The sequence below is a fragment of the Eubalaena glacialis genome, chromosome 7, assembly GCF_028564815.1.
Source record: "Eubalaena glacialis isolate mEubGla1 chromosome 7, mEubGla1.1.hap2.+ XY, whole genome shotgun sequence".
Lineage (NCBI taxonomy): Eukaryota > Metazoa > Chordata > Mammalia > Artiodactyla > Balaenidae > Eubalaena > Eubalaena glacialis.
Window position 1 is genome coordinate 60,295,235 of NC_083722.1, and position 59,573 is coordinate 60,354,807.

The window sequence follows — 59,573 nt, forward strand, 5'->3', positions numbered from 1 at the left end:
GGCGCAGTGGTTGAGAATCTGCCTGCCAATGCAGGGGACACGGGTTCGAGCCCTGGTCTGGGAAGATCCCACATGCCGCGGAGCAACTAGGCCCGTGAGCCACAATTGCTGAGCCTGCGCGTCTGGAGCCTGAGCTCCGCAACAAGAGAGGCCGCGATAGTGAGAGGCCCGCGCACCGCGATGAAGAGTGGCCCCCCCACTTGCCGCAACTAGAGAAAGCCCTCGCACAGAAACGAAGACCCAACACAGCCATAAATAAATAAATTAATTAATTAATTAATTAATTAATTAAAAAAAAAAAAGTAACCCGGAAGGAGTGCAATGTAGCATCTCTGTTTGACAGCTTCTACTAGAAGTAAACCTATGTTCACCTTGTGACCCAGCAAACCCACTCGTTAAGTATTTTCCCGGCAGAAATGAGAGCTTCTGTCCACCAAAAAATCTCACCAGAGTGTTCACCACAGCTTTATTGGGATTAATCTCGATGCATCTTGTTGAGTGAAAGAAGCCAGACACAAATGAGAATATTCTGTATTATTTCAAGTACATCAAGTCTGAGAAGAGGCAGAACGAATCTATAGTGACAGAAAGAGGGAAGGAGCACGAGGGAACTTTTTGGGGGGTATCGGCCCGGTATTTGTTGCTGTGGGCGGTGGTTACACAGGTGTACATACACATACAGAACAATTAACGGAGCTGAACACGGAAGGTTTGGACATTTCAGTGTATGTGAGTTATACTTCAATCAAGTACTCTTAGCACATATCCGCAGCCGCACCCACACCAGATCCCAGGAGGCTGAGACCCAGCTGTGCCCGGGCCTCGCCCATCTCGGAAAGGCCACGGCCCAGTGCGTCCGTTTCCCTCCTCCCTCCCGCCCAACTTTCGCGCCTCCCCGGGGGCGGGGGCTGCCGCCACCTTTCCGGAGAGCTCAGGCCAGGCCCTCCCCCGCGCGTCCGGGGGAGGCTGGGTGGGCGTCCTCAGCGCGGGCCGGGGGCTCGGGCCCCGCCCCGGCGCCACGCCCCCGCGGCCCCACCCAGCCTCTCCGCTTCTGGCCTTCGGCCTCGGCAGCTGGAGGCTGCCGGCCGGCGAGGGCCGCGCGATGTCGCACGGACCCGGGGTCGTCCACACCATGTGCAGCAGCGGCAGCGCCCCGGGAGCCGGGGCCGGCGCGGGGCAGCTGGGCGCGAGCTCTTCGGAGGGGCTGCTGGACCCCGTCTACCCCCGCACCCACGGAGCGCTGCTGAAAGTGGCGCAGATGGTAAGAGAGGCCTGGGCGCGAGCCGGGGTCACACGGGGTGGCCGCGGAGGGGACGCGCCCGCGGCGGGAGCATCGCGCCCTGGGCGGGGGTCTCGCCGCCTAAGTCAAGTTGGAGGGGGCTTCCTCGGGCCAGTTGCGCGTGCAGCCCCCGCGCTGGAACTCGGCGCACCCATCCGGCCTGCTCGCGCCGCCCCAGCTCGGAGGTCCCAAGTTTTTCCAGCCACTCTGCGGAGCCTGCGAGCTGGTGACCGAAACCACGGCCAAAGTTCCTGTGTGTCTTCCTTCCTCTTCTCGGGCCGCGCCGCTTCGGACGCGGGCCGGGGGCGGAGAGCGGCCGGGCGGCGGCGCTCAGGCCACGGAAGCCGACCTTCTCCCGCCGCCTCTTTCCCCGGACCCCGCGCTGCAGGGCTTCCTGCTCGGGGCTCACCCTCGCCCGAGCGCGGGGTCCGAAGGCCAGGCGTTCACGGGGGTAGAAAGCCCTGGGACCCTTGGGGCAGCCGTCCCGGGCCCTGCCCCTCAAGTTCCAAGGGCGGGCTGGTTCTCGGGGCCGTTGGACGGCAGCTGTCAATGGGGAAGGCCTTTTGAGGAGCCGGTACTTATCTGGGGAGAGCGGGAGTCGCCGGAATGGGGGTCACTGTGGAGCGGGCAGGGCGAAGGCCTGGGCGCCGAGTGCCACCGGCGCTGCAGGGACCTCCAGCAGCGCAGACCTTGCCCGGCCTGTTATCCTGTTCCCCACTCTTCTCTGCCTTCCCATGTTTTTCTTCCTTACAATTTTAAGTTTTTAAACACCTTTCCCGTTTGTTCGGTATGTTTTGAAACTGGGCTGGGCTCTTTGTGACTCCACTCCTTGTCATGTTTGCAGCCAGAATGGTGAGGGGGAAGTGGTAGTTTTGAAAGGGAGGGTGAAGGAAGGGATGTGGGTTAGACGCAAGGTCACAGACCCAGAGGCAGGGCCTACCAAGGTGGGCCAGCCCCAGGCCTGGACACGGGGTGAGGGCTGCCCAGGCATCCACAGCTCTGTTACTCTGGGTGCTGAGCGTGTGTAGAGGGGGCTCTGGTTTCCTGCTTGGGCCAGACCTGAAGGGGAGAGGGACTTAGTTCCCTTTTCTCAAAGAAGGGCGTCTAGATGGACTAAAAATTAGGAAGTAGAGGCATTTTAGTTACTAACAAAAAAAAATAATGCTGAGCTGCGTTGGTTTTGAGCAAGGTGACATTTAAGTTGAATCTTGAGACATGAATGTGGGTGTGTCGGGCTGGGCATGCCCCGTTGGCGTCTCCATGTCCTTATTCAGTGTGCTTAAGTCAGAGCTGGGTGATGCTGGGATGGTGGAAAGGAAGGAGATAGGGTGAGACATGGGCCAGTGTTGGGCAGTTCTTCCCCTTCCCACCCTGACGTGTAGAAAGAGGCTTCTCTCACTTCTTGAGCATTTGCTCTCTTCTTACCTCTGTGCAAGCGAGGCGTGGGGAATACAGCCGTTAACAAGATAGATCCTTTCGGCAGTGACTGCGACATTTGCAGAACCATAATAGGCAAAGAGAATCAGAGTGTAGTTTCATAAGCAGTAAAGATGGAAATTTAAGTGTCTTCCAGAAGGTTCCTTTATTTTATTTTTATTTTTTGGCTGCACCACGGGGCTTGTGGGATCTTAGTTCCTCGACCAGATATTGAATCCAGGCCCTTGCAGTGAGAGCACGGAGTCCTAGCCACTGGACCGCCAGGGAATTCCAAGAAGGTTCCTTTATTTACTCAGTAAATATTGAGCACCTACTGTATGCTAGGGCAGTGTGGAAAGCAGAGTAAACCAGACAGGTCAGCTCCTGTTCTCTTTATACTGTAATAGGGAAAGTATTAATCAAATGATTTTAAATATAAAATTATAAACTGGGACAAAAGCTATGAAAGAGAGGTCCTCAGTGTCATAGAGAATTAACTAGGGGGTCTGCCCTGTCTGGGAGGTAAGGATGGGCTTCTCTGAGGAAGGGATATTTGAAGGATGAGGGAACAGTGTTACCAAAAGAAGGAAGAGCACAGACAGTGGCTCTGAGACTGGAGGAAGAAGTAGTGATAATGGTTGGAGGGTAGGAACAAGGCTGGGAGTGATGTGGGTGAGTCTGGAGAAATATGCCAAGACTAGACCATCTAGGGTCTGCCAGATAGTGCTGAGGATATGGTCCTTATTCTAAGACTATCCCAGAAGTAATCATGTCGATAATCAACCCACCATTGAAGTGATGGTTCTCAACCTGGGGCTGTACAGCCCCCTAGGGGTCATTTTGGAACTCTGTGGAAGCTTTTTTTGGTTGTCACAGAGATTAGGATCATATTCATTTCAGTACAGTAATGAAGGCACTGCAAGTACTTACTTACTATTCTAAAGAGGTGAATTGTCCGAAATACGATTGAAGGAGCCTAAGTGGGTGTGTGAGTCGGGGGAGAGTGCCTGAGTTTTCTGGCCAGAGAGAGCATCCTAAAGACTTTCTAGGAGGTCGGAGCAAGTATGGGCTTCCCTGGGACATTCACAGCCGAGATTCCAAATGGAGTTAGACTTTGGGGGATCGCAGCCTCCGATATAACCGTGAATAGACCTGTGAGTGGAGAATGAGCCGGCATAGCCCAGAATGGCCCACCCCTCCGTGTTCTGTTTCAGATCATTTGGTTCCCAAATGCAACCTGCACCCCCATGCCCTGTTTCCTGGAAGCTGCAGAGTTAAGGGCAGCAAAGAACCTCACTGTCAAGAGTCTTTGACCCCAACCCAATCCCGATGCAAGAACAAGAAACTGCTGTCCATCAATGGTCAAACAAATAAAAATAATAAGACATAAGTTATGGGCTTTATTCCCAATAACAGAAGTAATACTTGTTCATTGTAGTAACTTTGAGAAACACAGGGAAGAAACTAGAGTCTTCCCCCAAGACTGATATTTAAAGTAAGATTTTCTACTATTTCGTAGGGGAGATATAATTTGTGGTTGTTGGTTTTGTTTTGGTTTTACAAAAGAAGGATGATACTCTACAGTTTGTAAAATGCTTTTTTTGCTTAATATGTGATGAATGATTTCTTGTGTCACTTAAGGTTTGTCTGCAGTTAGGTTTTCAACAGTGTTTTTATAGCCAGTCACGAATGTCCCTTGGTCTGTGTGACCAGCCCCCTCCCCCTTTTTGTGGCTCAAGGAGCTTCCAGTTCTGCCCATTCACGAACAAGACGGTGATGAACTCCCCTGTAGAGAAGTTTTGGTGTGCAAAGCCATAAATACTTCCCAGGGATAAATGGCCCTCACCTTTCACAGAGAGGAACGGAGCGCCTCTTGCCCTGCTGAGCATGCTGGCATTAAATAACTGTCTAGACTTGTTAACATCTAGAAATTACTGGTTGTCCCTTTATCATCCAGAAATTTCAAGGAGCCAAGTGTGATAGTAGTAATATTTTAAGTCATAGTAGTATTTTTTGTGTCTGATGGTTTGGAAAAGGAACAGTGACATGGATGGACTGGGAAATTTCGTAATGCTTTTATTTTATTTTTTTAGAGCTTAATAAGAAAAGATTTATTTCTTCAGAGTTTATATCAGTCATTGGTTGCTGGTGTGAAAATATATCTTTTTCACAAGTCACACGGTGCAAGGCTGATGGAGTCACCACCGTGACTTTGGGACACCCTCTATGACACATGCCTTCTTCAATTGAAATCAAAGAAGATAATAAGCACATAAGGATCTTACAGGTTCTCTTTTATTCTTTGGCTCAAAGGTGATACCATTGGTCAGAAGCAGCCACATGTCCTTTCCAAAAGCAAGGGGTCTTGGAGAAATCATCTTCTGTACGTCCAGAATGAAATGAGAACTGTATAACGTCTACTGCAGCCTTTCTTTTTATCAAATACTTTTAAAGGCACTTGTATTTAAGCTATGGCAACAGCCGCGTACATTGGAAGGATGATAGTACCACGCGGGTATGAGGCATTATTTATTCAGGCTGCAGAGCATGTGGATTTCCTAACTACTGGCAAGAATTCCCCTCCAGGGCACCCCAAATAACTGCCTGTCCCCCCCACCCCCGATTGGGAACCACTGGCCAGAGAAGATGGTCCTGATGCAAACAGCAGCTGAAGGGTCCATGAGGCTGGGGGACCAGGGTGGGGATGGGGCTGGTGCATTGTCCCGCATGAGTCTGGACAGAGTTGCACAGGGTTTCTGGCATTACAGTGGGTCCTGGAGACCCTCCGGGACATTCCGAGGCCTCCCTGTGTGGGTCAGTGCATTGATTTCAGTTCTGTACCAGAGAAGGCCTTCTCTCTGCTCCCTTCCTCCAATCCCTCATCCCCCACTCTCAGTGCTGGCGCTTCCTGCCCGGGGCCCTGGCTGTCCATCTGTTTCCTCCCCCTGCCATCTGCCCGAGGTGCTGCCCCAGGCCTGCTGCCTGGGAGCCTCCCTCTGACCCGCCGCCTGCCACATGCTCTCCTTCTTTGTCACCAGTTTGGCTCAGCAGTTCCTTTTCCCACTGCTCACTCCCGGGCATTCCTCTCTGGGGTCCTTAGCAACTCCTGGCATCCGTGGCCTGGCTCAGGGCCTGGTGCTGGCGGCTGGTCCTCCAGCCCCGAGTCTCCCTGAGAGATGAGGGCTCGCAAGGAGAACGGGGCCTCTCGCCAGCGCAGCCCTGGCCTGCTCCCTGGCGGAAATCAGCACCGAGAAGCTTCTCAGCGTCCTGCTGAGAAAGCCTTTCACCTGCTTTGTGTTTTACTTCGCAGCGGCAGTGACAAGGCTCTTCCTTTCCCTTGAGCAGCCTTTTACTTTAGATAAATAGAAGGATAGATTGATTGATAGAGAAAGAGAAATTGTCTATAAAATGGTTGCCACACATTACTCACGGAAGGGGTTGCTGTGAAATTTAAGAGTAAAGAGGGTGTCATTTTCATTTTTTAGAGATGGAGAAAGTGAAGGGAATTCAGAAGGGAATGAGAAGGAGGGGGGAGAAATTAAAGGCTTTTGGGTACAGAGTAAATTGGACCTTCTGGAAAGCAGAGGGAGTGATTAAATATAGCATGACCCTCCGTATCTCTTTACTCACTTCTTCCTCTTAGGTTTTCTTTATTCCCCTAAGGAGATGGCAACCATGCTAATATTGTTTATAAAGAAGTCTTTTTTAAACTTTTCCTCTCAAATGATGAACGTGATACTTAACTAATTATAATAATAATAGCATCTATCACACATTGAGTTCCTGTTAGGTGACAGCGACTGGGCTAGGTGTTTTACATGTGTGACCTCATTTAATCCTCATGATAGGTAGGTCCTATCATTATCTGCACCTTACAGATGAGGAAACACAGAAATTAGGTAACTTGCCCAAAGTCACAAAGCCATAAATAGTGAAGCAGTTTGAGTCCAGATCTTGAGCTCATAAAAAGACAATTTGGGGTTATTTTTTTTCATTATCAATATGCCATGAGAATTTTTCCATGTCATTAAACCTTATTTGAAAAGGATGCTGTGATAACTACACGTGGTAGTTGGTTGGACCATAACTTATCCATTTGGCTCCTCATTGGTGGGCAGACGGTAGCAGAGCTAAAAGGAGGTGCTCTGAGATGTGACAGCAGGTACTAATGACAGTTTCACCTTTTGCCAGAGATGAACTCAGCCAGAGTGGGGAAAACCCCTCACTGGGGTATAGGCCAGACAGTGTGTGTCGTATTTTATAAAGCGTTTCACATGTTACTGTCTGGGCTGTTGGAAGGCTTAAGAGGAAACAATTAGTATCATCTTTGTGTTTAAGTCCTAAGTTCCTCCTGAGAGGAGAACTAAGGTTCGGGTGTCTGCTTTATTATGTCAGGCAATTTTACATGCAGTTCCCCTTTGTTTAACCCTTAATGACTCTGTTATTTATTTTCCCCTTCTGTTGGTTGAATGAAGGCTGAGAGGTTTTGTAACTTGCCCAAGTTTCCAAAATTCCATTAAATCCTGGAGCCAGCATTTGAGCCTAGGTGTGGCCAAGGCCCAACCCTTCCCCCCCCCATGGTGTGCTGTCTGTCTGTGTATGGCAGACAGGCTCCCAGGCTAGCCCACTGTGGCAGACACACCCTAGGGGGACCCCCAGTGAGTCACAACCTTATGTAATTCCATCCTCTTGAGTGTGGGCAAGACCTGTGACTTGTTCTAACCAATAAGAAATAGCAAAGATGATGGGATGTCATTCCCATGGTTATGTCATATGCCAAGGTGAAGGGATGCTGCAGATGTAATTAAGGTTCTAAATCAGATGATTCTGAGTTGATCAAAAAGACATTATCTCCAGGTAGGCCTGATCTAATCAGGTGACAGCCCTCAAAAGAGGTACAGTTAAGTCCCCCACATATGAATGAATTCCGTTCCAAGAGTGCGTTCGTAAGTCCAGTTTGTTTGTAAGTCCAACAAAGTTAGCCTAGGTACCCAACTAACACAATCGGCTATACAGTACTGTAATAGGTTTATAATACTTTTCACACAAATAATACATAAAAAACAAACACAAAAAATAAAACATTTTTAATCTTACAGTCCAGTACCTTGAAAAGTACAGTAGTACAGTACAACAGCTGGCATACAGGGGCTGGCATCAGGTGAACAGGCAAGAAGAGTTACTGACTGGAGGAGGGAGAGGAGGTGGGAGATGGTAGAGCTGAAGGATCGTCAGCGATAGGAGACGGAGGGCAAGCTGCAATTTCACTCACGCCTGACGTTGATGGCACAGGTTTGGTTCCTTGCTGGATTCAATTCTATCTACCCTCTTGAAAAATGATCCAGTGATAGTAGTAGCTATCACTGCTAGTAGCTCCTTTTTTCTCGTCATAGATGACACGGTAGCACTGGATTGCGTTTTGAATGGCTGCTGCAACCTTTATGTACCATTCTATGTTCAGGTCCTGTGCTTCAAAAACTAACAGTGCCTCCTCAAATAAAGAAAATCCCCTTGCCATTTCCTGCATTGTGAATCTCTGTGGATATCCTGGGCTTGAATTAAAGATACTGTACTACTGTACTCTATACAGTACTGTAAAGTACACAAAAGCACAACCACTTGTAGAGGATGCACGCACGTGACAGTGTACGCCAGACATGTGAACTAACTTATGTGATTGGACTTGCGAACGCACGTTCGCATCTTTGAAAGTTCGCAACTTGAAGGTTCGTACATAGGGGACCTGCTGTACTGGGTTCTTCCCAAAGGAGAGATGCTCCGGCTGGCCCTGGAGAAGTAAACTGCCTTGCTGGGGGAGGGCCTGGCAGAGGACCACGTGGCGAGCATCTATAGGTTCTGTCTAGAAGCTGAGAGCAACCCTCTACTGACAGCCAGCCAGGAAACAGGGACCTCATTCCTATAGCTGCAGTAGCATATGAGCTTGGGTGAGGACCCCAAGCCTCAGATGAAACCCCAGTCTGGCCACCACCTACACTGCAGCCTTGAGCAGAAGTCTCTTGCCAGGGCTTCTGACTGGTGGGAACTGTGAGATGATAAATGAATATTGTTTTAAGCTACCAACTTGGGGTAATTTGTTATGCAGCAGTAGACATCTCACACACCCACAGAAGCCCGGGCCTCCTGCATCAAATCTGGTGCTCTCACGGCTGCTCCCTAGCAAGAAAACATGGGGCAACAGCCGTGCAGGAGACAGGAGGTACAGTGGCCATTTTTACAGTAACAGTTATACAAGTTTTTATCTGGGCTGTGGTCACGTGTCATTGAATTCCTGTGGAGTAAATCTGTTGGTTGAGTTTTTGCTCTTGGCATTGTGCTGAATGCTTTAAATGTAAGAACTCACTCTTCGTTACAACATCCCTAAGAGGTGTCAGTATTTCCACTTTACAGATGAGGAAACCGTGTGGGGAATTTAAATACCTTCTGTGCAGCTACTAGACATGTAAGAATGGCCCCCATCGCCCAGTAGTCCCACTGTCCTCCAGGGTCACTTCCCAGAGCCATTCTAAAAAGTAAAAATCCTGATGCAAACAGTAATTATGGTTGTACAATTGTTAAAATTGTATTTGGTGTTTTTGAACAGATAACATTCACATGATCAAGATTTTAAAAGTTCAAAAAGTCCTCCAATTCTCGCTTTCCCTTCCTGGAGGCTACCAGTGATACTGGTTTCTTGTATATCCTTCAGGAGTTATTTTATGTTTCGATGTGTGTGTGTGTGTGTGTGTGTGTGTGTGTTTGTCCATCTTCTTTCCATCTTGGGGATAATTCCGTACGTGTTCAGTGTATTCTCATTCTCCTCATTTTCCTTAACAGCTGCATTGTGTTCCAGAGAATAGATTTACCATAATTTATTTAACCAGTCCCCTCTCAACAGGCATTTAGGTTATTTCCCATCTTTTGTTATGTCATAGTGCTGTTGTGGATACCCTTGTACATATCATAGTTCTGTGTGTGTACAAGGTAATCAGAAGGAGAAACTCCTAAAAGTAGAATTCCTGGACCAAATGTTGCCTGCTCTTGGAAATTTTTTCATCTGTCCTGTAATTTAGATACTCACACATCTCCTGTGATCTTCTCCCAGAGGGTTTCAGGGGTCTTCCACATTCATTGCCATTGAGAGACTCTACTTCGTGTTCAGGGTTCAGAGTTCCACTGCTCTAGACTCCCACTTAACTTTATTTAAGATGTTAAGAATCAGAAAAGTCTAGGGAACAAGAAGACCTGCGTGACCAGCATTTTTCTTAGAATTTCCCAACATCCATCACAGGGAGTGTTGAAGTCAGCTTCCCTAAAGGCAGAGCTAGAGATGGGGATTCTTGTGCAACTGGTTCTTGAGTGAGGGCAGCAGTCAAGGGCAAGAGGAGGACTAGACAGATGGGTTTGAGAAGTCTCGCCTCAGCCTGATCTTGCGGGGAGCTCTGGAGAGTGAGGTGCACCACAGAGATGGTCCTCTAGCCGTTAGCGAGTCATAATCTTTTGGCTGGTGGAGGGTCTGGCCTTGGTGTTTGATGGCTGCTGACTGATCAGGGTGATGGATGCTGAAGATCGGGGCTGCTGTGGCAATTTCTTAAAATAGGACAACTGAAGTTTGCCGCATAGATTGACTCTTCCTTTCACAGATGATTTCTCTGCGGCCTGCAGTGCTGTTTGATAGCATTTGACCCAGTGGAGAACTTCTTTCAAAATTGGAGTCAATCCTCTCAAACCCTGCTGCTGCTTTATCAACCAAGTTTTTGTAATATTCTAAATCCTCTGTTGTCATTTCAACACGCTTTATAGCATCTTCACCAGGAGCAGATTCCATCTTAAGAAACCGCTTTTTTGCTCATCCATAAGAAGTGACCTCTGTTCTGTTCTAGTTTTATCAGGAGATGCAGCAATTCAGTCCCATCTTCAGGCTTCACGTCTAATTCTAGTTCTCTTGCTGTTTCCACCACATCTGCAGTGACTTCCTCCACTGAAGTCTTGAACCCCTCAAGGTCATCCATGAGGGCTGGAATCAACTTCTTTCAAACTCCTGTTAATGTTGCCTTTTTTTTTTTTTTAATGTTGCTATTTTGACCTCCTCCCATGAATCATGAATGTCCTTCATGGCAGCTAGAATGGTGAATCCTTTCCAGAGGTTTTCAGTTGACTTTGCCCAGATCCATCAGAGGAATTCCTATCTATGGCAGCTTTATAGTCTTAACAAAATGTATTTCTTAAATAGTAAGACTTGAAAGTCAAAATGACTCCTTGATCCATGGGCTGCAGAATGTTGTGTTAGCAGGCTTAAAAACAACATTCACTTTGTACATCTCCGTCAGAGAAGTTGGGCGACCACGTGCCTTGTCAACGAGTGGTCATATTTTGAAAGGAATCTTTTTTTCTGAGCAATAGGTCTTACCAGTGGGCTTAACGTGTTCAGTAAACCATGTTGTAAACAGATGTGCTGTCATCCAGGCTTTGTTGTTCCATTTAGAGAGCATAGGCAGGGTAGATTTAGCATAATTCTTAAGGGCCCAGGATTTTCGGAATGATAAGTGAGTACTGGCTTCAATTTAATGTTGCAATAGCCCCAAACAAGAAAATCAGCCTGTCCTTTGAGGCTTTGAAGCCAGGCATTGACTTCTCTCTAGCTATGAAAGTCCTGGATGGCATCTTCTTCCAATAGAAGGTTGTTTTGTCTACATGGAAAATCTGTGGTTTAGCGTAGCCACCTTCGTGAATTATCTTAGTTAGATCTTCTAGATAACTTGCTGCAGCTTCTACATCAGCACTTGCTGCTTCACCTTGCACTTTTATGTTATGGAGACACTTCTTTCCTTACACCTCATGAACCAACCTCTGCTTGTTTCAGACTTTTCTTCTGCATCTTCCTCATCTCACTCAGCCTTCATAGAATTGAAGAGAGTTAGGACCTGGATCTGGATTAGGTTTTGACTTAAGGGAATGTTGTGGCTGGTTGGATCTTCTAACCAGGCCCCTAAAACTTTCTGTATATCAGCATTAAGTCTGTTTTGCTTTCTTATCATTCGTGTATTCGCTGGAGGAGCACTTTTACTTTCCTCCAAGAACTTTTCCTTTGCATTCACAGCTTGGCTGTTTGGCCCAAGAGGCTGAGCTTTCAGCCTGTTTGGGCTTTTGACATGCCTTTTTCACTAAGTTTAATCATTTCTAGCTTTTGATTTAAACTGAGAGACATATGACTCTTCCTTTCACTTGAACACTTAGAGGTCGTTGTAGGGTTATTAATTGGCCTAATTTCAATATTGTTGTGTCTCAGAGAATAGGGACACTAGAGAAGAGGGAGAGAGATGGGGAACAGCTGGTCAGTGGAGCAGTCAGAACACACACAACAGGGACTTCCCTGGTGGTCCAGTGGTTAAGACTCCATGTTTCCACTGCAGGGGGCGTGGGGTCGATCCTGGTCGGGAAACTAAAATCCCACATGCCGTGGGGTGCAGCCAAAAAAAACCCCAACAAACAAACAAACAAAACTCCACAACACTTACTGGTTAAGCTCACCATCTTTTTTTTTTTTTTGTATTTATCTCTTTTTGGCTGCGTTGGGTCTTCGTTACTGCGTGCGGGCTTTCTCTAGTTGTGGCGAGCGGGGGCTACTCTTCGTTGCGGTGCGCAGGCTTCTCATTGTGGCGGCTTCTCTTGTTGCAGGGTACGGGCTCTAGGTTAACGGGCTTCGGTAGTTGTGGCGCGCGGGCTCAGTAGTTGTGGCGCACAGGCTCCGTTGCTCCGCGGCATGTGGGATCTTCCCGGACCGGGGCTTGAATCCGTGTCCCCTGCATTGGCAGGCGGATTCTTAAGCACTGCGCCACCAGGGAAGTCCCAAGCTCACCGTCTTTCATGGGCATGGTTTGTGGTGCCCTGAAAGAATTACAATAGTAATATCACTGATCACTGATCACAGATCACTATAACAAATATAATAATAATGAAAAATTTGAAATACTTCAAGGATTACCAAAGTGTGACACAGACATGACGTGAGCAAATGCTGTTGGAAAACAGGCACCAATAGATACTCCAGGAGATCAGTGACGCCAGTGCTATTGTAAAAAATGCAATAAAGCAAAATGCAATAAAACAAGATATGCCTATATTTAGCACTGTGATCACCATTTCAACATATAAATTGTCTTAGTGTCATTTAGGGATAAAAAATTGATTTCCAGATGTAGTGGGTCATCTGGTCCCCCTCACCTCAAATTTATATCTCCGTCCTAAACCCAGGGACCTGTGAATGTTACCTTATTTGGAACAAGGGTCTTTCCAGATTTAATCATGTTAAGGGTCTTTAAATGATTATCTGGATTTTCTGGGTGGGCCTACATCCCACGACAAGTGTTTTTATAAGAGACTCAACAGCAGGGTTGTGGGGAAGGCGATGGTGATGTGAAGATGGGGCAGAGCTTGAGTGATGCAGCCATGAGCCAGGATGGCCAGAGCAGCCATGGAAGCTGGGAGAAGTAAGGAGCACACCCTCCTGAAGTCTCCAGAGAGAGCTCAGCCCCGCCAACTCCTTGACTGCAGCCCAGTGATATTGATTTTGGACTTCCGGTCTCCGGAACTGTGAAAGAATAAATTTCTGTTGTTCTAAGCCACCAATTTTGTGGTAACTTGTAACAGCAGCCACAGGACACTAATACAACCAATTAAAGACTGTCCGTTGTGGGCAGACTTTTCATAGTTTGTCCTTTTAATTGATTAATTTATTTATTTTTAATATTTATTTATTTGGCTGCGCCAGGTCTTAGTTACAGCACGCAGGATCTTTAGTTGCGGCATGCATGTGGGATCTAGTTCCCCGACCAGGGATCGAACTCAGGCCCCCTGCATTGGGAGCGCGGAGCCTTAGCCGCTGAACCACCAGGGAAGTCCCTAGTTTGTCCTTTTAGAAGCGCTTTGCTTATTTCCAGGCATGCAGTTTTGGAGAGGTGATGGCCACCCTCCGCCACTCTGGCTGGCAGTTACACCTCCATCTTCTTTATTTTAGCACATTTTTTTCCTTAATAGGTTCTTCAGAGAGAGAAGCAGTCCTTGAATTTTTGCTGAGAAAAGCAGAACCATAAAGACAGAGCAGACTTGAAGAGAGCATCAGAGTCATTCTCAGATGGCAGGGTGGAGGCAAAAGATGAAAAGTGGGTTCCAGAGATGTGCTGTCTGGCCTTCCACAGACAGTAAATGAAGTGTCCCCAATTCCCCCAAACTGTTAGAATGCCAAATAAATTTTACCGCATTCTAGTAGAATCTTTACAGATAAGAGACTGCAGCTCAAATACGTCTTAAAATGGTCGAGTGAACCCTGCTTAATTTACTGCTTGTGAAATAGTTGCTGTTTTAAATGTTTGTAGAAGTGCCCAATGATTTGTCTCTAAACTATATATACTTTTGTAACTTTTTATTTATAAATAATTCCAGATATACAGAAACTTTGCAGGAACAGCACAAAGAACTCCCCACATACCCTTCCCTCAGGTTCTCCGGTTGTTAACATTTTGCCACATTTGTTTAATCATGTTTTATTTATATACATGTTATTTTTTTTCTCTGGACCATTTGAGAGTAAGTTACAGACATGATGTGCTTTTGTCCCCAGTGCTTCAGTGAGCATTTCCTAAGGACCTTCTCTTACAAACTGCAGTATGGCTCCCTCCATCAGGAGATCAGTGACACCAGTGCTGTCGTGTCTAATCTATCAGCCTTATTCGGGTTTCACCAGTTGACCCACTAACGTCCTTTTTCTGGTCTAGTGTTGCCTTCAGTGGTTGTGTCTCTGTAATCTCTTCAACCTGGAACGGTCTGTCTTATCTTTTGTGACTTTGACATTTGTGAAGAGTCCAGGACAGAGCAGCCCCATCATTGGATATTGAAGTTGGTTTGGAGGGACCCTCTGATTCTCCATGTTTTGTGGCTACAACAGAGGCAAAAGAGAAAGAAAGGAAAGAAAAGTGTTTGGATCATGGTGACTTATCTCCCTTTTAGTGCTTTTGTTTTCACAAAAGTCCCTTTTGCAGACTTCCTATCTGGAGGTAATAGTTCAAGTTGAGCTTAACTGCATGTCCTGTTAATAAAAACAAAAAACAAAAATGGCTTAGCTCAAAGGTAACATCCTTAGGGGACTTCCCTGGCGGTCTAGTGGTTAAGACTCCACGCTTCCACTGCAGGGGGCACAGGTTCGATCCCTGGTTGGGGAACTAAGATCCTGCATGCCTCATGGCTCGGCCAAAAAGAAAAAAAAAGGTGATATCCTTGGGACAATGGCTAAAATTGCTTGGGGGATTCCTCACAACAGCCTGTATCATTTAGTTACTATTATTTTCCTTTCTTTTTTTTTTGCCATGCACCCGAATTCACAGTAATTTATGCCATCAGATACAGAGTTCAGCTGAAGTATTTAGCTGTTGACCAAAACCCGGGGCTCCCTCTCTCAGGGTGCAGGCTTGTTTCTGGTCCACAGCTGTGCAGCCGCGCAGCTAGTTCTCACCCATGGAATGAGCGTAGAAGTGTTATTTGTCGCTTCCTGTTTGAGGCTTTTAAGAGGCAGGATTCTCTACTCTTTTTTCTGTCAGCTGTGTGCAGAGGACTCCAAGGCCCCATTTTTCATATTTATGGTTTAGTTTTGTTTTATTGGGCTGCACCACGCAGCTTACAGGATCTTTGTTCCCCGACCAGAGATCAAACCTGGGCCCTCGGCAGTGACAGCACTGAGTCCTAACCGCTGGACCGTGTGGTTTTCCCCTTTTTTTCCTATTTAAATATAAGGAAACAGAAACAATCCCAGGTCTAGAGACGGCCTGCTTCCCCCTGTTCTGCCTCTGAAGGACCCCCCCCATCTAAAGTAGTCCCCCACAACTCCACCCAGCCACCCCCATCACCCTGTTCTGTTGCCCAGTTCTGCTTTCTTCCCAGCAGCTCTTTAGCTGAAATCCCCTTGCTCACATCTTCATTACCTGTTGGCGGTGGGTCTTCTCTACCAGGACCTGAACTGCGCAGGGGCAGTGACTGTCCTGTCTGGGTCACCACAGGGTGCCTGGAATTTAGAAAGCACTCAGGATCTTTTTTTCTTGTTGTCGTTTTTGTTTGTTTGTTTTTGCTTTTTTTTTTAAATTTATTTTTTATTGAAGTATGGTTGATTTACAGTGTTGTGTTAATTACTGCTATACAGCAGAATGATTCAATTATACATATATATATATATATATATATATATATATATATATATGTATGTATACATTCTTTTTAAAAAATATTCTTTTCCATTATGGTTTATCACAGGATATTGAATATAGTTCCCTGTGCTATACCGTAGGACCTTGTTGTTTATTCATTCTGTATATAATAGTTTGCATCTGCTAATCCCAGCCTCCCTCTCCATCCTTCCCCCGACCCCCTCCCCCTTGGCAACCACCAGTCTGTTCTCTATGTCCGTGCAGAATCTTTTTTTGTTTTTTTGAATGAAATGAAAGAAGATTTTCTTTGCCAAAGCCTCTGGTAACAGCACTCCTTTCAGAAAAGTCAGCTTGGGTGAAGTGCTTGAGAGACGTGGGCCTCCTCAGAAGACCCAGTAATGATAATTATTAATCATGATCATTAATAGGGATAATGAGGGAGAGGGGAGTGGCCCAGCTGTGGAAGGGCCCGGGGCAGTCGCTTCAGGCCTGCAGGCCAGGAGGCAGGAGCCAGCGGGGAGAGGCTGGATGCCCGATTTTATTTAGTTGGGTCAACAGCTTTCCACTGACTTACACACTCAAAACAGGGGTTCTGACGCCAAAGCAAGCAGAGGTGAGCCGAGGGATGAGAGAAGTGTCTGCCGGTTTGTCAGGCTGTCAGGACGGGGCTCCTAATTTAAAGCAACACCAGCAAACACTGAACAACGGCATCGCTGTAGTGGATTAAAGGCTGAGAGAATAGAAGACCTGACGCAGCCAGCTCACTTTCGGATTTCTAGTTCTGGCTCGAGTGATAAACCTTTGTGTGGTTCTAGTCGTGGCTCTTTGTCTGGCAGAGGCTCTGCTTCAGGTCACTGCATCAGATATTTATTTGATGCTTCCTCTGTGCCAGCCCTGTGCCAGATGTTGGAGGGACAGCAGTGAACAAGGCTGATCAGACCTTTCCCCTTGGGCAGAAGATCTGGACACTATACAGGTGTTGTATTTCATCACCTCCAAGGCCCCATTGTTTTAGGCACTGCTAGGAAAGGAAGCCAATGTTAACTCTAAGAGGACGCAAATCTCTTAACATTTAGAAATTTTATTTTATGCTCCTTGAAAGAGTTCCTTTAGACTTAACTAAATGGAGATTTTATATATTCTTGTGAATACATAAAAAGGAAAATTGATGAAGGAAAATAAATTGGTTAAGATATTCCTAAAGTGGCCCTCTTCTAAATTTCTTTTTTTTTTTTAAGGACTCTTTTTAAAGAAATCCTTTTTAAAGTATCTTTGCATACTCTGGTCCTCTGTGCCATCCAAAGTGTGAGCAGTGCAGCATTCTTTAGAGGAATCCATGAAAGAACTAAAAGCTACTGGTGCTGGGCTCGTAAGCTGGCTTTTGACTCCTGCTTCTAGAAATGATGCTAAATGTGCCTGTTTCACCATCTCGCCATCTCAGCCCCACAACCTCTGGTTCCCAGGGCTTCGAAGAGTGCTCCGCTCTGGCCTCTGGGATTTTCTTCCATGTGCTGGCACCCATTCGCAAGTTTTGATGCGGGCACATGGCAGGCAATGGTAACTGCTCCACAGGTGCTGTCTGGTCTGGCCAGCAGCAGGTGTAGCTCCACCTCCGGCTGGAGGCAAGGGATGGTGTGAAAAGACGGGGCGTCTTTGAATCCGTGAAGTGTGATTAGCATAGGGGCCGAGGGTTTTGCGGGAGGAGGCAGAGGGTGCTCTGGGTCCTCCCAGCCTGTGCTCAGACCTTCCCGGGAAAGGCGCCTCCAGGCTGAGACCTGAGCGTGGGATGATGGTGAGGCAGGAGGAAAAGGCGGGAAGAGCGTTCTGGAGGAGGGAACGGCCTGTGCAAAGGCGTAGAGTTTGGAAAATTTCTTGATTGGTTCACAGAATGGGCCTTTTGGTAGTGGTGAGGTATGGAAGCGCTGTTAGCCATAGAAATCAGTTCGTCATGGTTCTGTTAGGCTTTGACAGCTTCCCCATCATTGTCAACTGCCTCAGCAAAATTGCTGGAGGAATTAATCAAGCAGTGAAGGTGTTAATTTACCTGTTTCATCTGGGTCTTGCATTGAAAGTCTAAAAAGGATAAACTGGGAAAAAGTTTCTTGACACCTCTGTTCAGCTGCCACCCTTCCCTGGTTGCAACATTATTTCCATGGTTCGGGTCTACTCACAGTTCTCTGTACGTTGCTTTTTAAAGTTTTTATAATGGGGAATTTTCAACATAAAAATATTGAGAATATTATAATGACCCTGCATCCATCACCCAACTAAAACAATTATCAACACATGGTCAGTCTTGTTTCATGTCTGTCTCCCATCTACCCCATGGATTGTTTAGAAGCAAATCCTAGATTCCATATTTCAGTATGTATACTTTTTAATAGTGACCACTATTATTATATTATATTATATTGTTATATTACTATTGTCACAGCTTAAAAGACAAGCAATATCAAATATCCAGTCTGTTCAGGTTTCCCCAGTTATGTGTGTGTGTGTGTCTAAACAGTTTGTTTGTTCAAATCAGGATCCAGATAAAAACCACACATTGTACTTTGTTCATGTGTCTGTCTCTCAAGTCTCTTTTAATCTATGGCTTCCTCCTCTTCCTTCTTTTTCATTACAATTTATTTCTTGAATAAAGCTGTTCATTCATTCCTGTGGTTCACTCCCATTGAGTAGATGCGTCTGAGTGCATCCCTGTGGTGTCCTTAACAAGTTCTTCAGTCCCCAGTATTTCCTACCAGTTGGCAGTTAGATCTACAGGTTCAGTTGATTGTGGTATTGATCTTGAAACCTGTGACATTGCTAAACCCATTTATTAGTTCTAGGATCTTCTTCTGTAGATTCTGTTGGGATTTTCTACATAAATAATCATGTTGTTTACAAATAAAGACGTTTTGTTTCTTCCTTTTCAATCTACATGCCTTTTGTTTCCTTTTCTTACTGCAACCTTCGGAAATATGTTGAATAAGCGTGGTGAGAGAGGACATCCTTGTTCCCTATCTTAGGGGGATACATGCAGTCTCTCATCACTAAGTACATTGTTAGCTTTAGATTATTTTGTAGATGCCTTTTATCAGGTTAAGGAAGTTCCCTGCTATCCTAGTTTGCTGAAAGCTTTTATCATAAATGGATATTGAATTTTTCTGTATCAGTTGATATGAGTATTTGGGTTTTCTTCTTCGGTCTGTTAATACGGTGCATACATTGATTTTCAAATGTTGAACCAGCCATGCATTCCTGGGACAAACTTTAGTTAATTCTTGAGCATTTATGTTTTTTTATAGATTGTTGGATTCAATATGCCAATATTTTGTTGAGGGTTTTGATAGCCTGGAAACAGTTGATCCAGCAGCTTGCTAATGACCCAGCCCACTTCCAGACCTTCTCTTTGAGACATTCACGTACTGATAAGCCAGCGTGGGTTGTTCTGAATCCTTGGCTCTCATTTCTCTTCCTGTGGTTGCTGCTCTTTTGGGCTTTACCTGTGTCTCACTTCTGCCCACGTGTTAGAACAGCATAACGTAGTGAAACTCAGTTCAGAAACAGGATGTAAAAAGAAGCATTTGAGTCCAGATCCAAGGTGATTTGTCTCACCTTACTGAGGTCCTGCTCTGTGCCCGGCCCCAGCGCAGCCCTGGGGACAGTGTATTTGTGCTGCATTTATCTGAGTGGTCTGGTTCCCTCTTAGCAGGTGCACGAGAGGGGGCTTTGTTTATGATGAACTTTTTGTTCATGCCTCTGTCCTTCCTGCTTCCTCCACAGGCATCTAGACCAGGGCAGAGGCAGGGCTGCTCCGTGGGGACCGAAAGGCCCTGCGTCTTACCACCAGGCAGCTTTTACAGCAGCCAGGAGGCTCAGGGTAACCCTGCAGGCCTGGTGAGGGGAAGTGTAGGGAGGGGCCAGGTTCCAGCCTTACCGGTTATTTTGTAAGTGAAGGTCAAGGGGGTGGGGAACTTTCTGAAGGAAAGTCTTTGTTTTCACCTGGCACACAGGTGACTCGAAAGTGAGAGAGTAAAGGAGAGCGAGGCATCAGAGAAGGGCCTGCTTTTGGGAGTGATGTCACTGAAGCTGGGGGCGCAGGTCACAGTAACTGTGCCTTTGAACCGAGGACATGGTGGCTGGAGAGGGAAGAAGACATGGGCGAGGTGTCCGTGCCAGCCCCCGTGGTCTTGTCCTCTCTGGGGAGTTGTTCTCTAGAATTGGGCCAGAGGGCAGGAGAGGGGGCACTGGTGGCCCGCAGGAGGGGGAGGCCTGGTGCATTTTTCTTTCATGAGTGGCTTTGTCTGTGCCAAGGTCTGGACAGATGGCACAGCCAGCTCATGTGGAGCCTGTGGTCAGCAGTCTGAGACAGCCGCCTCCCGGACGGGCTCGCAGGGGGAGCTTCCTGTCGGCCTCCGCCTGCTGTGATGCGGGGGCTGCTCCCCACGTCACCCCCAAGGGTCCCCGGGGCATCTGTGCCACCTGCCGCCCTCCTCCCACCCACCTTCTCCGCCCGTTCCTCTGGCTGTATCTCTGATTCTGCTCCTCGTCCCCCTGCAAGGATGGGCACAGCCTCCTCCTAACTGACCACGCGCTCCTTCTCCCCCATCTCCACTAGATTCGTTTTCCAAGCCTGCAGTTCTGTTGTGGTTCTTCCCTGCTCGGTAACCTTCACTGGCTCCCCGTTGCCTGCCCGGAATGTCTACTTCCTCAGCCTGGACTCGGACGCCCCCCCGCCCCTGCCAGCTTTGTTCCCGTCACGCACATGTGCGGTTTGCCTGCAATGGAGAACAACTCACCTGTCCCCAGATACGCCCCGTGCTTTTCCACCCCACGCCTTCCCACCGGGTTCCCTCAGCTGGAAGCCTCCTTTTCCCTTCCCTGTGTGTTCAGATCCTGCCTCCTGTGGGTCCACACTGGGCCACACCCGCTCTTCACAGAGGACGTGCCTGGCCTTCCTCTCCTCCAGCATCTTTCCTCACAGGTGGTACCTCCCTGATGGCATTCGTCCCCTGTTTTCTTTTTAGGTACCTGTGTCCGGGTCTGAGGCTCCTCGCCCTTTGGGCAGCACGGGTGTCTAAGCTGTCCTACGTTGTGCTCATCTCCCGGTGACAACTCGCTGCACTTCAATGAACCACCATTTAAGTGCTGCTCTGTGCTAAGAGCTTCTCAAACATCATCCTGTTTACTCTTCCCAAAATACCTCTGCAAGGACTTTTTTTAAAATTAATTAATTAATTAATTTTTGGCTGCGTTGGGTCTTCATTGCTGCACGCAGGCTTTCTCTGGTTGGGGCGAGCAGGGGCTACTCTTTGTTGCGGTGTGCAGGCTTCTCACCGCGGTGGCTTGTTGCAGAGCAGGGCTCTAGGCGCACAAGCTTCAGTAGTTGTGGCACGTGGACTCAGTAGTTGTGGCTTGTGGGCTCTAGAGTGCAGGCTCAGTAGTCACGGCGCACAGGCTTAGTCGCTCCGCGGCATGTGGGATCTTCCCGGACCAGGGCTCGAACCCGTGTCCCCTGCATTGGCAGGCGGATTCTTAACCACTGCACCACCAGGGAAGCCCTATCCCCATTTTAAAGATGAGGAAACTGAGGCCCAGCGAGGTTAACTGGCCCATTAGTAATTGTGTTTGTTAAGTGACTATTTGACCTATCATGGTTGCTGGCTGTGCTTTACTGTTCCCCTTCAGCCTCACTCATTCTGATTGGAGGTGGCCTTTGGCCAACACTCAGGCTTCCTTCTCCACTCCTCACAGGATACCAGACGACAGTCATGCATCCTTAACCACTGTGGTTTTCCATCAGTGACACATGCTTACAATCCTTTAATGGTTCTTAGGTATTTGCTTTGTCATTTTTTATCCCAGACTAATTTCTTTTTCCCCCAGGCTGGCACTGGTTTGGCATCATGCTGCCTGGGTTTTTAATCAAGGTATCCCACACCCACATTCTCAAATTCAGCAGGTGCTTACTTCTGGCACATGCCCAGGGCTGGATACCAGGCCTCCTGCTGGGGCCGGCCGCACAGCTTCTTCAAATATTTACTTCCCCAGGATCTGGCCAAAGTACTGAGTGGCATAACCCTTTCTTCTGCATCAAGGTTTCCGTAGGATTGTCTTTGGCAAAGTGGAAACCAATGTGGCCTTGTGTCCCTCAGCAGGGCTGGGAACATGGTTAGGACTCAATAAATAATCACTGAATAAATAATTTATTCTTATTTTCACTTTAAAAACTGGGGTTGCCTGAATGGGAAACCAGGGAAATTCTGAAAACAGATGCATCGGTTAGCTTTTGCTGCATGACAAACAGTCGTAAAATCTTGGTGGCATCAACAATGAGTGTTTGTTGCTCACATGGCGGAGGTCAGCTGGGGTTGACCCTGCTAATCATGACCCGGGCTGGCTTCCATGTCTCGAGGTTAGCTTCTAGGCTGATCTGAGCTGGGTTCAGCTGGAGTAACTGGGTTCAGCACTATCCACGTGTCTGTCACCCTCTGGGAGCAGCAGCCTAGCAGCTTGAGTCTTGTGACATGGTGGGAGGTGGCGTTGTCGTAGAGCTCATGGTGGGCAGTACCCGCTCCCCAGACTCAAGGACCTGCCTGTGCTCAGCACTGTGTAGACAGTTGCCGCCCTGAATTTAAAGAAAATCAATACGTAGATGTATCTGGTAGGAGGATCTTCTTTTCAAGTGAAATCTTACCAGGAAGCGTAAATAAGTGGTTCTCACCAGCTGAGCCACTCGGGGTGGGCCGAGAGGATGCTAAGGCAGCCGTCCTGGGCTCCTGCTTTTCCCTCTTAGTTGCCACGGCTGCAGGGAAGCCCAGACCGAGAGCTCGAGGATGTAGCCTCTGACCGTCACTGGCATTTTTCATTTTTCTCAATCGAACCCGGAGCCTCCAGGCCCAGCAGTTTTTGCCCCATCAGAGCCTCTCGTCGAGGACGATCCAGGACAAGCATCCTCTCGGATGCGATGTGGGACGGAGGTGGGGATCTATCGAGCCATCCGCCGCCGTCCCCTTTACAGCGGCTTCATTATGTAATAGTCAGCGACAAGGTTCTCAGAGGCGACAGCTGCCTTCCAGCTGAGCTGCCCCAAGAGCATCTCCGCAGAGGGGACGTGTCTAAGCCAGAGTGCCAGGTGCGAGACGCAGATGTGATCTCTCACCTGGGCCCACCACTGCCCCCTGAGCGGACCTCAACTTCCCCTTGCAAAGAATCAAAACACGAAACCCAGAACAATGCATACTTTCAGAACAGGCCAAGCGGAACCTTTTTTTTTGTTTAAGCGCCTGCTCCAGCTACTGTGCTTGCACAGCAAATCACGCCCAAGGTTAGTAGCTGTAAAACAGCCACTTATTACGCTCACAGAGTCTGTGGGTCAGGAGCTTGGGCAGGATGCAGTGAACAGGGCTTGTCTTTGCTCCAGGATGACTGGGCTGCATCTGGGAGACCTCGAGAGCTGGGGCCGGAATGATTGAAGACTAGCTTTCTCACGTGTGGTGGTTGATACTGGCTGGTGACCAGCTCTCAGCTGGGGTTTTGGCCAGACGCCCACGTGGCCTCACCAAGTGACCGCTGGTGGGAGAGTTCCAGGGGTGCGTCTGCAGATGGGGGGGGTCACAGGGAAGCTATGTCGGGGCCCCTAACCCAGCCGTGGGAGGCCTGCCATGTCAATCCCACCACATTCCAGGCAGTGCCAAGGCTGCCCAGATTCAAGGGGAGCGGATGGATTCTGCTTCTTGGTGGGGAGCAGCAAGGCTCTGGAAGAGCACAGCAGCCTGGAAACGTTGCTGTGGCCGTTTTTGGAAAACACAGTCAGCCACAGTGTGCTAACGGGGGGTCGGATGTTCCTTTTACCCTGCACTGCTGAGGCCGAGGGAATCAGAATATCTGGTTGCAGAGAGTTTAAGCTTCTTGTGCAGCCCGGTCCGGTCCCGTCCCGTCTTCTACCCCAGCCCATTGAGTCCTCAGGGAAAGCTTTACAGTTAAAGCTTTGCTGATGAAGTCATCTGCCCAGTCCCACAGCTTGGGAAAAAAAAAAACACATAAAAGAGGCAGGAAGCAGGGTACTGTGGTTAAGAACCGCATTTGGGAACCAGATGGAAAAGACTGAATCCCATCTCTGTGCAAATAGCTCTATGGCCTGGGGCAGGCACCTCTCCACATCTGTTTCCTCATCTGTAGAAGGGGAGTCATAATAGCACAACCCTGTGCCGGGCACATGGGAGGTACCTAATGGGTAGTAGCCATTCGTGAGAATAATCATCATTATTTCAGCACTTTGTAAAAAGCTCATGTCCCAGCAAGGGCTGTGGACCCTGCCCCTGCTCCCCCTGGTCCTGGAGAAGATTCTTGGCAGTCAGCCTCTTTTATTTTATTTTTATTATTCATCAGGGAACCTCTGAGAAACACTAGCTCCTACTCTGAGTCAGACCCTGGCTGTACACAGGGGTCTTATCATCTGATTTTATCTCGATCTTAGAATGTTAAAAAAGAGCATTTAATGTATTTTCTATGTTTTCTCCTGTAAATTAATATTGTGTTCCCTCAATTGAAAACCCACCACTGGGGAATTCCCTGGCAGTCCAATGGTTAGGACTCAGCGCTTCCACTGCCAAGGCCCGGGTTCAGTCCCTGGTTGGGGAACTAAGATTCTGCAAGACTAGAGGCCAAACAAAAGAACCAGGGAAAGAAAACCCCACCACTGTTTCAGTAGGATAATTTACTAGAGATGGCATTACTGGGTCAAAGGATATGCATTTTTTAAAGATATTTGACAATTTGGTGTTGAGCCCAGCAGTGCCTCCCAAGCCCATGCTCAGTTTTTTTTTTAAATTAATTAATTTATTTTTGGCTACATTGGGTCTTCGTTGCGGTGCGTGGGCTTCTTATTGTGGTGGCTTCTCTTGTTGCGGAGCACGGGCTCTAGGCGCACGGGCTTCAGTAGTTGTGGCACGCGGGCTCAGTAGTTGTGGCTCACAGGCTCAGTAGTTGTGGTGCACGGGCTTAGTTGCTCTGCGGCATGTGGAATCTTCCCGGACCAGGGCTCGAACCCATGTCCCCTGCATTGGCAGGCGGATTCTTAACCACTGCGCCACCAGGGAGGTCCCCCATGCTCAGTATTAACCCTCACATGTTAGTTCACTGTTAATGTTATTTCACGGTTCGTTGCATACTTATTTGGGGTGAAGCACCAGGACTTCCCATGTGTTAACTGAAGTTAATCCTCATCGCATCCTTAGAGGGTGTACTGTCACCTTCATCACCTGCTGTAACAGTCACCAATTCATGCCCAGTCCTCCTTGAAATACATCCTCATCCCCTTACTCTTCCCATATTATTTTTAACAGCTTTATTGAGGCATAATGTACATATTGTAAAAGCTACTCGTTTTAAGCATACTATTAAGTGATTTTGAGTAAACTGACAGGGTTGTGCAGCCATCACCGTAATCCAATTTTAGAACATTTCCATCATCCCCCAAAGACCTCTCATGCCCACTTGCTCCCATATTATTGTGAAGCAGCTCCTATACTACGTTTTGGCTCATCCATAAATATTTCAGGGTGTGTCTCAATTGCTGGGCACTCCATCTGCTTGTTGTGGTGGCCCCTGCTAAGGCAGCCCCCCTCCTGCTTGTGCCCCCAAAGCAAACCCGTGTGTCCAGTGCTGCCTCCTGTAACCTGAGAGCCAAGGGGACATGATTGCGGAGAAGAGGCTGCAGTCCACCCACAGGCCATGTTTACTGCGGGGTCCTGGTGAGAATCCAGTTTCACCCCAAATGCAGTTCTGCACACATCACTGAAGGTCTCCTCTGTGCTGGGCCCTGGGGGTACAGCAGGGAATTTGCTCTGGGCCCTGCCTGTGTGCCCACAGCTGACCCATCTCCAATGAGGAACGCACTGGCCAGCGGTGGCCTCGGCTGGGGTGGCCAGCTTGTCAAAGCGTCACTCTGGCCTGATCCACACCTGAACGTGTGCGTGTGTATTTTGCACAGCTTCCCTGGTGACCCCTTGCTTCTGGGGTTAAAGCTCGCAGTTGTTTCAGATGCACAGGAGAACCGCAAACGTACTGGTCTCCTCCCGCACGTAAAAGGTAGGGCCTGTCCAGGGCGATGCTTTTTCCTTTCTCTATTCCCCTCTCAGCACGAGGGAGCAGGAGCGTGGCACTGCCCAGTGCCTGGAACGTGGAAGGCCTCAGGGGTGCACCGTAAACGGTATTCATTCATTCCAGCCACAAATAACTATGGAGAACCCACGCACCATTCAGGGTTCCTGGCTCTGGGGCAACAACAGTGAGCAAAACAGATCAAAGCCCCCATCATCAGGGGGCTTATGTTTGGGGGGTGACAACAAAAATAAGCAGGTGAAATACACAGCTTGCTGGGGCTCTAAAGCAGAATAACCGAGTGAGGAGAGACTACAAATGATAAAATAATTAATCTTTTTAAAAAGCAGAGTATAAAACTGTATACAGCATGTAATCCAATCTTCAGAAAGGAAAAATAATACATATGTGCTCATAACATCCATATGTGGAAAGAAATACCCCAAAATACCAGGGGTGGTGGTTATCTCTGAGAAGTGGGATTATGGGTGATTTTTGTTTTCTTAAATAGACACCGGTATGAATTAATTTTCTATACTGAATAAGTATTGATTATGTAATTAGAGTAACCCTATTGTCTGAGCAGGACACTTGACATGACCGCCATTTTTAACGGGCCTACCTTTCTGAGTTGGAGCCCCAGAGCCCTGCCTCCGAGTGTGTGGGACTCTGAATCAGGGTAGGATTCCCTTCTTTTATCCGGGGTCCCACAGGCTGTTCCGTGCTCGCCCCTAGTGGGAACTGGACAGAGAGTTCAAGCCCTTGGCTGGAAACAGAGGCAAGAGCCAGGAAACGGTCCTGGAGAGAAATAAGCAGGTCCTGTAGGCAGGGCAGCATCATGGTGGGGAACAAGGACATGCAGTCGCATGCCGGGGGCCCAGCTGGCTCTACTTCCCTGCTGTGTGACTTTCAGCAAGTCACTTAACCTCTCTGTGCCTCATTTTCCTTGTAAAATGATGACAGTAGTATTTACCTTCTAGGACTGTTGTGAGGATGAACTTGGTTAAAAATTGTAGAGCACTTAGCCCTGGGCTTGGGTATAGTAAGTGCTCACGAAGGGCTGTCCTTTGTGGAGCATCAAGTCAAGGAGGGCCAGTGCGACAGAAAGGAAATCCACATGTGAAACAAGAGACCGGGTGGCAGCTAGGCATCCTGCAGGGCAGCCCCCCATGACAGTGCGTCCTCCTGGTCAGTGTCAGCGGTGCCGAGGTTGAGAGACCCTGAGTCCAGTGAAGCCGCAGCTGATTAAAAGGAGAGAGTAGATCTGTATATGTGCCATTAAAGAGCTCCAAGACGTGTCATAAAGTGCTTTTTACAACTTGACATGTGATCTTTGTAATACAAGAAAGCAAAATAAGTGAATTTTAATAACCAATGAATAATCCTTTGGCACGTGGCTGTTCATGAGATTGCAGGGGCCATTTCCTGGTCCCTAGAGGGGGCCTCACCAGCAGACAGGTGCATCTCCCCGTGCCCCAGGGCAGAGCTCAGCCACAGCTGGAACACTGCAGAGTCTCCTGCCTGCCTGCCCGCTGCCAAGCAGAGTCACTAGGGGCCTGCTTGCATCTACAAATGCAGTTTCCCATCACTGCCTCATCGTCCACATCTCTGACTTTTTGAACAAGCTTGGCTTTCATCTCCTGGGCTTTTCCAGAAAAGCCTCTTAGAGTTGGTCTGAGGCCTTTTGATGTTGCCTTTTATCAGTTGCTTTCCCTCCTCCTGCCTGTCTCTCTCACTGAGACATTATCCCAAGGTCAGAATAAAAACCCTGCGAGAGGGTGGGGTGGGTGACCTGCTGGCATCTAGCCCCGGGCTCTCAAACAAAGGTGTCTGGTGCCATCTGCAGCCAGACACAGGCACACTCAGTGCCCTAGACGTGGCAGGGCATCGGGGGACAGGCCTGCCGAGGGAAACCTGAGACCACCAGAGGTCATCTCCTGAGCACTGCCTCTGGAGGCTTCTCCAGAACTTGTCCATCTTAGACTTCAAAATTCCATTTCCTCCTTGAGGGAGACCCACCCAGGCCTGGGCCTGCTGCCTGGCACCTGGCCATGGACTTAGGGACCAGCCTGTTTTAGTTCCAGAATTCTCAGGGGACGATCGTCTCTTTCAGGTAATGTTCAGTGTGCTTCCTCTCCTGTGAAATTGAAACACACTGCTGCTTTCACAAAAATTATCTCTTCTTTCTGATAAGAATTCTGATAGCATGGAGTCAGAAAGGACACGGTTTGAGGGAGACGAGGTGGTTTCTAATCTGAGGGAAAGCCAGTGGCTGTAAACATGCCGTGGTGGGTCTGTGAGACCCGGCTTTGAGGTGAGGGTTCTTGCAGCATGACTTTTAAACCCCTGGACATTTATGTTAGATACCTTATTTTCAACTTTCATGACAGTTCATTATAAAAGAACAGACCTGGGACTTCCCTGATGGTCCAGTGGTTAAGACTCTGCACTTCCACTGCAGGGGGCATGGGTTTGATCCCTGGTCGGGGCACTAAGATCCTACATGCCGCACAGTGAGACCAAAAAGATAATAATAATAAAAAATAAAAGAACAGACCTTTATGAAAGGAGCTAGGAAGCACCCAGAGAAACAAGTGAGTCCTTTAGGTGGTATCACATTGACGTTACTCTAAACAGAACCAGGACTTCCTTGGTGGTCCAGTGGGGAAGACTCCGTGCTCCCAAATGCAGGGGGCTCAGGTTCGATCCCGCATGTGTGCTGCAACTAAGAAATCTGCATGCCGCAACTAAAAGATCCCACATGCCGCAACGAGGATCCCGAGTGCCTCAACGAAGACCCAGCACAGCCAAAAACTAATAATAAATAAATTTTTTAAAAAAGATAAATGAATAAACAGAACCATATGTGTCTTCCAAAAGCCTCCCAGCCTTCTTCACTTCAGTTTCTCTGAATTCAGGCTTTTCTCACTGAGAACAAGAAAAGGTCCTAATAGATAAACAACAGGGTCCTACTGTACAGCACAGGGAACTATATTCAATGTCTTGTAATATTGAATAATAGAAAAAGAATCTGACAAAGAACATATATGTATAACTGATATATATATATATACACACACATATATACACACACACATATATAACTAAATCATTTTGCTGTACACCTGAAACTAACACAACGTTGTAAATCAACTCTACTTCAAATTTTTTAAAAGGGTGGGGGAAGAAGAGGTCCTGAGAGGGCTGGTTGCAGGGGGCGGGGCGGTCGCCCACATCCCAGGCCTTTTCTCTCCATTGTCTGTTCTTTCTTCTGCTTCACCTTCCTGGCTGCCCCCTGAGTATTGATCTAGAGGATTCAGGGCACTTGCAGAGGTTACCCACTGGCCCTGGAGGAGTTCTTGAAAAGTTTAGAGTCAATCAAGTCTCTCTCTTTTTCTTAAGTGCACTAGCTAAGATGCTGGCTAGCTAAAGTAGTAATAAATGACTCCGGCAAAAAGGACACTTTCGGTAGTATGCATAAGTACACACCATTTGCTGTCTAAACGAGATTGTCCAAAATTGGGCTCTGCTGGAGAAGAGCACGTGGTAGGTGGCCTGAGACCCAGGGGTCAGAATTCAGGAAGTCTTATTTCACAGTCAGGTTTCCCATAGAGGTCTGAGACAGTTTGGGGTAGAGCAATAATGTACTTCCTGCTGCATGGCGCTCAGCCCCAGGGCTCAGAGGGGAAGACCTGCCCGGGCCCCTTTCGTTGGTTGGGGAAACTCCCACCCACGTGTCTGCAGACTTTGTCACAGATGAAGACTTATAAAAATTATTCTAATCTTTGAATTAAATTAGGTGCAAAACAGCTTCTCCACCTAGAAATCCACTGCATAATCCTGGGTTATTTGCATTTTAAGGCAGGCCTTGAATTAAAATGCCCCAGTGTGTGTGAGAGGGTCAGTGCAAGGCTGGGGAGACCCCCCAGACTCCCCAGAGAGACGAGGCCTGGAAATGGGGGCTTATAGGGCAGCAGAGCTCTGACCATCATGCACTCTCCTGAGTGAAGCAAAGCCTCCCTTTGAGGCTTTAAAACAACCTCTAGGTGTGAATCATTATATCACTGTGGCCGGCTGGCTGGAGAGGAACTGAAAAAATGAAAATCCTCTTGCTGCTCATTAGCAAAGGGAAATACGCAAATGTTGAGGGTCCCTGTGTGTCAGGACCACACTCTTCTGCTTTGATCTGTTAAGCAGAACACTCTTCGTGCCCACTTTAGGCTCAAGCCGAGTGTTCTTTGCTAGCTGCTGTCCCTGTACCCGAGGACCCTGGTAGAATGCTAGCAATGAGGGGCTTTGGAAAGTAGAGTTTTTAGCGTTAGCCACTTTAACCAGCGTTAGATCCATTTCGTGATCTAATTCTCATTGTAGACTCACATTTTCTACAGTGGGGTTTCTCCACAGTAGGGCAGTAGTTTGAAGGCTACACTTGAGGCCAGATAGTTCTGTATTACGGGGCCTGTCCTGTGCATTGTGGAGGGTGGGTAGCATCCCCCCTGCAACTGTGACAACCAGGAATGTCTCCAGACATTGCCGAATGTCCCATAGGACACGAAATCACACACACACACCCTTGGAGAATCACTGTTCTGTAGGAAAGAGGCAGTGTGAAATATTTAAGCTTTGTCCTAAATTAGTTGTGCTTTTAAAATAGACCCTGAGACTTTACATACGTTTAACACCTGTGTGTTATTGGTTTATCCCCTGTGTGGGGTGAACAAGACTTTGTTCTCTGTGAGTGGCCTTCCCAGAAACTCAGAATCTTCTCTCTCCTCTTCCAGTCTGCCCTTCCATGGTATTCTTATGTTGCTAATAATTGACCTGATCTGTTCATTCATTACTAGGTCATTAGTTTATTGAATCTGCACACTCATTCATTCATGTAACAATATACTTAGCAAGCTGTCACCGCAGGCCCCGGGGGGAGCAAGTACCACCTTGTAGTCAGGATTCCCACACATCTGATGGCACATCCGCCTTCCTCAGGTCGTTTGTGGTGAGGGCTCACAGCTTTTGGAAGGCAAAGCTGCATCTGACATGGAGGAACAGGGTCCCTGGAATCAGACAGACTAAGGTTCAAATCGTGCCTCCGCGGCCTACAGTGGACATAGCCTTAAGCTAAGTATGGAGGCTTGTGTGCCTCCATTTCCCCTTATGAGCATGGGGATGATCTTGCTGACCTGGTAGAGTTGTGGGGAGTCTCAAGGAGATCATGTACATCAAGCATCAGTAAGTGGTAACGATGAGGAAAATCGTAAATTTTCTATGGCAGGACAAACAGAAAAAAACAAACAAAAACAGCAACAACAAATGACATGCCCCCTTTGTGGTAGGCCTTACCCCATGGGCAGTGTGCATCTGCATTACACATTAACCAGACCTCCTCAAAGCAGGAGGATGAGATCAACGTTTGAGAAAAAGCTGGCCCCTTTCTTCACATGCCAGCATTGTAATTCTATGATTAATATATTTCTTTTTCATCTCCTATAAGGGGTTGCATTGACTAAAAAGTTTGTCTCTACATGCATAATTGAAAAAAAAAAAAACACTTGAGGAACTGTGTACACAATGCTAACCTGTCAATATGATACATAATTTCTTTGTCTCAAAAATATATAAAACTGCGGGACTTTCCTGGTGGCGCAGTGGTTAAGAATCCGCCTGCCATTGCAGGGGACACGGGTTCGAGCCCTGGTCCGGGAAGATCCCACATGCTGTGGAGTAACTAAGCCCGTGCGCCACAACTACTGAGCCTGCGCGCCTAGAGCCCGTGCTCCGCAACAAGAGAAGCCACCGCAGTGAGAAGCCCACGCACTGCAACGAAGAGTAGCCCCCGCTCGCCGCAACTAGAGAAAGCCCGTGGGCAGCAACAAAGACCCAACGCAGCCAAAAATAAATAAATAAATTTATAAAAAATATATATGTATGTATAAAACTGCATTTCTAACTCCTGATCAATGGAGCAGTTCTCAGAGCTTCTGATAATCTGTTTCCCAGGTTATAGTCCTCAGTGTGGCTCGAATAAAATTCTCTTTTCTTTCTTCTTAGCTTGCTGGTTATTTGATTTTTCGTTGACAGTAACTTACTGTCTGCCAGCTGGTAGGTTATACGTATGAACTGACGTTTTGGTGGGTCAAAAACAGTCAAATATTGGCAACTTCCTTCAGTTCAACCTAACATGGAAACCTGGGGTTCAGTATCACGCTGACTCCGTGGAGGTCCAGCAAATAAGGGAGGTGGTCCTGCCTGGGTATTTCCAGAATCCCTGCCCTCTCCCTGAGGATGCATCCTGCTGGCGCGTGGACCTCAGAGAACAGAGAGAACAGACCACTCCCTGCCTTCCTCAGCATTCACAATGGCTTGTGTTTCAAAAGCTTGTACTGTGGGAAATTACACTGTTCCAGCCAATTTGTGATGGGGTAACCTGGATTGTGGCAGCTCCTCAGTTCCCTGTGGCTGTTTGTGTTTCTGTTGTTTTGTTGTTCGTTCCCTGGGTGCCCATCTTGGGTGGGCATTTCTCTGATGTCTCTGTGTTCACGTCCCAGGTCTCGCTGCTGATCGCCTTCATCTGCGTGAGGAGCTCTCTGTGGACCAGCTACAGTGCCTACAGCTACTTTGAAGTGGTCACCATTTGCAACTTGATCATGATTCTCGCCTTTTACCTGGTCCACCTCTTCCGCCTGTACCGCGTGCTCACCTGTATCAGCTGGCCCCTGTCGGTAAGGGAGTGGCCGGGCCTGCTCTCGGCCTGCACGAGTCAGGATGCTGGCTGGGCACTGAGACCTGACAGAGTCCTTCCTGTCTGCCCTACCCCGCCTCCTGCACCATCCTTGGCTGCTTCAGCTCTGAATTTCCCACTGTTGGGTGGACGTCTATGCCTCATGTCCCACTGGTTTCTAAAACTCACCACTGGTTTCTAAAACTCACCTTCCAGCTACAAGAAGGCTGTGCCTCTCACCTCAGTGCTTGTTTTCTCAAGTGACAGAAAATGGGCTGTGTGTGGGTGTGACTTGGAGGAGGAACATGGAAGGAAGAAGCTGATAGGGGTGATGGGTATTTACACTGTGTGAGTACTGATAAGATTTGTCAGCTAAAGTCGACTGGCAGAGTCTGAGGAAACATGTCAGAAGTTTCTAGGGTTTTTTCTTCCCACTATATTCTTTTTAAAAACAGATTTATTGATATATAATTCACATGTCATACAATTACCCATTGAAGTGTACAATTCAATGAATTTTAGTGTGTTCCCAGACTTGTGTAACCATTACCTCAGTCATTTTTAGAATGTTTTCATCACCTCAAAAAGAAACCCTGTACCCTTTAGCTGTTACCTCCTATCCCTCATTCACCTCCAGCCCTGAGCAACTACTAATTGGCTTCCTGCCTCTGTAACTTTTCCTATTCTGGACATTTCATATAAATGGACTCATATATTTGGTCTTCTGTGACTAGCTTCTTTCATTTAGTAGAGTGTTTTCATGGTTTATCTATGTTGTAGCATATATCAGTACTTCATTTCTTTTTATAGCTAATATTCCATGGGAAGGATATACCACATTTTGTTTATTCATTCATCATTGATGGACATGTGGCAATTATGAATTTCTACCTTTTGGCAATTATGAATCATGCTGCTATGAACATTTTGTGTACAAATTTTGTGTGTGGACATATTTTCCTTTTGCTTGGGGATATACCTAAGAGTGGAATTGCTGGGTCACATGGTAACTATGTTTAATTGTTTGAGGAACTGCCAGACTGTTTTCCAAAGTGGACGTACCACTTTACATTCCTAGCAGTGGTATATAAAGGTTCTAATTTTTCCACATCCTTGTCAACACTTATTTCCAACTTCGAGATTTTATTAATTCTAGTGAGTGTGAAGTTACAGCTTGTGGTTTTGATTTGCATTTCTCTGATGACTAACGATGTTAGTCATCTTTTCATGTGCTTTTTGGCCATTTGTATATTTTCTTTAGAGAAATGTCTTTTCATATCCTTTGCCAATTTTTTGATTAGGTTGTCTTTTTGAGTTGTAAGAGTTCTTTGTATATTCTAGTTAAATGTCCTTTATCAGATATTTTCTCCCATAATTTTTTCTTTTTCTTATTTTTTTTTTTTTTACTTTCTTGATAGTATCTGTTAAAGGACAAGTTTTTTATTTTGATGAAATCTAATTTATATTTTTCTCTTGTTTATGGTTTTGGTATAATATTTAAAAAGCCATTGCCAATTCAAGATCATGAAGATTCACCTCTGTGTTTTCTTTTAAGCCTTCCATACTTTTAGCTCTTACATTTAGGTGTTTGATCCATTTTGAGTTAATTTTTGCATATAGTGTGAAGCAAGGATTCAGCTTCATTCTTTTGCATGTGAATATCCTGTTGTCCCAGTTATCTGTTGGGAAGGCTATTCTTTCTCCCATTGAGTGGTCTTGGCAGCTTGTTGAAAATTAGTTGGCCATAAATGCATGGATTTATTTCTGGACTCTCAACTCTGTTGCACTGATCTTACTATACTACCTTGGTCACTATGGATTTGCAGTAAGTTTTGAAATTAGGAAGTGTGAGTCTTCCCATTTTTCCTTTTTTTTCAGGATTGTTTTGGATTTTTGCCATTCCATATGAACTTTAGAATCAGCTTTTCAGTTTCTACAAAGAAGTCAGCTGGGATTCTAATACGAATTGCATTGAATCTGTAGATAAGTTTGGAGAGTATTACCATTTTAACAATATTAAGTCATGATCCATGAACATGGGAGGTTTTCCCATTTATTTAGATCTTTTAAAATTTCTTTCAACAATGTTTTGTAGTTTTCAGAGTATGAGTTTTATACTATTTTTGTTTAGTGTGTTCCTAAGTATCTTATCCTTTTTGATACTATTTCAAATATAATTATTAATTTCATTTTTGGAGTGTTCATCACAAGTGGATAGAAATACAATTGATTTCTGTATATTGATCTTGTACCCTCAATCCTGTTGAAATCATTTATTAGATCTAATAGATTGTTAGTGGATTCCTTAGGATTTTCTATCTATAAGAGCATACCATCTGTGAATAGAGACAGTTTTACATTCCTTTCCAATCTAGATGCTTTTTGCTTCATTTTCTTGGCTCATTGCAAGAAATTAGTTGAATGTTGCATTAAAGTGGCAAGAGCAGATATCATTATCTTGTTGCTGATTTTAGGAGGAAAGCACTCATCTTTTATCATTAAATATGATGTTAGGTGGGGGTTTTGTAGGAGGTTTATCAAATGGAAGATGTTACCTTCTAGTCCTACTTTGTTGAGTGTTTCCATCATGAAAGGGTGTTAGAATCTGTCAAATGCTTTTTCTTTGTCTGTTGAGATAGTCATGTAGGTTTTCCCCCCAGGATTCTATTAATGTGGCATATTACATTGATTTTCACATGTGGAACTAACTTTGCATTTCTGGGATAAATTCTGATTGGCTGTGGTGTATGATTCAGTTTATGTGTAGCTGGATTTGGTTTGCTAGGATTTTTGCGTTTGTATTCATAAGATATATTATTGACCTTTAGTTTTCTTGTGATGTCTTTGGTTTTGTTATCAGGGTAATACTGGCCTCATGGAATGATCTGGGAAGTGTTCCCTTCTCTTGTGTTCTTTAGAAGAGTTTGGGAAGAGTTGGAATTGATTCTTCTCTAAATGTTCGGTAGAATTCTGCAGTGAAGCCACCTGGTCCTGAGCTTTTCTTGTGGGTAGTGTTTTTATTGTTAATTCAAATTCTACTTATTATAAATTTTATTCAGATTATTCCTACTTGAGTCATTTTCAGTAGCATGTCTTTCTAGGAATATCTCATCTAAGTTATCTAACTTATTGGCATATGATTGATCATAGTATTCTTTTAAAATCCTTTTTAACTCTGTAACACCAGTAGTGATGTCCCCACTTTTATTTATTTATTTATTTTTGGCCGCACCTCTTGGCTTGTGGGATCTTAGTTTCGAGACCAGGGATTGAACCCAGGCCCCAGCAGTGAAAGCACCGAGTCCTAACCACTGGACCACCAGGGAATTCCCATCTGTCTTTCATTTCTGATTCTGGTCATTTGAATGTTTTCTTTCTTTTTTCTTGATCAGTCTAGCTAAAGGTTTCTCTATTTTGTTGATCTTTTCAACGAACCAGCTATTGATTTCATTGATTTCCTCTATTTTTCTTCCATTCTCTGTATCATTCATTTCTGCTCCAATCTTTATTTCCTTCTTTCTTCTTGCTTTAGGTTTAGTTTGCTTTCCTTTTTCCAGTGTCTTAAGGTAAAGGTTAGGTTATTAATTTGAAACCTTTCTTCATTTTTTTTTTTTAATTAATTTATTTATTTGTTTATGGCTGTACTGGGTCTTCGTTTCTGTGCGAGGGCTTTCTCTAGTTGTGACAAGCGGGGGGCCACTCTTCATCGCGGTGCGCGGGCCTCTCACTATCGCGGCCTCTCTTGTTGCGGAGCACAGGCTCCAGACACGCAGGCTCATTAATTGTGGCTCACGGGCCCAGTTGCTCCGCGGCATGTGGGATCTTCCCAGACCAGGGCTCGAACCGGTGTCCCCTGCATTGGCAGGCAGATTCTCAACCACTGCGCCACCAGGGAAGCCCTCTTCATTTTTAATATAGGCCTTGACAGCTATAAATTCCTCTCTGGAGCACACCCCACTGTCAGTGGCCCTAAGCCCCAGTTCTCCTCTGATCTGGCGTTTGTGGGGAGGGGAAAGGATGAGGCGAAGCATTCCCTTGTTGTCGAATGACAGAGGCGCCCCGCCTCATCCAGGGCCTGCGAAGACCCCATTTTATCACGGAGAGTGAATGGGGCGGAAATGGATGCCCCTGTGGACCCAAGGGAAGCAAAGGCGGAGTCACCTCTTCCTGCAGAGCCCTCAGCAGTCTGGCCTGAGGGCACACTTCCAGCAGAAGAGAAGAGGGAAGACAAAATGAGGACAGAACTGGGAGGACTTTTGTTCACAGAATGGGGAGACCCTCCAGGCAGCTACCAAAACCAGCACATTGCTAGCCCAGAACTTTCTCTGAAGCAGAAGCGAAGGCACACATCTTTTTAAGGGGCTTTGCTTTTCAGAGCTGGAGCTTCATTTAAACTCTCCATCCTTGGAGTTGCAAGCAGCTCATTTGCTTGTTAGTAGCTTTGGCCGGAGGTCAAGGTACCATGGACAGATTGACCTAAGGAGTGGAGTGGTCCTTAGGGGACATCTCTCCTCACCCGAGAAGCATCCTTTCTCTTTGTCGCCTCTCTTCCTGCCTGCCTGGCGTCTTTTCTCTCTTGTGTGGCCTCATCCGGGCTGGCCTTCCTTTCTCGTTGCCTGTGAGCTTTGCTGCTCCTGCCGGGGTGTTACAGGGAGAAGAGGAAGTGTCACTCCCTCCCCTCCATCCATCTCTCCTGACACCCAGGTGCCTCTGAGAACCAGGAGTGGAGCTCCCTACCCACTGCTCTGCTTTGTTTTTGCCCCCAGGAACTCCTGCACTATTTAATCGGTACCCTGCTCCTCCTAATCGCGTCCATCGTGGCAGCTTCCAAGAGTTACAGCCAGAGCCGACTGGTGGCTGGAGCGGTGAGGACATTCTCCGGGAAGCGGCAGGAATGAATTCCTGTTCCGAATGCTCATTTTCTTCCTCTCAGGGCAGCAAAGGGGTTGTTCTCTGGGGCTTTTCTTTCTCAGAATCAGTCCGGACCTTGATCCACCAGCAGTGGTCTCCAAAGAGCCTTAAACTTGGGCCCACGGTGGAGGGTGTCAGAAGGTGGATGGGCAGGGCTGTTACAAACTCAAATGGCCCCAGTGGCCCAGGCCTCTTTCTCTTACAGCCACTACTTAAATCAGGGGGCAAGTAGGTTTTAATTCTCATGTTCACTCCGGTCATTTGCTCATGGCTGTCTCAGCCCTGTTCAGGGAAAGGTTCTGAGGCCTCTTTCCAGCCCAGGGGAACATTATTGTGATCAGCTAGTGATAATCTGCCATGAGTCCTAGCTTTGCCATTCCTGACTTTTAACAGTATTCAGGCCAGGAAATAATACTCCTATACCTTTCAGAGGTGAAAATTGACCCATCTGCTAACCTGAATAGAAGTAGCATGGAAGTGGACAAAACATAGTGCTATGGGAGCTATATATATTTATCACACAGATACACATATGTGTATATACATTATTTTAAAAAGATCTATAGATTCCTGTCATCTGATTTCTGATTTAGCTAATTGTTTACCGTTTGGAAGTCTGTAGGCCAGAACTGATTTGCCTCACTTTTCAAATGAGTTTTAAGAAAAGCTCTCTGTGTGATAGTCACTCACTTCCACACAGTACCAAAATTCTCTTGACTTTGGGCCAAGAGTGGGTGAGTGCCTGGAATTCCACGGAGGGGTGGAGTCTGCATGGGGCAGAAGGTCACCGCAGAGGGGCAGCCAAACCCCTGAGCACTCGTGCCCCTTAAGCACCTTCCCCCCCTCCCCAGGCAGTTTCCAAGAAGAGGGATGGTTGCCCCCTGCCCAGCTGCAGGCAGGCTGGCAGAGGGGGCACAGAAGAGCTTGGCGCCCGCTGTGTTTCAGGACCATGTGGGGAGATTCCCACTGGGTTTCCTGATTGAGGTGGCACATTACAATGTTAGCCCTGGAATCCCAATAAACCCCATTTGTCATACACGATCTCTGTGCCTAGGACCAAGCATGGGCCGGGCGAGGGGCCAGAAGAAATGAAAAGACATGGTCCCTGCTAATGAGAAAGTGGTTGGTGATCTAGCTTAGGAGGCCAGGGCACATGAAACAATTAGCACCCAAGGCACTGTCATCCAGAAGAGCATTGTGTAGCCCTATAATAAACTGTTCAGTTATGCAGTGTGGACAGTTGGAGACTGGGATGGTGTATAATGTGCTAATTGTGCGGAACAGACAATGAGAGGCCAGGACAGGCTCTAATAGGCTGATTATGTGGTGCAGACAATTGGTACAAAAGGAGCCACAGCAATGGACAGGGTCGGGGGTGGGGTGACGGGCAGCCACGTGTGGAAACCAGCAGCTAGGTTGGATAATCCTGCGCTTGGTCTGGCTGCTCCTGGGCCGTTCCTCCTGGACCTCAGGGAGCTCCCAGCCGTGCACTTGGAGGGCCCGAGGACACCTGGGCAACAGGCAAGCAGAGGTGGACTCTGGGCTCAGATCTCTGGTCTGGCCCTTGCTGGCTCCACATTCCTGGGCTGAAGAGTTGACCTCCTGTCCCTGGTTTCCTGAGCTGAAAAATGAGGGGGGAGAGGTAACAGCCGCGCCCACCTGGCAGAGCTGTGCGGGTTCCTTTAAAGGGCTTAGAACACTGCCTGGTGCGAAGTAAGTGCTCAGTCAGTGTTAGCTGCTGCCGCTGCCAGTGTTGTTGCCAAGTCAGGAGAGGCTACAGGCTTCCAAGTTCCAGGCAAAGACACCTGAGTCCCTGCCTGCTTCTTGCTCCGTCATTTAATGAGCCACTGTGAGGCCCTTTCCTTATCACAAACGAGGCGGCTGCTCTGGGCTAGGTGTTCACAGCTGAGCACAGAAAGGAAAGGAGCGCTGCCTGAACTTATTTCAGCCTAATGTTGCTTAAATACATGCAAACCTAAGACTAGGTATTGGGGCCTCAGCTTCTGGCTCCGACACAGCTGTAAAGCCAGACAGACGGAAAGCCTTTACGGATGAAGTGCAGATGATGCTACCACACCAAGAAAATCCATTTGAATGTTAATGTGTTAAAAACCCAAGTTAAAATGTACTATTCTTCCTTTTTCTGTCTTATTAGCCCAGGATAATTAAAGTCCAGTGGCTTGGCCCCAGCTCGGTTGTAAACATAAACCCGAGCGTGGGCAGGTAGTTGCCTAGAGAAGAGGTGAGGGGCGGCGACCGGAGGCCTGACTGTGTCCCAGCTGCGGGCCCGGCCGGGGCCCGGGCGTCACCTCCACACCTGAGCGAGGACGGGTGGCCGGGTCACTTGAGTCCCTGAGCTCCCTCCCAGCCACAGCTGGTATAGGAAACAGGCCCAGGGATGAGCAGCAGAAAGGGCTGCCCGCGTGACTGCCCTTGGCCTGGGCGCTTCCTGCCCCCTTTCTCCCGTGCAGATCTTCGGTTTCCTGGCCACCTTCCTCTGCCTGGCGAGCGTGTGGCTGTCCTACAAGATCTCGTGCGTGACCCAGTCAACAGGTGAGTTCTGGTCTGAAAACAGATGACCAAGAAGGTTCCCTCTGCTCAGGAACGGGAGGACACAGGCTCTGGACCTCGGCAGTAGGGAACCACCCTGCTGCAGAGGACCCTCTGCTCCGTCTTGTCTCCACAGCGCCCAGGGGCACCCTCACATCTATGTCTCTGAGGGCCAAGCGTTTTCTCTAAATGAGTTTCCTAATGACAAAAATAAAATGTAGTACATTTAGAAAATCGAAATAAGAAAAAGAAATTTTTAAAAATAAAAACCATTATCAGACTACCCAGAAATAGCACCTGCTGGGTGTCTATCCCTCCCTCCTGCATTTCCTCTCTGAGTATATATAGAGATGTGCTTGTTTTGTTTGTTTGTTTGTTTGGCTGCCCTGTGCGGCTTGCAGGATCTGAGTTCCCCGACCAGGGAGCGAAACCATGCCCCCTGCAGTGGAAGCACGGAGTCTTAACCACTGGACCGCCAGGGAAGTCCCTGCCCATGTGCATTTATTAAAGGGTCAGAGTTCATGTATTATTTTGTAACCTTCTCTTCTGCTCCTACCTAGCCCCCTATCAGGCACTTTCCCCACATCATTAGGTGTCCTTCTCTGGCATCCTTCATGGCTCCACGGTGTTGCACTGGCTCCATTGCATGTCGGTGCCGTAGTTTACTTGTCTCCTATTTGGGGGCATTATGTTTGTTTTTTTATTTTTTTTAAAAAAATTCTTTCCTACTAAACAGTGCTGTAATGAATATCCTTATAAATATATCCCTATACACACACTTAATATTCTTTATCTTTAGAATAAATTCCTAGAAATAGAATTGCTGAAAGTCAAACCAGCTATTTCGGTTAATTTACTTCTTTCTTTGATCCAGCACTTCCTTTCTTTCTTCTTTATCTTTGTTTTTTAAAAATACATTAAAAATATCGAAGCACCTTACCTTGCCCAGCAGAGAGGTTGCCACAGCAGCGCATCAGTCTTAATGGTCCCACTGGCAAAAAGCTAACAGAAGGCTAGGTGAAAGGAGCCAGTCACCAAGGACCACATATTGTAGGATTCCATTTAGGAAAAATGTCCAAAATAGACAAATCCACAGAGACAGAGAGTAGGGTAGTGGTTGCTTAGGGCTGGCGGGAGGGGTACAGGGGTGACTGCGGATGCCTGTGGTGCTGCTTTTGGAGGCGATGAGAATGCTCTAAAATTGTGGGGGTAGCTGCACAATTCTGTGAATATAGTGCAAACGGCGGAATTGCACACTTTAAATGGGTGAACTGTATGGTATATGAATTATATGTGAAGCTGTTTAAGAAAAAATGATGAAAAAAGAATGCGAAAAAGTTAATAGGTAATGTCTAAAAGTAATCTATAAGTGTTAAGTATACATATACTAGGTAAAATTACGGAGGAAGAGCCAAAAGAAACAGCTGAAGAAGTTACAGTACCTCTGAGGAAGAGGCCTGGGGTGGGGAGGAGCAGGGAGGGGAATCATCAGTCCCACGGGCGGTGGTGCGGGTTGGGGGAGGCAGCGCATGCGCAGCCGTGGGGCAGCCCTGCTGGCCGAGCTCTGCCAACTCTGCCGCTTCCTTCCCCAGATGCCGCCGTCTGATGCCCTAACAGCCCTCCAGCCCTGTAGGAGGCGCTGCAGGACGTGTGACCCACGCAGATGGAGGGGCTTGAGCCGGCGGCCGCAGGAGAGACCGGGGTCTGGGTCCCCGGGCCGGTGGATGCGGGAGGGGCCCTTCCTCCGGCTCCTGAGCGGGTCCAGCCTCTCTTGCCAGCCTTCTTCACGTCCTCAGAATATTCCTCCGCGTCCGGGAAAGAAAAGCAGCCTCCAGGGAAATCTGATCTCGCCCTCCTGCTTTAAAACCGCCTCAGGGACAGATGCCCCCCTCCCCCCGTTAAGGTGAAGGGGGTGGTTTTTGAATATTCCTGCCGAACCCTTCCCCTCTCCCCAGCCCTCGGGGAGGGGCGCTGCCTTAAATCCTCTTGTGAAAACACAGCCACCTCCTAATTTATCTCGCTTGGAAATCTGGTCTTGAAGGTACCCTCTTTCTTAAAGTGAGGCTTATGGGAGCGCCATGCGGTCAGCCTGTCCACAAATAGGAGATCTCGGTTCCTTTTGTTACCATTGTGTACGTGTTTGTGTGTTTTTAAATAAAATGTTGACTTGGCCAATTGCAGAAGGATTTCTTACTAAGTCAGAAGAAGGCTGTGAAGTGAGCGCTACCTGGGGGCCCACTGGGTTTGTGTGCCCCACTGGCGGTAAGAGGAGCAGAGGATGCAGATGGTCGTGGCCTTTCAAGATTTGAGTATTTTCTTTCTTTTTTATAAATTATGTATTTAATTTTGGCTGCGTTGGGTCTTTGTTGCTGGGCGCGGGCTTCAGTAGTTGTGGCGCACGGGCTTTGCTCCGCGGCATGTGGGATCTTCCCGGACCAGGGCTCGAACCCGTGTCCCCTGCATTGGCACGCGGATTCTTAACCACTGCGCCACCGGGAAAGTCCTTGTGTATTTTCAAAGTAAATTGATATAAAGGGTGGAAGCCAGTACTGTTTACACAAGACTCAAAAGCAACACAGGCAGCCTTTAAAAAGAGGGCAATTCTGACACATGCTACACCATGGATGAACCTTGAAGATATTATGTTAAGTGAAATAAGCCAGACACAAAAGGACAAATACTGTATGATTTTAGTTACATGAGGTGCATAGCATAGGCAAAATTCAGAGAGACAGGAAGTAAAATGGTGGTTGCCAGGGTCTGGAGGGAGGGGCCCTGGTGTGAGTGTTCAATGCGTACAGTTTCCATTTGGGAAGATGAAAACATTCTGGTTGGGACTTCCATGGTGGTCCAGTGGTTAGGACTCCGTGCTTCCACTGCAGGGGATACAGGTTTGATCCCTGGTCGGGGAACTAAGATCCTACATGGCAAGAAGCCAAAAAAAAAAAAAAAAACATTCTGGAGATGGACGGTGGTGATGGCTGCACAATAATCTAAATGTAATTAATGCCGCTGCACTGTATAACTAAAATTTGTTAAAACGGTTAACTTTTATGTTATGTATATTTTACCACAATTTTTTTCTTTTTTGAAAGCAATGCAGGACCTTCTGTCTAAGGCACCTAAGTAGCTGCAAAGCTACTTGGGAAATGGAGGAAGGCAGAGGTCCAATTACGCACACCCCACAGCAGGCACCACAGCCCAGCAGAGGCCAGCGCCGTGTTCTAACAGCTAAGCGTCGCAGGTCTAAAGGATACAGGCTGCAAGACGTGGGTGTCTTCTCTACACCAGGTGCTCTCTGGGGCTGCTCACCCAGGGGGAGTGCCCATGCGTAAGCCAAACTCTGTCCCAGCACGGGGAGGTGACCCACTGAGCAGACCCAGCCAGGCAGGACCAAGCCAAGGTGTGAGAGGAGGGAAGACTGGACCCATGGGGGGAGGATGGGAGTCAGGTACCTGCCCCAAGGACCAAGAGCCAGCCTTGGCTCATTTTGGCCACCACAGGCCCAGGATAGGGTGTTGGCACCTGTGGCGCTAGGGACACTGGGAGATGAGACCAGAGTGGGTCTGCCCACATCATCTCCCACGAGCGGGCAGCTTCTGGCCAGCAGAGACCTGGGGAGGAGGGCTGGACAGTGGGCTGGTGCCCTTTGTCCGGCAGGCCTCTGCACAGGTGTTTTCTCACCACCCACAAGAAAGACTGCTGCTCAGAGAGGCTCTGGAAAACAGCTTAGCTGTGCTGCTCTCTGCAGGAGGTGGCGTGCAGCCATAGCACTGCCTCCTTCTCTGAGGGCCCCGCTAGGAAGCACATCTATCCTGAAGGTTGGGCCGTGGAGTAGGGAGACCCAAGGAGAAAGCCGAGTGGAAGTGAGTTTAGGGCTAGAGCTGGGATTTGAGTCCAGGTCTGGCCTGTGACCACCCCACCCAGGTCCTCTGGGTGGGCAGGCAGGGTGGGGCCAGAGCCAGCCTGTGCCAGCTGGTTTCCTCCACAGGCAGGTGGCCCTGGTGTCTGCAGGAGGCCCAGAGAAGGAAACAAGTGTGTTCTTGACGGAGGCCCTGGCCTGACACAGCCCTTGTGCTGCAGCGGGCCTGGCGGCTTCTCTTCCAGACATGGTGACCTGCTTGGCCCTCAGCCTGGGCCTCTAGCCAGGACGCTCAGGTGACCCAGAGCTGTCCCACTCCCTGTGCCACCACCTCCCAGGCCTCTTCCTTAGCAAGGATAGCTAACTTCTGTTGCCATGGAAACACTGCAGACCTTTGGGCCCCTTCTCAGCCCCATCTTTTCCCCACTGTAGTGGTTTCTGAACTGCAGCCTGTGAACTCTCACAGGTGCTCCGAGGAGCTCACAGATGTCGATTTTATGTGCAAAATATATGTTAACATCTTAAAACGCACACTCTTCTGTTATCAGTGGCAAGCACTGAACGGTGGGAACCCCTGGGCTGGCCGTGCTCCAGCACAGGCTCCCTGGCCTCATGCAGCCCTCGGGGAAGGCTGGCCTTGCACCTGGGCTGGTCCAGGGAGACGCCAGGAGTGGGAGGTGAGCGGCTGAGAACCTTCCACGACATCCTGGGCGAGCCAGGCTTCCTCCAACTCCTGCCACCAGGACCAAGCAGCGGAATGAATGGAAGACGAGGCTACAGCCCTAATTAGCTCCTTCCTCCAAGTCGTGCGCTTTTCAAATGAATCCCATTGCTCTTCTAGACTCACTTCATAAGAAGTCAATGTTATAAATGTAAATGAGTAATTTATATGAATCCTATATTTCCTGTTTTATATAATGGAATTTCATGGGGGATTTAGATTGAGAAAGGGGATTTCTCTGCTTTAAAAAAGAAAAAAAAGTCAGGCACCCCCTGCCCTGAAGGGAGCTGCCAGTCTGCCCACAGGGCACCAGACAAATGGACACAGCAATCGGCCCAGGTTGGAGGGGGCAGGACACCGGGAGAAACTTCCTCAGGAGACCGCGGTGAGAACACCTGGTGCCTCTGGACCTTGTAAGGAGACTGAGGCCACTGGTGGCTTGTTGAGGATTTACTGTAATTTTCTGTATAGATAAGTAATTATGCCAAAAAAAAAAAAAGACCATGATTAATATATAAACTTGTGCAAAAGAGGAAATGCTATGGTATGAAGCGTTGCGCAGGGCTCAGTTCTGAAGAGTGATAGCGGCCAGGAAAATGGGCACTCTATTGATCTGACCAAAACTGTAAAAAAAAAGGAAAAAGAAACCCTCATTCCCCCAAGTGACTGACAGAAGTGGAAATCTGGATTTTTAGGCCAAACAAAACTTGCGTGGGGCTGGCTGCGGCCTGCGGGCCCCAGGTTTGCTACCCCGCCCCGGGCGGCGGTGCTGGGGCGGGTGGGCGCGGGGGCGGTGGGGGGGTGGGAGCGGGGGACGCAGGAAGTCAGCTGCTTCCTCCCGACCGCTGGGCGGGGGCGAGGCCCTCCCCGGGGAGCGGGAGCCGGGTCCCCAGCCCGAGGCGCGCTGCCCGGCGCCGCCGCCGCCGCGGCTCCCCGGGGGCTCGGCCTGCCTTTCTACGGGAAACTCACCGGGCCCCGCAGGTGGCCGCCCGCGCCCGCAGCGCCGCCTTTTGGTGGCCGCGGGGAGCCCAGTTCGTCCGACTCCAGGGTTCGGGAACAGAAGCGCAACTTGCACGTTTTATTTGGACTTCAGGCGCTCAGATGAATCATAATCCTCTGGTTCGCGACCGCAGCCTCCATTTAACTGTAACTACACGCTTCCCATCCCACCCCCCACTCCTGGTCCTCTTCTCTTCCGAATCTACCATTCACCACACCTTTGCTTTTCTTATTACATAATTCTAGCGTCTCTCGATGTATTGCCTAAAAAGTGCAGCGAAGTATGGCAGTTATTTATTAAACCTCACGCTGTATGTCATCCTTTCGCTGTGTTGCTGTAACAGACACCGCCTTTTAGGCAGCACTGGACATCCTCTTGGCGCCCCCATCTCTTAATCCAGCCGGCACCGCGTGCCTGCCCTGCAAGAGCTGTGACCAGTTTCACTCCAGCGCAACCACGGAGCTGGGCTGCACGCTTCACTGACAGCTCTTGACTGTCACACCAGAGCTTTCCCGTGGTCGCCGCCAGGGGTGTCCAGCCCGCAGGTGCAGGAGTTCCTGCCCCGTGGGGTGATGCTGGCTAATGGGACATAGGAGTCTGTGGATACATTTGGCCTCCTTCTCTCCCGGGACAGACTGTCCTGAGGCAGGTTTTATACAGTGTCTCCAAGGACAGTCCCGTGGGACCATGCAAATGATCACACAGGGTGGTCCACTTGGCAGCGCATCCTCCTACTGGCTGGTTCTCTCTCCTTCCCAGCTTCACTGCCCACGTAGATGGTTCATCTGGATCTGTGGGTACAAGCCGACAATATGCGGCGGCTGCACCAACAGCCTTACTCAGGGGCAGCCTCAGAAGACAGTAGTGGAGATTGGCGGCCCCAGTGGCCAGAGCTCTGAGCATCTGACTCATCCAAGGAAAGAAAATACACAGCCTCAAGGGGGCAGTGAACGGCCAGGGACCCCAAGAAGTGGGTGGACAGAAAGCCACTAAGATTCTCAGTTGATTAAGTCGTTTGAACAAGAGGTGAGTCACCTACCAAATAAAAATCCTGGGTAATGAGTATTGGGTAATGAGGGTAATGAGGCCACTGAATGCCAGGAAGAAGGCAGCCCAAGAAAACTCCTGCACAGATGCATCTATTTTACGAATAAAAGCCAAGTCAGGTGATTGACAGGCTTAAAGGGGCGGGCGGAGCGGACCAGCAGAGGCAGAAACCTGGAGCGAGTCCACGGCTCCTGTGCAGCAAAGAACTACTCAGAGTGAGCTGATACCACTCAGACCGGATAAACTACAGCCATGAGATGAGCAGGGACAAGACTCAGGTATAGGATCGGGTGGCGGGATTCATCCCCACCCAGGGGGAAGCCCTACATATTCCTAAACTCTATTATAGATACTGCCTGTAGTTTTGTGGGGTTTTGTTTGGTTGGTTTTGGTCTGGACTGTGCTTGCTGCTCTTTTGTAAGAACCTGCTCACGGGATCCGTTCATTGCATCCACTGTTGGTGGCTCATGTAAGGGGTCAGAGGCAGAGCCGAGGACAGGGTTTCCCCATAAAGCTCGCCGAGCATTTGAAACAGTGCCTCTTCCTGGGAGAAGAAAAGGTACAAGGTCTTTTCACCCAAGGTTTCGGATGGCCAGGGGTGCTACGCATAGCTTCCAAGCTTCCTTGGAAGTTGCACCCCGCTGTCTGGCCAATGGAAGCTGGGAGCTTTACTGTGGACTCTGGGCGCTTAAATAAGAAGGTGACCACTTTCATTTCCACAGTGCCCGACGTCTCCAAAGTGGATGGAGGTGCTGCTGCCATCACACCTGGCTCTTAGTTTGCAGCCTGGGGTACTGCTAACACTATTTTTTAAATGGGGGCGTGGGGGTGGGGTGAGGGACGGATGGAATGAGTTTGCCTTCACCTGGCACAGCACACAACACACTTACTGCCCTGAATTCTCCAGTGAGAGAGCATCAGTGGTTTGGACACACCTGGTATCATGTGAACTGTTGGTGGGTATGCAGGCATCTCTGTAATGGCTCCACAGAGAAAACTGCTTTGCTGCATCACCCAAGCACAGCTGATGAAAGACAGATGGGCCCCTCAATGAGGACAAAATCCACGTGACCTGCCTTCCAACTAACCATCTTGGGAGCTGCGTCACAGCCAAAGAGACATTTCACAATCAGTTAAGGACAAACTTTGTCGTAGCCACCGCTTACCAAAAAAGGGGCCCCACCCCCAAACTGGCCCCTTTGCATATTGGCTGTTGGAGACAGTAGTACATCCCAAACCTGGAAATATTTCCACAGCCTCCACCCCAAGTCATCAGACGTGTGGCCACCTTTGAATGAGGGCCCCAAATAACCAATAACCTTGGAAGCCATTTGGGCAGCAATGAAAGACGCCTTACCCTAGCACCTCTGTCTTCTTCAGACCTAGAGGAAGTACAGGTGTCTGTGACCAACCGCACAGCTGAAGAGGGCCTTTGGCAATGACCACTCCTCCAGTTCTCCTGGGCCCCTGAGCTTTTGAACTTGAGAACTTTCTCCTGCCGCTGAGAAACGACTGTGAGAATGACTGAGCTCTAATCAAAACAGCCTCCAACTTGACATCCTGCAAGTCTGAACTAAATTCCATAGGTGGGAAAGTTCTATCATGAAAATATCATGGATCTTCCAATTAAGGCCAGCCCCTAAGCCTTTAACAAACTTCACAAACAGGTGTCTACCCTACTGGGCTGCTGGTTTCATGAAGGCCAGCTGACAAGAATCAGTGACGAAGGAGCCCACCCACCTCCAAGGTGAGCAGGTCCTCTATGATGCTAGAGCCTTTCAGTGAGAGCAAACGGCCGATGGCCCTCAGCAATGGATGCCCCTTGTGATGAGCTGAACTTAAGGTGGGACTTCTAGCCAGAGTGCACCCCCTGCCCCAGGATTTAATGAACAATATCTGTATATAAGCTCATGGGCTGTCACTAACGGCCTAGCTGTAATGGTCAGGTCTTTGGGCCACCCAGGACTGGACTTGTAAAGACATACCATATATTGGGTGCTTCCCCCGTGTAAACAAATAATTACAGACTCAATATCTACATTATATGTATGTTCAGATGAAGCAACCACATCTAGAGAAAAGTGTTGAGACAAACATATGTGGAAAAAGCCAACACGTGTGGCCATCACCTCTACCACAGACCAGTGGGCTGTGCTCAAGTCCACCATGGGTAAGCAACCACCATAAAGCTTGAGATGCCCAGTGAGAAATCATGCAAGCAACTCTTCACTGCAAAGACTTGTATTATTTGCCAACTATACCAGAGTCCTCAGTGATGACTTCCACAGGGCCAGCTGGTCTGTCATCACCTATTTACAACTTGCACAAGGTGATTACCGCCTCTGTCTACCTGAGCTCCTAGGTACTCAAGGACTTTTGCACCTGCTTTGACCTCAACAGATGAATGGGTGGATGTTTCATTTCATTCAAATCTATGTAGACAAACTTGGACACTTTGTCCCAGGTATTCTATGGCCACCCTCCTCTGCCCACTGTCTACTTACATTGGAAAATGGCAACTCCTGAGTCCAGAAAGGAGGATGATGTGGCTCATCCCTGACGGGGGTGACAGATCTCAACTGATCAGGTGTGAACATGTCTGACCCCAGAAGTACACGGAGGTCAAGGGGACATGAGTAACTTTTTTTTTTTTTCCCTTTTACAAGTATGGACCAACAGTTTCAAATGTCCTTCCCCTAATCTTCTAGTTCTCATGATGTTGAATATGTCACCCTCATCTAACCCAGCTGCAGGGCCCCAGGGCCAGGGGTGGATTAAGACAAATTTGGATGGCCCTGGAGGTTCATTTCCTCCCTCATTTTGGTAGCTTATTGGAGAGATGACTCTAAAGGTTTGAGTTAGCACAATGGAAAAACATAGTGATTCCAGCCCTTGAGTTGTTTTCTTTTTTTTTAATTTTTATTGGAGTATAGTTGTTTTACAATGTTGTGTTAGTTTCTGCTGTGCAGCAAAGTGAATCAGTTATACATTTACATATATCCACTCTTTTTTAGATTTCCTTCCCATTTAGGTCACCACAGAGCACTGAGTTCCCTGTGCTATACAGTATTTTCTTATTATCTATTTTATACATAGTAGTGTATATATGTCAACCCCAATCTCCCAGTTCATCCCACCTCCCCTTCCCCACTTGGTAACCATAAGTTTGTTTTCTACATCTGTGACTCTTTCTGCTTTGCAAATAAGTTCATCTGTACCATTTTTCTAGGTTCCACATATAAGTGATATTATACGATGTTTGTCTTTCTCTTTCTGACTTACTTTACTTTGTATGACAATCTCTAGGTCCATCCATGTCACTGCAAATGGCATTATTTTGTTCTTTTTTATGGCTGAGTAATATTCCATTGTATATACCACATCTTCTTTATCCATTCCTCTGTCAATGGACATTTAGGTTGCTTCCATGTCCTGGCTATTGTAAATAGTTACAATGAACATAAGGGTGCATGCATCCTTTTGAATTATGGTTTTCTCTGGATATATGCCCAGGAGTGGGATTGTCCATCCCCTGAGCTCTTGAGGGTCTCCTTTTCCAATAAAGCCGCTCTTCCAGAGAGCTTCCATTCTTTGACAGTTGAATGATTACTGGAGTGCCCCCTGTACCTTCTGTACATACACATGGGAGCACTGTGGGGTGGGGTCCCTCTCTGCCTGGAGTCTGTTTATGTCCCGAACAAACTATAGGCTAATGAAAGCTTAGGGAACTGCACACGCTCAACTTCTAACCTGCTTGATTCCCCCCAATATGCCTTACTTATATCTGTACCAAGAGGCACAGTGTCATATTAAATTGGATATCTTTCCATATCAGTAGAGAATTTCTGTATTCCATTCAGTGAACGTATTCCCCTATAGATTCACATTTGAGGGAAAATAGTCTTTAATCAGAGGATGCCCATCAGGGTGGCAGCTACCACCCTTCATTGTGAGGGCATGTGCTCAAGGAAGTAGAGACATGGGTGGGATGTTAAAACAGGATAAAACAGGGACCTGAAAAGCACTTTCCCTTTGGGGCTTGTCCCTCTTGCTTCTCCCACTGCCATGAGAACATGTTTGGGCCAGCCTGCTGGCAGGATGTGAGAGGCACATGGAGGAGGACTGGTTTCCCCTGTTGACAGAGAGATGACCCAGAAGCATGAGCTTCCAGCCAACAGCAAGCCTGTGCCCAGACTTCAAGTCAGCCCTGCCAAGGACAGAAAAGCCACGCAACCTAAACTATGACCTACAGACTCATGAGCTAAATACATAGTGTTAAGTCACTGAATTTGGGAGTTACTTAGTATGCATCATTATTTGTGGAGATAGTTACAGAAGGCACCAAGGGGGGGTTTAGAACTTCAGAGTCTCCAGCTATACCTCCTGCTCCATAGAGGCTGGTTTTATTAAGAGCCGGCTTCTGGGAATTCCCTGGTGGTCCAGTGATTAGGGCTCTGGGCTTCCACTGCAGGGGGCATGGGTTCAATCCCTGATCAGGGAACTAATATCCCACATGCCTTGCAGTGCGGCCAAAAAAAAAAAAAAAAAAAGATCTGGCTTCTTCTCTGTTGCCCATGTAGATTTTAGGTTAAACCCTAACTTGAGAGGATTTCAAAGGCAGACGCAATGGGTTGACATTGGTTTGTCCAGAGCCAGGATTAGGTTCCAACTGGCTACTGGCTTCTGGTGGAACAATCTTTTTGTAGATGTTAAATATTCTGACTGTGAGGGAAGGGGGGTAACTGGTGGCTGAGAAAGGTACTCAGAAGCTAGGCCAAGTGTACAGGTGGTTGAGTCGAACTTGAGGATCAAATAAAAAGGGCTGAGCCATTGGAAACCTGGAGTTCGCACTTCCAAAGGATACACTGGAACCAATGTGAGGAAGATTCAGTAAATCCAACAAATAGGAGAATTAGCATCAAAAGAAGTTAGGATCTTCGTAGAATAATCTGAAAGAAAATAAAGTAAATGAAGTTAAAAACTCAATGGAGCTGCTATACTGTAAATTAGAGTTAAAATTCAATGAATAAGTGAAATACAGCTTAAGAAAAAAATTAGTGTTTGAGGCTACCATCCAGAATGTAGCACAGAGAGATAAAGAATTAGAAAATATTAAAGAGTTCATTGTTATAGAGGATGGGACTTCCCTGGTGGTCCAGTGGTTAAGAATCCATCTTGCAATGCAGGGGACGCTGGTTCAATCCCTGGTTGGGGCACTAAGATCCCACACGCCGTGGGGCAACTAAGCCCATACACCACAGCTAGAGAGCCTGTGTGCTGCAACTACAGAGCCCACATGCTGTGGAGCCTGTGTGCCACAACTACAGAGCCCATGCACTCTGGAGCCTGCACGCCACAACTAGAGAGAAGCCCACACACTGCAACGAAGAGCCCGTGTGCTGCAACTAAGACCTGATGCAGCTAAAAAATAAATATATTTTTTAAAAACCCACATTTCTCATAAAAAAAAAAACTTTACAGAGGATGGAATGAGAAGGTCCCACACATGTCTGATGCAGAATCTAATCCAGAGGGAGAATAAGGAGAGCTAATTTCAAAGTGGAAAACAAATGAGAATTTTCTAGAAATGAAGAATGTCAATCCTCAGACTAAGGAAGCATACCACATCCCTCGCAAGTTACATGAAAATAAATCCACCTAGATGTCTTCCAGTGAAACTCAATACCAAATGCAAAGATAAAATCTTAAAAGAACCAAAGATGACCTACTATGAATGTAGGCTCACAGCAGATTTTTATTTTGCAATGTTAGAGCCCGGATGACAATGGAATAATATCTCTGAAGGATTGAGATTACAAAAAAAAACCCAAAAAACTGTCAATCTAGAATTCACCATCCAGCTTAGCTATTTTTTAAGTATAAGGGCACTCTTGCTGAAAGGACAACTAACTCTTGAGTCAGAAGAAAATGGAATCCAAAAATAAGTAGAATGTAAAGAGGCAATGGTGAGGAAAAAATAAAATATATTGTCAAGTCTAAAAAAGCAATGGTTGCATAAAACAACAATAATAGCTAACTTGGGGAGATGTTAAAACAAGATAAATTTAAACAACTAGGCAACAACAATGCAGTAGATGGGAAGAAATGATGGGCATTCATTCTAAGGTTCGGTTTTGTTTGGGAGATGGGTAGGAACACTGATTAAATTTATACGTTTGTATAAAATCAAATATGCATGCTAAAAATGTAACAGTATTACTGAAGAATTTTAGTTAATAAAAGTGGCAGGAATTACAGTATAAAGTCACCATTTTGCAACCCTTACTAAAATAACAGATTTAGACAAAGGTCAATGGATGAAACTTTTCAGCTAAAAAGGTGATGGGAAACTTTACAGTGGGAGGAGTCAGGCTGTCAGCACCTGAACCCACTGATTAAGTGTGCACTAAGAATGGCACTACGTCCGGGTACACACTGCCTGATGAAGTACACAACATCACCTACAAGAAACGCTTAAAACAAGAAGAAGCCTAACCTGAATTTAAGCAAGACTTTAGAGCTTGCTTTCTGTTTAGAGGAAATACTAGGAATAGAGGAACAAGATAAATAACACAAGAACACAAACAGATAAATCCAGAACGTGAGATGTCTTACAGGAATCCAAACTATTAGAGGGAAAAAAAGATGCCAGCAACATTGCTGAATACAAAGTAATCAAAATTAACCCCATCCTTGTTCCACAATTCTAATCAGAATATGTAATTTTTAAATAAAGATCCCATTCTGGGGAATTTCCTGGTGGTCCAGTGGTTAGGATTCCATACTCTCACTGCCGAGGTCCCGGGTTCAATCCCTGGTCAGGGAACTAAGATCCCACAAGCCACATTGCGCGGCCAAGAAAAGAAAAAGATCCCATTCTGGGTAGCTGCAAAAATAAGTATCTAGGATAAATCTGATAAAAGATGGGCAAGACTTTTATGAAGAAAACCATGAAACTTTACTGAAAAACAATAAAGGACCTAAATCAGTGAAGATGCTATGTTCATGACTGTGAGGTTCAATAATAAATCATTTTTCCACAAATTAATCTATTAATTCAATGCAATTCCAAGAAAAAATCAAAAAGCTTTTTTCATTTTTTTTTTAAACATCTTTATTGAAGTATAATTGCTTTACAATGGTGTGCTAGCTTCTGCTTTACAACAAAGTGAATCAGTTACACATATACATATGTTGCCATATCTCTTCCCTCTTGCATCTCCCTCCCTCCCACTTTTTTCATTTTTTAATGAAACTTGCCAAATCCATCTTAAGAATTCATAATAAAAACTAAAGTGCCTCTGTAATCTTCCTCTTCATTTTATTGTAAACCCAAAACTTCTCTAAAAAGTCTTTAAAATTAAAAAAAGTGCCAAGAATAAAAAAAATTTAGAACTTGCCATATCAGATATTAAGATTTTTGTCAAGACTGTGGTATTAGCAAGGGGAAAAATAGCCCAAGAAAGTTAGCACCAGACCCAGGCATATACATAAACCTGGTAAATGACAGGGGCAATATTGTCTATTAGAGGAGCGGAGTCACTCACTGAAATAATAAATCAGGGGGGATGTGAGACTCACACCACACACAAAAATCAAGGCAGAAGCAAGTACTAAATATAAGATGCAAATCCTTAAACATTTTAGAAAGTAGAGGAGAACATCTCTGACCTTGAGGTAACTACAGAAGCAAAGTTAAAATATAATTCACAGAATATGAGAAGATATTTCCAAGGTATATTACAAAGGGTAATATCTATAATATGTCAAGAACTCTCAAATGAAGAAAATACTCAATATTAAAAAAAAAGGCAAAGGAACACTGCTATATATAAAATAGGTAACTAATAAGGACCTACTGGAACTCTATTCAGTATGATATGGGAAAAGAATCTAAAAAAGAGTAGATATATGTATATGTATAACTGATTCACTTTGCTGTACAGTAGAAAGTAACACAAAATTGTAAATCAACTATACTTCAATAAAATTTTTTAAAAAAACGATGAGGCTGATTTTTGGCTCGCTGATAAATTTAAGTATGGTGAGAGGCAGTGCATGAGAGTTGGAAAATATCCTAAGAGGTGAGAGAATTTGAAGGGGTTTGAAGGATAATTCAATTTTAGATTTTGTGTAGTCAGGTTGATTTCAAGTGCCAGAATAAAACCTGACACAGTCACGGCCAGGGCAGTTCATTTCCAATAATGAGGCATAGTTATTTGTGGAATTGTTGGTGGGGGAATATTGTTGGAGAGAAGGAATCCAGTGAAGTTGCTTCTGGCTAATAGACATTTTTTTTTTTTTATAAATTTATTTATTTATTTTTGGCTGTGTTGGGTCTTCGTTTCTGTGCAAGGGCTTTCTCCAGTTGCGGCGAGCGGGGACCACTCTTCATCGCGGTGCGCAGGCCTCTCACTATCGTGGCCTCTCTTGTTGCGGAGCACAGGCTCCAGACGCACAGGCTCAGTAGTTGTGGCGCACGGGCTTAGTTGTTTCGCGGCATGTGGGATCTTCCAAGGCCAGGGCTCGAACCCGTGTCCCCTGCATTGGCCGGCAGATTCCCAATCACTGCGCCACCAGGGAAGCCCCAGGCTAATAGACATTTGATGGAACCGATTAAGAGCGGGTGTTTTCACTGATGAGAATTAATGTAGAGAAGCGAGGTTGCCCTGGGAGCAGGAAGAAAAGAATTCCAGTGCTGTAGACAGCTGGGAGCGACGCGGTGATGAGAGTGATTAACAGCGCTCAGGCGTTGGTGTTTGACGCGTCAGGAGTTTCCATCATTAGGTCTTTGGAATGAAAACCTGTGAGGCAGGGTCTTCCTGTTCCCGCGAGGCTTCCGATGACCAGAGATGTTGCGGTAAAAGATATGGCTTTCCATAAACCTCCTATTGTTCGAATGTCTTGTTCATCATTTGAATCGTGGATCATGGATCCGGAGCATAGAAACAATATGGCTTTGAAGAAGGCGCGTGTACAAATGTGCAGGAAGGCTCATTGAAGTTGATTCATGCCATTGTTACTATGTTGAGGCCTACTTGGCTGAAAGTGGAGAAAACAACCATTTTTTGGATGTCGTTTTGGGTGAGAACACCCGTTGCTGTAAAGGGTGTGGTGATTGCTCCTAAGCGTAATGCTGTTGTTTGAAGGAACTTGTTATTTTCTACTAGGGGGTAAACGTGAATAAGTAGAAAAATGCTGTTACCAGTCTTGCGTTTTTGTACTTGAGTGGAGTAGGGCTGGGGCGGGGAGGGGGTGGGAGGGATAGGGCCTTCCCTTGCTGAGGGAATTCAAGGGGGTAGGCCAAATGGGGTGGGTTTTTCAGTTGCAGCTGGAAAAGAAGTCCTATGAAGGGTAAGTTTGGGTAGTCTAGATTATGTATAAAAATTTGTTGTAAATCCCATGCATTTAAGTTGAATAAGAATCATGCTATCAATATAAGAAATCCAGTATCTCCCATGCGGTTATAAAAGATTGCTTGAGAGGGAGTTCCCTGGTGGCCTAGTGGTTAGGATTACGTGCTTTCACTGCCAGGGCTGCTTGGATCCCTTGTTGGGGAACTAAGATCCCACGAGCTGCATGGCATGGCCACAGGAAAAAAAAAAAGATTGCTTGAAGGGCAGCTGGATTTGCTGCTGCTCGGCCATGTCATCATCCAATCAGTAAAAAAGATATAATTCCAACTCCTTCTCCTCTGATGAAAAGTTGGAAAAGATTGTTGGCAGTACCAAGAATTAGTATTGTAATTAGAAAGAGGAGTAAGTATTTGAAAAATCAGTTAATATTCGGGTCTGCGTGTGTATATCACATTGAGAATTCTATAATAGATCATGTAACAAATAGTGCTACTGGTACAAATGTTATTGAGAAGTCATCTATTTTGAAGCTAAGTGATCATTTGAAGGTTTGGAGGGTGACTCAATGTCAGTTTGAAATCATTATTTCTTGGCTTGAGTGAATGAATAATATTGTGGGGATTAGACTGGTAATAAAGCCTCTGAGATAGTGGTTTTTATGTAGGATGGATATATGTTACTTTCATAGATGTTAGAGTTTGTTGTCATAATTGGTGGTGTTAAAATAAATCATGTAACTAGTGTGAAAGAGGCAAATAAGTTTATTCCATTTATTTGGAGTTGCACCAGTGTTCTGGCTCCTAAGATCAAGGGATGACTACTATCCTTTAAAAGTCTGAGAAAGCCATCCTGTTAGGTATGGAGGAGTGAATTAGCAGTTCTTGCATGCTTTTTTGGTAAATAAGAAGGTTTGAGCTTCTGTTACTAGATGCACAATCTAGTGGGGTTTTTTTAAACTATATTTACAGTAGAGGGGCCCCCAAATAATTTGGGGATTAAGTGATAGGAGTAAGAGAGGTAAGAGGTGGAGAGTTATAAGGGCATTTTCTCATGTTTGATGTTTGATGGTTTGATGTTATTAACGTAATGTATATATTTACCTCGTTGTGTTATGATTAGCATTTATAGGGAGTCTAAAGCAGTCATTACTGTTTTAATTCCTATGAGGATAATGGTAATGTTTGATCATGAGAAAGATGATATTACTACAAATAGTACTCTAGGAACCCTCCTACACTGTTGGTAGGAATGTAAATTGGTACAAGCACTATGGAGAACAGTATGGAGGTTCCTTAAAAAACTAAAAATAGAACTACCATATGATCCAGCAATACCACTCCTGGTCATGTATCTGGAGAAAACCATAATCCAAAAGGATACATGCACCCCAATGTTCAGTGCAACACTGTTTACAATAGCCAAGACATGGAAGCAACCAAAATGTCCATCAACAGAGGAATGGATAAAGATATATATTTATGCACCATTATATATACCAATATATATAATATTCCATTTTATATATATTATGGAATATTACTCAGCCATATAAAAGAATTAAATAATGCCATCTGCAGCAACATGGATGGACCTAGAGATGATCATACTAACTGAAGTAAGTCAGACAGAGAAAGACAAATATCATATGATATCACTTATATGTGGAATCTAAAAAAAGGTACACATGAACTTATTTACAAAACAGAAATAGAGTCACAGATGTAGAAAATAAACTTATGGTTACCGGAGGATAAATTGTGAGATTGGGATTGACATATACACACTACTATATATAAAATAGATAACTAATAAGGACTTACTGGATAGCACAGGGAACTCTACTCAATACTCTGTAATGACCTATATGGGAAAAGAATCTAAAAAGAGTGGACATATGTATATGTATAACTGATTCACCTGGCTGTACAGCAGAAACTAACAACATTGTAAATCAACTGTAGTCCAATTAAAAAAATTCTCCAATTAGAATGAGAGTTGGGGGTAGGGCTAAATCTGTAAGGCTTGCTAGTCATCATCATGTTGCCGTGAATGGGAGGAGTGTTTGTGGGCCTCTGTGCTGGGATGATTGTTTGGCTGTGAATGCGTTGGTGGTGTGAGTTTGCTGGGAGAAGAGTATAGATGATGTGAGGCGGTGGTAATTGTTAGGGCGGCAGCTCCTCTATAGCTTCAAGGTGTTTGGATGAGAATGGCTACAACAACTAGTGCTGTGCAGCTGACTGATGAATATGTGGTGAGTGACCGTAAGTCTGTTTGGTGTGAAGAAATGGAGCGAGTGAGAATTATTCCTCGTCAGGAAAGGATGAGAAAGGGATATGCTCTGAAATCTGTGCGTGGATTTAGAATTGTTGTGACGCTGTAGCCTCCATGTGTTGGTAGTACGGCTGCAAGGACTATGGGTCCTGCACTGGGGGCTTCTACCTGGGCTTTGGGCGATCAGAGGTGAAGGCTGTCGAGAGGTATTTTTACACTGAAGGCTATTATGCCTGCTAGTCCCATGAAAATGTTAGATCAGGAGTCGGGTATTATTTGTGTTTGATGTTGAATTATTAAGAAGTTAAAAAAAATTTTTTAATTGAAGTATAGTTGATTTACAATGTTGTGTTACCTTCTGCTGTACAGCAAAGTGACTCAGTTATGCATATATATACACTCTTTTTTTATATTCTTTTCCATTATGGTTTGTCACAGGATACTGAATATAGTTCCCTGCGCTATACAGTAGGACCTTGTTGCTTATCCATTCTGTATATAAAAGCTTACATCTGCTCACCCCAGCCTCCCTCTCCATCCCTCCCCCACCCCCCTCCCCCTTGGCAACCACCAGTCTGTTCTCTGTGTCCATGAATTATTAAGAAGTTTAATGAGCCTGTAGTATTGTGGATATGTCCTAGTGCTACTAAGAGTGGGTGGGATCCTGCTAGCATGCAGAATGAGAAAGTCCTGTGTGAAGTCGTTCTGTCTCATTATCTCATCGGGTAATGACAGTAAGTGTTGGAACTAGTGTTGCTTCAAATAAAATATAAACTAGGATTCGTTCTACAGCAGGCAATGTTATGATTAGAAATATTTGTAGTATCACTAGTATGGTGATGTAGAGTTTTTTTTTTTTTTTCAGATTAGGGATTCTTGGACGGGTGGGATTGGCTGGCTAGAAGTATGAGTGGCAAAAGTCGTGTTGTTAAAGCTAATAGTGGTGCTGATGGGGAGTCAGAGAAAAAAACTAGTGAAGAGTTGAGGCTATTATCATTAAATTGGCTGAGAAGAAGTAGGCTTATTCAACTAATCAGTAAGCTGTGGGCTGAAGGGTTAATTCAGATTATATTATTCTTTGATAATCCTGTTAGTGGTATTAATATAATTGTAGGGATAATGATTTTTGACATTGGAGAAGGTTAAGATTTTGTACCTAGTTG

General features: G+C 46.6%; 1 protein-coding gene across 2 annotated transcripts; it reads left to right on the forward strand.

Annotated features, from left to right (window-relative positions):
- The first annotated feature begins 942 nt into the window (after window positions 1–942).
- CMTM7 (CKLF like MARVEL transmembrane domain containing 7) lies at window positions 943–42,328 on the forward strand. 2 transcript variants are annotated; one of them, XM_061195226.1, is made up of 5 exons: window positions 1,021–1,261; window positions 32,520–32,693; window positions 37,459–37,557; window positions 40,075–40,156; window positions 41,746–41,858. In XM_061195226.1, exons 1-5 carry the CDS (start codon window positions 1,103–1,105, stop codon window positions 41,757–41,759), a joined length of 528 nt encoding a protein of 175 aa, XP_061051209.1. In that variant the 5' UTR covers window positions 1,021–1,102; the 3' UTR covers window positions 41,760–41,858. The 2 variants fall into 2 exon arrangements, with proteins under 2 accessions (XP_061051211.1, XP_061051209.1); XM_061195228.1 differs by lacking the exons at window positions 37,459–37,557; window positions 40,075–40,156 and having other exon boundaries at window positions 943–1,261; window positions 41,746–42,328.
- The last annotated feature ends 17,245 nt before the right edge of the window (window positions 42,329–59,573 follow it).

Bases quoted from the DNA above. Each gene is read 5' to 3' on its own strand.
- CMTM7 (XM_061195228.1), top strand. From the start codon at position 1,103: ATGTCGCACGGACCCGGGGTCGTCCACACCATGTGCAGCAGCGGCAGC. The intron at 1,262-32,519 runs GTAAGAGAGGCC...TTCACGTCCCAG, and splicing joins TGCTGAAAGTGGCGCAGATG to GTCTCGCTGCTGATCGCCTT. The intron at 32,694-41,745 runs GTAAGGGAGTGG...TTCCTTCCCCAG, and splicing joins GTATCAGCTGGCCCCTGTCG to ATGCCGCCGTCTGATGCCCT.